Source organism: Poromitra crassiceps (assembly GCF_964638095.1).
Source record: "Poromitra crassiceps genome assembly, contig: HAP1_SCAFFOLD_233, whole genome shotgun sequence".
Classification (NCBI taxonomy): domain Eukaryota; kingdom Metazoa; phylum Chordata; class Actinopteri; order Beryciformes; family Melamphaidae; genus Poromitra; species Poromitra crassiceps.
The window spans coordinates 9,164-81,252 of record NW_028152159.1 but is presented as its reverse complement, the minus strand read 5'-3'; the positions used below and the strand labels follow the sequence as shown (position 1 = coordinate 81,252).

The 72,089-nt window shown below is 43.9% G+C and overlaps 2 protein-coding genes and 1 pseudogene across 3 annotated transcripts; 1 reads left to right on the top strand and 2 right to left on the bottom strand.

Annotated features, from left to right (window-relative positions):
* Window positions 1-36,619: 36,619 nt before the first annotated feature.
* Window positions 36,620-40,388, top strand: LOC310770807 (cell division cycle protein 20 homolog; the record flags this gene model as incomplete). Its single annotated transcript, XM_083663517.1, has 10 exons — window positions 36,620-36,716; window positions 36,874-37,010; window positions 37,100-37,196; window positions 37,294-37,443; window positions 37,895-38,094; window positions 38,356-38,450; window positions 38,578-38,797; window positions 39,243-39,368; window positions 39,494-39,611; window positions 40,207-40,388. The coding sequence occupies 10 exons, from the start codon at window positions 36,620-36,622 to the stop codon at window positions 40,386-40,388; spliced, it is 1,422 nt and encodes a 473-aa protein (XP_083519643.1).
* Window positions 40,389-53,525: 13,137 nt separating this feature from the next.
* Window positions 53,526-54,191, bottom strand: LOC310770805 (proteasome subunit beta type-1 pseudogene; annotated as a pseudogene). The gene has a single exon. The product of its transcript is annotated as a proteasome subunit beta type-1 pseudogene (transcript).
* A 7,804-nt stretch (window positions 54,192-61,995) lies between these two features.
* Window positions 61,996-72,057, bottom strand: LOC310770806 (GDP-Man:Man(3)GlcNAc(2)-PP-Dol alpha-1,2-mannosyltransferase-like). Its single transcript, XM_083663516.1, has 3 exons — window positions 71,968-72,057; window positions 67,245-67,532; window positions 61,996-65,074 (listed from the first exon to the last, which is right to left on the bottom strand). Exons 2-3 carry the CDS (start codon window positions 67,267-67,269, stop codon window positions 64,791-64,793), a joined length of 309 nt encoding a protein of 102 aa, XP_083519642.1. The 5' UTR covers window positions 67,270-67,532; window positions 71,968-72,057; the 3' UTR covers window positions 61,996-64,790.
* Between the last annotated feature and the right edge of the window lie 32 nt (window positions 72,058-72,089).

Below are 72,089 nucleotides of genomic sequence, written 5' to 3'. Positions count from 1 at the left end.
ACCCCTGGGCCTGGACACATTCAGCGCACACACACATAGGTGGATTATGACATGATGGACCCCTGGGCCTGGACACATGCAGCGCACACACACATAGGTGGATTATGACATGATGGGCCCCTGGGCCTGGACACATGCAGCGCACACACACATAGGTGGATTATGACATGATGGACCCCTGGGCCTGGACACATGCAGCGCACACACACATAGGTGGATTATGACATGATGGACCCCTGGGCCTGGACACATGCAGCGCACACACAATGACAACTAAGGCATACATGCACTTGACTCAACAGGATTTACATCACAGTCAGCCACCTGAACTCAAAGCCAACAGCACAACAACAATAAATACATTCACCTGTATCTCCATAAAGGCAACAAAATTCACTTTTTTTGTCCACCAAATGGCTAGTGAATGTTCACATTTTACCAGCCACTCAATAGATTACCATTGTTCTTTTGGATGGTGAGTGAAGCAAATCTACCAGCCACTTTTACCAGCATTTGGCGGCTGGCTGTACTAATTTTGGCTCATGTCTCAATAACACAGGATTTACAGTAAACAGAAAAAAACAATAACCCTGTAATTGTTCATAAACTTATGGAACATTTGGTCAAAAATAAAGGGTTGGGGCTCTCTCTAAGGGATCATTTGAGATATGCAGTGGTCCTGTGAAGAGGCTCTGGGTTATAGGCCCCCTGAGCTCTGGGGCCTGTGATGATGCACACATATCTGCGTGTGCTATAATCTAGCACACATATCTGCTATATGACACATATCATAGATATAGCTCACTCTGTACATGGCTGACCTGAACACGGTTGCAGTCGTTAGTGTTAAGTCACCCGTTGCAGCCGAGCATGGCTGGATCGTTAGTCGTTGTTAAGTCACTCTGAACACGGCTTCATCGTTAGGTGTCAGTACTCTGAACACGGCTTCATCGTTAGGTGTCAGTACTCTGAACACGGCTTCATCGTTAGGTGTCAGTACTCTGAACACGGCTGATCGTTAGTGTCAGGTCACTTACACGGCTGATCGTTAGTGTCAGGTCACTCTGAATACGGCTGGATCGTTAGTGTTCGGTCACTCTGAACATGACTGGATCGGTTGTGTTAGGTCACTCTGTACAAGGCCGGATCGTCCGTGTTAGGTCCCTCAATGGCTGACCTACAAACGCTCAGATCATCGCTGTCAGGGAGCTGAACAAGGTTGATCGTCAGTGTCAGTCTGAACAGTGTCACTCTGAACAGTGTCACTCTGAACACGGCTGGATCTTTAGTGTCAGGTCACTCTTACACGGCTGGATGGTTCAGTGTCAGGTTAGTGTACAGAGTGAGCTATATCTATGATATGTGTCATATAGCAGATATGTGTGCTATATTATAGCACACGCAGATATGTGTGCATCTTTAATCAGATCCTTTACCGTGCAGATCAGGTGCAGATGGTTAAATCCTGGTTATGACTGAAACTGCTCCCACCTTGGTCACAGTGGTAGGGCTTCTCTCCAGTGTGAATGCGTTTGTGTGTTTTTAGGTTACCTAACAGACTGACTCTGCTCACACCTTGGTCACAGTGCTAGGGCTTCTCTCCAGTGTGAATGCGTTTGTGTGTTTTTAGGTTACCTAACAGACTGACTCTGCTCCCACATTGGTCACAGTGGTAGGGCTTCTCTCCAGTGTGAATGCGTTTGTGTGTTTTTAGGTTACCTAACAGACTGACTCTGCTCCCACATTGGTCACAGTGGTAGGGCTTCTCTCCAGTGTGAATGCGTTTGTGTGTTTTTAGGTTACCTAACAGACTGACTCTGCTCCCACATTGGTCACAGTGCTAGGGCTTCTCTCCAGTGTGAATGCGTTTATGTGTTTTTAGGTTACCTAACAGACTGACTCTGCTCCGACATTGGTCACAGTGGTAGGGCTTCTCTCCAGTGTGAATGCGTTTGTGTGTTTTTAGGTTACCTAACAGACTGACTCTGCTCCCACATTGATCACAGTGGTAGGACTTCTCTCCAGTGTGAATGCGTTTGTGTTTTTAGGTTACCTAACAGACTGAACCTGCTCCCACCTTGGTCACAGTGGTAGGGCTTCTCTCCAGTGTGAATGCGTTTGTGTGTTTTTAGGTTACCTAACAGACTGAATATGCTCCCACATTGGTCACAGTGGTAGGGCTTCTCTCCAGTGTGAATGCATTTGTGTGTTTTTAGGTTACCTAACAGACTGAACCTGCTCCCACATTGGTCACAGTGGTAGGACTTCTCTCCAGTGTGAATGCGTTTGTGTTTTTAGGTTACCTAACAGACTGAACCTGCTCCCACCTTGGTCACAGTGGTAGGGCTTCTCTCCAGTGTGAATGCGTTTGTGTGTTTTTAGGTTACCTAACAGACTGAATATGCTCCCACATTGGTCACAGTGGTAGGGCTTCTCTCCAGTGTGAATGCATTTGTGTGTTTTTAGGTTACCTAACAGACTGAACCTGCTCCCACATTGATCACAGTGGTAGGACTTCACTCCAGTGTGAATGCGTTTGGGTCTCTTGGTGTCTCTCTGTTTGCATAAAGGAAGACATAAAGAATTAGGACAGGGGTGCACAGTGTGTGTGTGTGTGTGTGTGTGTGTGTGTGTGTGTGTGTGTGTGTGTGTGTGTGTGTGTGTGTTGCAACATCACTGACACAACAGTGATATTCTTCTCACCTCTTTTGAAGGATTCATTTGGACAATGCTCCTCCCCTCCTACGCCAGATCTCTGTCCTCCCACCAAGCAGCTCTGTAGATACAGCAGGGTTAAATTAACACATTGAGTGCCAGCGACGCCATATGGCGTCATTAGAAATTTACCGTAGAGTGCCAGCGACGCCAAATGGGGTCAATAACTCGAAATTGTTTTTTTGACGGGGGGGTGTCGATCTCAGCTTCTTACATCGCCTCTTACAATATGAGAGCTATTGAATGTGTCTAACCTATTTTACAGAACCCTTAGGTGGCGACAGCGCACTCCAGATGAGAGAAAGTGGAGTAAAACACACAGAAGAAGTCGTTGGGGAAAAGGAAATCGCATCGCATCCGTCCGTATGCAGCTGCTTCATTGAAGCATATAACGTTAGCTGTGCCCCTGCAGCAGCCAATCTGCTGTCACAATTGAGCACCTCCGTGTCGGCTGCGACAGCCCATTCGCATGATCAGCCGTTATTATTCTCAACTGGAAGCATACAGTAGTAGCCGGTGACAAACACACGCGGAAAAAGCTGGATGTCGCGCACCCTTCACAGTGCAGAGCAAACTCAGCAGAGAGCCACCTCCCATACAGGAGGAGTGTGCAGTTGAGGCGGGGCGGGGCGGGGGGGGGGGGGGGGCACGCAGAGCAGCACACAACACTGACCCAGACAGACCCAGGCAGCAGGACAGGGTTGGCAAACGCAAGCCAGAATATCTGATGCCCACCAGCAGCAAATCAAGATCAGCAAGAAGCTGCAACCAGCAGCGCACGCAGGGGCCAGCGCTGCTGGTTGCAGCTAAAAATATTATTCTGCCAAACAAAATTCCCTGGCCTTCACTGTTTTATTGAAGGAAATTATTTTTGAGGTGTGACTACATCAGAAAATTAGCTTCAGAGTCAGTGATGTGTTTGAAATGTTTAATTTCACAAAAGGGCCATTATCTCAGCTTCTAGAAAAAAACTGCTCTTTTTTGTTAAATCAAGCTATCTTCTCCGGCTGATAACTAAAGAACGGAAAATGGGATCAATAAACTTTTTTTTGCAGGTGATAGAAGAGAGTCTCATCGTTATTTGTGCGTGTTCAGTGTTTACATAGTAATTATTAAAGAAATGATATTACTGTTTTAAAATGCATTGCGGCCTATGTGGCACAGTACAGCACCTTTTGCCCAAGGGCCGTGGCACTCAAAGTGTTAAGTATGCAATTTAATTACAAAGTGAGGTTTCAAACTCTTTGGGAAATTGTTCATAATTGAATTGTAATGTTGCTTAAAATGTAGGCTATAGATAATCAGAGGTTTGAAGCTATACAAATATTAGCAATCTAAAGGTTGAAGATTTGTGACTTCTTAAAATAGCAGAGGATGATTTCAATGAAAACAAGGCCAGGTCGAAACCTGGCATAGGGCCGGTGTGCTCAGTAAAGTGCAGAACTCTGCCAAGGTGTATTGAGTCATTTGTGTTCAGTCTACTTTAGTGCACATCAACTGTAGTGTGCCTGTCACCTGTGCTGTAGTGTAGCCTATGTGGGTTAATAATCCTGGGTTTAAACTTCATTAACATGAAGTGCCAGATTTATGGTTAATCTAGTAATATATATTATTTTCACACATAAATGTAGGCTATTGAAATGTAGGCTTATTATGTCTTTGAACAGGTCGGGGTGCCTGTCGGCAAGATGTTTAGCCAGGTTCGATGTGTTTGAGCCTTTCGCTTTGGTCGCGTTGAAGCACCTTTTACACACTGGTTTCGATGTGTCCACGGGCTTGCCTTCGCTGTCGGCAACGTATACAAAATATTTCCATATTTCGCTTCGTGCATCTGCTTTTTCTACAAGCGTTGGGCGGCTTGCAAGACTCAGAAGAAGCCGCTGCCATTTTCGCTGTGTCTGTCCTGTGTGTCGGGCTGCTGTGGAGGACTGAAGGACTGGCCATAGAGCGAGCAGAGAGGGAACGGGGGAAAGTCGGCACGCCCACACATGAAGCAGACAGAGTCAGAGAGAGCTTTTTTCACTTTTCACCAGTCACCATTGGTTCAAGGCAACGATGTGTTGCGTTCAAGTGAACTGGGACACAGGCTCTCAACTTTAATGCTGCAGCGTCCTCCTTGTAATGAGCTAGAGACAATATTAGCCAGAGGTGCATTACCGCCACCTACCGGACTGGAAAGTGGAAAGACATTACCTCGCCCTGGATCCGTGCTCAAATGCGGCGACTGAGTGGAATGTAAGGGCCCTGCTGTGCATGCTGCACACCGGCCCCAAAAACAGTGAGAATCAAAACAACTCAAGCATGAATTTTACAGGCTATAAATAGAAGAATAACACAATACAATGGAGTGTGATGTAGCCTAGATCAGTGTGTGTGTGTGTGTGTGTGTGTGTGTGTGTGACGTACGCCTGAGCGCAGACAGTCTCCACATCTCCATGCAGTGCAGGAAATCCTTGCTTGGATCCATTTACACACGGCATGGATGTCACTCCACTCGTGCCTGCACACACTCTTCTCTCCTCAGAATGCCATGTTGATTTTCAACTATAGCCTACATTGCAGAAAAAACACACCTTGATTTGAAAATGAGAATTACCGTAAATTCCGGACTATAAGCCGCGGCTTTTTTCCCGTTTTTTGGGCTTTTTTGGCCCCTGCGGCTTATATAACGGTGCGGCTTATCTATGGATTTTTTCAAAAAAAAAAAAAAAATCTGTCTTTTTTAGCACTCTTTCTAACTATAAATCCACTTCTGTTTTAATTTCCTCTCTTGCCCTCTTTTAACAACATAACATAACATAACATAACACAACACAGGTAAGCAGAAAGAAAAAGACGAAGCAATCACCGCCATGAATGAGGAAATGACTCACCTGCTGGAGGCTGGAGATACACGGCTTGGGCTAAACTTTTACTCCGTGAAACACTATCGATTAAGTCCGACATCGCTCAGAGGTTTGAGCAGCTTGAAAACAAGTTTGAAAACGTGCAGAAGTCCATCCACTCACTCACTAAAGAAAATAAGCGAACAGAGTTTCTAATGCGGAAAAGCGCATCAGCGCACTGGAGGACAAAAACAACACAGTGAGTCCGAAAGTGGATAAAATGCAAAGACAAATCGAAACCCTGCACACGCAGGTTGATGACTTAATCAGCAGGAGTAAAAGAAATAACATTCGCCTGATCAATGTAAAAGAGGGAGCTGAGATTGGTGACATGGACGCTTTCGTGGCAAAATCCTGTGTTACATCCTGGACCTGAAGGAAGGCGAGAAACCACCAGAGGTGGACAGGGCACACCGGGCGCCTCGGCCACGTCCAGACCCCGGCCTGCCACCGAGGGCCATCTTCATCTGCCTACTCCGCTGGCCCGACCGTCAACTCATCCTCCAGGCTGCGGGGAAGAAGCCCCTCACCTGGGAGGGTACGCGCTTTTTCGTCCGGCAGGACCTCTCCGCGTTGGTGCAACAGAAACGCGCAACATACAACAGCATAATCGAAAAGGTTAAAGTCAATGGATATCGCTTTGGCGTACTGTACCCAGCGAGACTCGTCATAACCATTGATGGACAGCGGCGGAACAAGAGCTCAAAGTGAAACTGCCGAATATCTTTTGAGTTGGACTGGTCAATAGTACTGTGAGTAACTAAAATAAAAAAATAAAAAACGGAATTCTCTCTTCTTTAGCACTCTTTCTAACTATAAATCCACTTCTGTTTTAATTTCCTCTCTTGCCCTCTTTTCACCACACCGCGGACACTGTGTGCACTGTAAAAAAAACAAAAAATACCACAATGTGTGATTTTGTCTGGGGATTAGTGACCTGACTTTTGTTTTGTTGAAATGTTAATAAATGGGAGCTTCCCCAAACAGCGATCTCTTTCCCGACATTCCTCTCTGTGCACGAACCCTTTCATATGGTAATTAAACATCAAAACACCCGCGGCTTATAGACCGGTGCGGCTTATAGAAGAAAAAAATAGTCACCTTTGAAGGTGCGGCTTATAGACCGGTGCGTCTTATAGTCCGGAATTTACGGTAGATGTCCCCTAGACAACGGATGGCATCCCTGCTCCAGGGAGATGTTGTTACAGTTCCATTGTATTGGAGAGAAGGCAGAAATTCTGCGGCCGATATCTCCAAAACTCAGGCAACTAACACAAAACGATATACAGTAGATGGATAAATAGCACTACAGGTGAGAGGAAATATATACAGTATATTTTGGATTTTAGCGTGAGCTGATCCTTTAAGGTCACTGAAAAATAGTTTGCCAAAAGCACAGCAAAGTGAACTCTCTGGCATTTCACTATTTTAACCATAATACAAACCTTCCAGCTGGATACAGAAGAGGGTTTAGAACATGAAAATACAGAATTGTATAGTTTCAACAGCCCCCTTACTGTTTATAAACTGGCACGCACACATGAAATAAATAAAGTACCTGTATATATGTATATGTATATATATATATATATATATATATATATATATATATATATATATATATATATATATATATATAACATACCCAGGTAAACTTCCAATGTCACAACTTGAGTGAATTCAGGCTAAGATGAAATCAAATGGACAAACCGAATGTATTTGGGGCAGATCCGGTCTCAATCAGCTAGCATTAGCTGTGTTAGTGTGTGCATGCAAGCGTAGCCAATGGTCAGAAATGTTGGCGTGTAATGCGGTTTATGCGTACACTGATCATGACCTCACTCTGATCAAGATATATACAAAAAAGTGTTTAGATGACGGTTGCTCTAGTCTGAAAATCAGTTTTAATGGTGTGGATGCCAGTGAGTGCAACAGCAGGAACAGCAGTCATCCAAATAAACAATCTGTCATTTATTTTATCATTGCAATTTGTCATATTCATCGTAAACACGAGCCCTCTTGCACGCAGCAACATACGCAGTTTTAACTTTAGTAGTGGGGAGTGACGAGTGAGCATTGATAAGAAGCGAACTAATCCGTTGCAACAGCGCACAAGAGATTGGCCATTTTGGGGCGCAACAAACCTCTCTGTGCTATTGTCCTGTTGTTTGCGGCGCCAAAATGGCCGCGGTTCTCTTGCTATTGTCACTTCTTTCCTTCCATACTCTTTGTTTAGTGTTCGAATAGCCACACATCAGAACTGATCAGAACGCGATAAAACATACAAAAACACATGTCCAACCATAACTAGATGGTCGCACAGTGGCTAAAACAGAAACAAGACGTAACGTTAGTTAGGGATCATGATTAAACTCACCTAGGAGTCGGACTAGGAAGAAAAGCCAGAAGTGCACTGCCATCAGTAAAGTTCCCATAACGAACATCTTTTTGTTGTCGGCATTCCGTCGGTCTTGTGAATAAAATCTGTCGTTCCTCCATGGTGTCAGAAGTGGCCGGACTGCACTCGTCTCACAGATAAAGTTTCAAACATTTTAAATCCACACAGACTGTCCTCAGTGTCTCCATGTTGTCTAACTTGTAAACAGAGCTGCACCGCTGCACCCCGCCCCCATTTAGCAAGCATGCTCAAGAAGAGTACCTGGCTGCAGACAGTGGAGAACCTCCATGCCTGATTCTATTGATGTGGCTCAATGGCCGAAACTCGAAACAATAGCAGACATTAGCCAGTGAAATGAAATTAGGCAGCATGCAAATGAATACTACCAGCCGTGTCCAGAGATAGCCTAGGTAATTTCTCTCTCAGAGTCAGTTTTTATCTTACAAAATATACCCATTTACTGATTCTAAAACGACTCCATTTTACTGTATGTGTTATGTGTTTTCACCATACAACCTTTCACCTCAAATTGCTAGATTTCAACATGGCGAGTTTGTAGTGAAAAAAACAGTCTGTGTCATATTTTTTATTTTGTTATTTTGTGCTGCACCATTGATAAGCTGTAAAGATATTTTATTTTGTTTACTTGGTTTAAAACCAATGCTGCACTAACTGAGTTGTGGTTGTGATAAAAGAGCCGTACAAAGATGTCATATTGGTTGGTTAAAATAAAAACACTTAAACACTTAGAAGAAAAGGGGGGAAAAGCATCCAAGTTGTCTCAACTTGTTGTCCCAACTATTTCTGCAATGCATTGTAGAAATATCGGATCGGGACTCGGTATCGGCAGATACTCAAAATCATATGACTCGGACTCGGACTCGGGGGCAAAAAAAGGTGATCGGGACATCCCTAGTCACTGGGTTTGCTCTTAATCTAGAGCCCTTTTCCCACATGCGCTTTGTACCGCAAAATGACCGGTACGTGGTCTAATGCCTGCATGTGAGAAAGGCACCGTGCCGGTATAAGCGCGACCCCGTCGTCGCGGAGATTTCACCACTTTCTAGCCTGTCAGAAGAGCGGTATGCACTTTAGCGGATACTAGTGAGAAACGGGTGCAGTAATTTTCCGCGACACTCTCATGGGCGAGGTGTACACACGTTGCGTAATGTTCCAGCGGGCATAATCTAATCATTCGCGCACATTAAAGCAAACTGGCGAAATGATCTTGTGATAATAAGAGCAGTAGCCTATGTCAGCTTCATGTGTGGGTGTGCTGTGCTGATTTTCCCCTCTCCTCTCTGATCGCTCTCTGGCCACAGTCCGTCCTCCTCCTTAAGTCACAGCCCGACAGGGACTAAGCAAATGCATGAAGCGAAAGTGGAAGTATTTTGCTTACGTGCAGCCAAGGCAAGCCCGGACACATCAAATGAAGCCAGTCTGTAAAAAGTGCTTCAACGCGATGCAGGTGAACGGATAAACAAGCAAACTTATTTCACCATTCGGAGTTTTGCCGACACGTCACTCCCCACCCGCTCTGCAGTGCCGCCCCCCCCCCCCCCCCCCCCCCCCCCCCACATACAGGCAATTTCGCTGATAGATTCCCACATGCCAGAGGAGAGGTGTGAAGGGAAATGTCCGATATTGACTTACAGGTAATTTTCCGGTACGCATGTGGGAAAACGGCTTAGGAGATTCTCCTTGCTTGGTTGCGGTGAAGCAAACAATGCTCCTCTTTCAGCTCTATGTCACAGCCCGCACCTGTGGCCTCCCTCCTCTGAGCAATTGGTTTAAGTCAACCGGACGCAATGAGGTTTCATTCCAACACTGCCAAATCGGCCGATTCCGATCAAGTGCCGATCGATCGGAGCACCTCTAACTACTACCGTCAAGGCAGCATGCACCAAGGCACTGAAACCCAAACTGCAGTGCAGCTGCCCACAGTGCATAAATAACAGTCACAAATGAAGAAGAGCTGAACCATTTCAAAATCACAATATACAATTATGCAATTTCCAAATCGCTGAGGCTGCAATTCATTTCTTGAGAGACAGAGAGTGAGTCAGTGAGCGAGTGAGAGAGAGAGAGAGAGAGTCAGTGAGTGAGTGAGTGAGTGAGAGAGAGTGAGAGAGAGAGAGAGAGAGAGAGAGAGAGTCAGTGAGTGAGTGAGTGAGTGAGAGAGTGAGTGAGTGAGAGAGAGTGAGTGAGAGAGAGAGTGAGAGATAGAGAGTCAGTGAGTGAGTGAGTGAGTGAGAGAGAGTGAGTGAGAGAGAGAGAGTGAGAGATAGAGAGTCAGTGAGTGAGTGAGTGAGAGAGAGTGAGAGAGAGAGAGGGAGAGAGAGAGAGAGAGTCAGTGAGTGAGTGAGAGAGAGTGAGAGTCAGTGAGTGAGTGAGTGAGAGAGAGTGAGAGAGAGAGAGAGAGAGAGTCAGTGAGTGAGTGAGTGAGTGAGTGAGTGAGAGAGAGTGAGTGAGTGAGCGAGAGTCAGTGAGTGAGTGAGTGAGTGAGAGAGAGTGAGAGAGAGAGGGAGAGAGAGTCAGTGAGTGAGTGAGTGAGTGAGAGAGAGTGAGTGAGAGAGAGAGAGTGAGAGATAGAGAGTCAGTGAGTGAGTGAGTGAGTGAGAGTGAGAGAGAGGGAGAGAGAGAGAGTCAGTGAGTGAGTGAGTGAGTGAGTGAGAGAGAGTGAGTGAGAGAGAGTGAGAGATAGAGAGTCAGTGAGTGAGTGAGTGAGAGAGAGAGAGAGAGAGAGGGAGAGAGAGAGAGTCAGTGAGTGAGTGAGTGAGTGAGTGAGAGAGAGAGAGTGAGAGTCAGTGAGTGAGTGAGTGAGAGAGAGTGAGAGAGAGAGTCAGTGAGTGAGTGAGTGAGTGAGTGAGTGAGTGAGTGAGTGAGAGAGGGAGGTATTTTACAGCTGCAGGTAATCTTTGATCCATGAAATAATGCAGTTGCAATAACCTGTCTAATAATCGCCATTAGATTCTTTTTTTGTCAATATCTTTCATCACCAGTTAAATGCGGGTTGTTTGCCAAATGGTGTCCACAAATTGGAGTTTGCTAGAGTAGAGTAATACCTGCAATTTCCTTGTGTACAAAAAGCATTTTAATCTGCATTTTCAGATCTACACGGCCGTGCTGATTATAGCTTTCGTACCCGAGAAGGCTTGATTATAGGTGTGACGGCAAGGTAAACGGTGATTTGTGCTAAATAATTATGACTTAGCCAAACTTTTAATAGCGCTGCCCATCTTGGCCCAAACACAGGAGGCCTCCCTGCTCACCTCTCTGTGTCTGTCTCGGTCCTTGCTCTTCTCTCGGACCCAGTCGATGGTGTTGAAGTCTTCGTAGGTGCCCACTCGGGCACCGGGTCCTCCAGCGGGTCCACCAGCTTAGCGGGCCCGGTACCGTTCATACCGGCCGGTCTGCCGCTGCCGCCGTACTCTTCATAAGATCCTGGCAGAGAGAGAGAGGAGACACATTAAACCCACAATAACAAGCTCACACACAAAAACAAAAAACGCTCCCATAGGGTTGTCAAAATTATCAATAAGTATCAATATGATTTTTTTTTTAACGGATACAATACTCATTTGCAACAGGTATCAATAGTAATAGTATCGATATTATAATTATTGATACTTAATGAAAAATTAAACATACTACTGATTTTTCCCTCTCTCTCATAAAGAGCCGCAGGGATGACGTATTTTTGTAGGCAGAATGCGGAAGTCCCGAACTTCCTGGTTCTACACTGTTTCTGTCTATGGGATTTTTGAATGGGTTTTTGCCGCGATGCTTCAAATAAGGTCTCTGGGCAACGCAAGATTAATCAAACGCGAACCAGAGTTCCGTCGGATAATCTTCACACATGAGGACCACTTTCATGAGTTTTGTAGCGTAAATGCGAGCCCTAGAAGTAAAATGCTCGAGCTAAGCTAATCCAGAACTACACACTGTCGCATAGGCTTCCACGTCACGTCAGCACTCAACCTGGACTGTTGTTGATGTGTGCACTGATTACCCCGGGCTGAACGGGGCTGAACCAGGTGAGGGAAAGAGAATTTCCGTGTTCGCCCTTTGAAGTGGTGACGTTATTGACGTATATATCCCCATCGACTCAACAGTGTAGTCTCATTTAGCCGTTTGCTAGCTAGCCGTCCTTTTAACGGCAAGTAAAAGCTTCAAAACTCATAAAAGTGGTCCTCCTGTGTGAGTGAAGATGATATTACTAAACACTGGTTCGCGTTTGATTAAGCCAGCGTTGCCCAGAGAGATTATTAGAAGCATCGCGCCAAAAAACCATTCAAAACTCCCATAGGCGAAAACTGTGAAGAACCAGGGCTGTTAGCATCGATGATTTCCGGACTCGTTACTGCGGCTCTCTATTGTTGCGTCAAACAAGCTCAAAGTGTTCTGATAGGCTGATGACTAGAGCAGGGCTACTCTGCTGTGTTCTGATAGGCTGATGACTAGAGCAGGGCTACTCTGCTGTGTTCTGATAGGCTGATGACTAAAGCAGGGCTAATCTGCTGTGTAACTTAGGTGAAAGTTGTTCATGAGTTTTATCAGGCCTATTATGGAGAAGCGTGCATGTTCTATCTGTCTTCCTTTATTTTTTGTCTCTTGATGTGTTGTCATTTCCTCACCTCATGGTATCAAAAATGGCATCGAGTATCAATATTTTTGAGGGTATCGTATCAAAGTTAGAAATTCTAGTATGTGACAACCCTACCCTCCGGCTAGCACACTTACCGTAAATTCCGGACTATAAGCCGCGGCTTTTTTCCCGTTTTTTGGCCTTTTTTGGCCCCTGCGGCTTATATAACGGTGCGGCTTATCTATGGATTTTTTCAAAAAAAAAAAAAAAAAAATCTCTCTTTTTTAGCACTCTTTCTAACTATAAATCCACTTCTGTTTTAATTTCCTCTCTTGCCCTCTTTTAACAACATAACATAACATAACATAACACAACACAGGTAAGCAGAAAGAAAAAGACGAAGCAATCACCGCCATGAATGAGGAAATGACTCACCTGCTGGAGGCTGGAGATACACGGCTTGGGCTAAACTTTTACTCCGTGAAACACTATCGATTAAGTCCGACATCGCTCAGAGGTTTGAGCAGCTTGAAAACAAGTTTGAAAACGTGCAGAAGTCCATCCACTCAATCACTAAAGAAAATAAGGCAACCGTGGCGTGAACAGAGTTTCTAATGCGGAAAAGCGCATCAGCGCACTGGAGGACAAAAACAACACAGTGAGTCCGAAAGTGGATAAAATGCAAAAACAAATCGAAACCCTGCACACGCAGGTTGATGACTTAATCAGCAGGAGTAAAAGAAATAACATTCGCCTGATCAATGTAAAAGAGGGAGCTGAGATTGGTGACATGGACGCTTTCGTGGCAAAATCCTGTGTTACATCCTGGACCTGAAGGAAGGCGAGAAACCACCAGAGGTGGACAGGGCACACCGGGCGCCTCGGCCACGTCCAGACCCCGGCCTGCCACCGAGGGCCATCTTCATCTGCCTACTCCGCTGGCCCGACCGTCAACTCATCCTCCAGGCTGCGGGGAAGAAGCCCCTCACCTGGGAGGGTAGGCGCTTTTTCGTCCGGCAGGACCTCTCCGCGTTAAACGCGCAACATACAACAGCATCATCGAAAAGGTTAAAGTCAATGGATATCGCTTTGGCGTACTGTACCCAGCGAGACTCGTCATAACCATTGATGGACAGCGGCGGAACAAGAGCTCAAAGTGAAACTGCCGAATATCTTTTGAGTTGGACTGGTCAATAGTACTGTGAGTAACTAAAATAAAAAAATAAAAAACGGAATTCTCTCTTCTTTAGCACTCTTTCTAACTATAAATCCACTTCTGTTTTAATTTCCTCTCTTGCCCTCTTTTCACCACATCGCGGACACTGTGTGCACTGTAAAAAAAAAAAAAAAAAACCATTAAAACACCCGCGGCTTATAGTCCGGTGCGGCTTATATAAGAAAAAAATAGTCAACTTTGAAGGTGCGGCTTATACACCGGTGCGCCTTATAGTCCGGAATTTACGGTAATTTTATTTCTCTTGTCATTTCATCACAATTAATCAACTAAAAAATAAAAAATAAACAATGGATAAATTGATAATCGGTAATTAAAATAATAATTTGCTGCAGCCCTAGTCATCTTGATTTCATTTGTTTGTGTTTGTGAGATGTTTTTATAAGCCCATTGGCTCTGAACATACTGTGCACATGTCTGCATATAATGAAAGAATGATAGAAAAATAGAAGGAACCGTTTTTCCAACTGGTGCAGCGTCTCCCCACACATACACGTGTTTTGACAGACAACAACATGAGACAGGCCCTCTGAGGACGCATTTCAACAGAGCTGCTTCTTCAGCCTCGCACACACCGTTTTCTGTTGCTATGGTTTTAGCTAGCTAAGCGTATCCACCTCTTAGCCGCCAGATAACCTCAATCCAGTGGGAAACACACTATTGTCAGGCCAGCAGTGGGATGGTATATTTCTCTCTGACTGGGGTGGGGAAGTTTATGGTTCAATAACGTCAAACAGACATTCACACAGTGGGAGATATAGACACTCAGCCAGGGTTCAATCTATCATTTTTCAACATCTATGATTGTTGCTTTCTCCCCAGATATCTCACTTGGGAAAGAAAGAATCATATGTGAAATGTGAGGTAAAGCAAAGTGGATGTTCTCTTCTTCTCTCAGCACACACACACGCACGCACGCACGCGCACGCACACACACACACACACACACACACACACACACACACACACACACATCTTGAGAAAGGAAAGTGCTGCCACTAGCAACTACAGTATTATTGCTGACTATTGTTTCTGACCAAAACAGAGAGATAGGGAATGATCAGCCAATCAGAGAAGCAGTAGAGAATAATGTGTATTGTATTGTGACCTCATAGAGGCAGAAGAAAACACTAAAAGCTAAAAAATAAATTTACTTCAGATTTATGTTTCTCATGCGGCCCGAAACAAAAGGGCTTGTGTGCGTGGCAAGAGGCTGAGCTGCGACCAGCGAGTATAAAACACATCAGCAACCAATCAAAATACAGCTCTCGTCTGGAACAGGAAGTGATGCAGGAAGCGAAGCCGCTTCTGATTCAAGCTTTGTGCAAAACACAATAAGAGTCCTGAGCGAAACGAGCGGGCGGAGCCACCGTGGGACTCAAACAACAGTCTTTCATCTGGGCTTTAGGAAGATAAGAATGTGTGAATGAATGGTGGCTTCCTGTGTGAGAGGCCAATCAGAGATCCTCTGAACACAGAGAGCAGACTGACTTCCTGTGTGAGAGGCCAATCAGAGATCCACTGAACACAGAGAGCAGACTGACTTCCTGTGTGAGAGGCCAATCAGAGATCCACTGAACACAGAGAGCAGACTGACTTCCTGTGTGAGAGATCAAACAGAGATCCTCTGAACACAGAGAGCAGACTGACTTCCTGTGTGAGAGGCCAAACAGAGATCCTCTGAACACAGAGAGCAGACTGACTTCCTGTGTGAGAGATCAAACAGAGATCCACTGAACACAGAGAGCAGACTGACTTCCTGTGTGAGAGGCCAAACAGAGATCCACTGAACACAGAGAGCAGACTGACTTCCTGTGTGAGAGAGATCAAACAGAGATCCACTGAACACAGAGAGCAGACTGACTTCCTGTGTGAGAGGCCAAACAGAGATCCTCTGAACACAGAGAGCAGACTGACTTCCTGTGTGAGAGATCAAACAGAGATCCACTGAACACAGAGAGCAGACTGACTTCCTGTGTGAGAGATCAAACAGAGATCCACTGAACACAGAGAGCAGACTGACTTCCTGTGTGAGAGATCAATCAGAGATCCTCTGAACACAGAGAGCAGACTGACTTCCTGTGTGAGAGATCAAACAGAGATCCACTGAACACAGAGAGCAGACTGACTTCCTGTGTGAGAGGCCAAACACAGATCCTCTGAACACAGAGAGCAGACTGACTTCCTGTGTGAGAGATCAATCAGAGATCCTCTGAACACAGAGAGCAGACTGACTTCCTGTGTGAGAGATCAAACAGAGATCCACTGAACACAGAGAGCAGACTGACTTCCTGTGTGAGAGATCAATCAGAGATCCTCTGAACACAGAGAGCAGACTGACTTCCTGTGTGAGAGAGGCCAAACAGAGATCCACTGAACACAGAGAGCAGACTGACTTCCTGTGTGAGAGAGGCCAATCAGAGATCCACTGAACACAGAGAGCAGACTGAGAAAGTGAACAGATTGGGATCTAACATGTAAACAGCTGAGAGAAAGGCGGTTGGCACGCGGATATAACACAAAACATTTCATATCATCTTTCAGCCACTAAGACAATACGCCAGCTCAGTTCAGCTTAGTCTTTGTTACAGGCCTTTGCAGTAAAATAAGAGACAAGACTGCAGAATAGTGTAACAGAATAATATTCACATACAAGCAGAACATAACTATTCGTCTCCATTCAGCCAGGGCTTCTTGATTTTTAACAGAACACAGAATCACCACTCATTGTTTTATACAGTATATATCTGACTACTGTGTATGGACTGATAATATTACCCATCCTTAATATCACACATTGTGTCTCAGGTGATGGCTCTGAGACACAAAAGACAAAAAGCTCAGTATGGCCACAGGCTGTGCTTTGTGACAGACAGGAGGTTTACATACCTGAGCTGTCTAGTTAGACTGGTTTTAAACACAACATTCAACAACTTCAACAAGACATCCATCGTAGAAGAGGAGAGAGAGCGGTTTCTCCACCCACAGGAGCAGGAGAGACACCAGTTGCTCCACCCACAGGAGCAGGATAGACACCAGTTTCTCCACCCACAGTAGCAGGAGAGAGAGCAGTTTCTCCGCCCACAGCAGCAGGAGAGAGAGCAGTTTCTCCACCCACAGTAGCAGGAGAGAGAGCAGTTTCTCCACCCACAGCAGCAGGAGAGAGAGCAGTTTCTCCACCCACAGCAGCAGGAGAGAGAGCAGTTTCTCCGCCCACAGTAGCAGGAGAGAGAGCAGTTTCTCCGCCCACAGTAGCAGGAGAGAGAGCAGTTTCTCCGCCCACAGCAGCAGGAGAGAGAGCAGTTTCTCCACCCACAGTAGCAGGAGAGAGAGCAGTTTCTCCGCCCACAGTAGCAGGAGAGAGAGCAGTTTCTCCACCCACAGCAGCAGGAGAGAGAGCAGTTTCTCCACCCACAGTAGCAGGAGAGAGAGCAGTTTCTCCGCCCACAGCAGCAGGAGAGAGAGCAGTTTCTCCACCCACAGTAGCAGGAGAGAGAGCAGTTTCTCCACCCACAGTAGCAGGAGAGAGAGCAGTTTCTCCGCCCACAGTAGCAGGAGAGAGAGCAGTTTCTCCACCCACAGTAGCAGGAGAGAGAGCAGTTTCTCCGCCCACAGTAGCAGGAGAGAGAGCAGTTTCTCCGCCCACAGTAGCAGGAGAGAGAGCAGTTTCTCCACCCACAGTAGCAGGAGAGAGAGCAGTTTCTCCACCCACAGTAGCAGGAGAGAGAGCAGTTTCTCCGCCCACAGTAGCAGGAGAGAGAGCAGTTTCTCCGCCCACAGTAGCAGGAGAGAGAGCAGTTTCTCCACCCACAGCAGCAGGAGAGAGAGCAGTTTCTCCGCCCACAGCAGCAGGAGAGAGAGCAGTTTCTCCGCCCACAGTAGCAGGAGAGAGAGCAGTTTCTCCGCCCACAGTAGCAGGAGAGAGAGCAGTTTCTCCGCCCACAGCAGCAGGAGAGACACCAGAATCCAATGCAGCTACACAAGACAGGTTGGGGGTATGGCTGCAATTAGAGCCCAACCGATATATCGGTCCACCGATATTATCGGCCGATATTGGCCGATAACCGATATATCGGGGCATGCCCCCCCGCGCGATTTTTTGTAAAACATTTTAAAGTAAAATGCATGAATTTGGTGTACTTTGAGAAAGCTTAAAGGGATAGTTCAGTTTGTTTGAAGTGGGGTCCTATGAGGTACTCTCATACAGTCAGTGCACTGGGTAAAGCACTCTGGACGCATCGCCCACCGAGATAGGAGAACTGCACTCCAGCTGCGGCAGGCACAGAGAGCTGTCTGCTGAGTGTGATGGGGGCCAAGAGCAAAAACATACAAAACAACAGAAAGAATACATAAAGTGCTTCCATACTGCTCACCTGGCATAATGCAAGTCTCCACAAGCCCTGTGATGCCAAGTTGACTTGAAAATATGTAATTTACACCCTGTTAGCTGAAATTGTCACTAGGGCTAGCAGCTGAAAGTTCAACTAGGGTACAACCTTGCTACAGTATTGCTATAATCTTACATTTCCACAGAACTTGAAGAGATCTCAGTGTACTGTCCTAAGCCCTTACGGGAAACTCCGGAAACACAAACACACACACACACACACAAACACACACACACACACACACTTTCTCCAAAGAGCACACGGGTCTCAGAAATGAAAAACATTGGAAACAACTATCCAACTTTTCCCGACGTGAATATGAAGGTGGACACCTGCTCCTTTCCCCACTTAACTAGCTAGCATACATTTATTTACAGGTGAACTGCTGCTAAGGTGGTAGCCGCAGACGTACCTGTGTGTGTGTGTGTGTGTGTGTGTGTGTGTGTCCTAAGCCCTTACGGGAAACTCTGGAAACACAAACACACACACACACACACACACACACGCACAGTCCCCGTCATAGTTCCTGCCAGGAGGAGACAGTGAGGGTTTGAACTTTGACCCGCTGACGTCTGGTTGCCATGGGAACCAGCTGTGTGACCCTGGTGAGGCTTGACGAGCTTCTTGGGAACATGCAGAGCAGACACAGACTGACATGACTGACTGCCATGACTCTGCCCAGCCCAGGTTTTCAACGCTATTTATTGGGTAATAAAAGAGTCAGAGGAAATTGGATAAAGAAGGAATGTGCCTTTCTAATAGGGGTGGGGGAAAAAATCGATTCACCTAAGTATCGCGATTTTTAATGTCACGATTTTTTGGATCGATCTTTTATTCCAGAATCGATAATCACAAAAAAAAAAAAAAAAAAAATGTGGTGCTTGCAGTCAGGCCACTCACTGAACAGCAGGCCAGGCGCCGCCTACTGGTTTACTAGTGGTTTTATTACTTTATTAGTTAGTCTGAAGTAATAATTACACTTCAGGGTTAAAGTGGGTGCATCTCATTGTAAAATTGGACTTCAAACGGCCCAAATCTGGCTTCAAACAGCCCAAATTGGGCTTCAAACGGCCCAAATTTCACACGCGTCGGCCCATATCGGCCTGGCCTGCTTGGTATCTAATGCCCGGCCTGAATTATGATCCCAGTCCGCCCCTGTTTTTAACTATATCGCCCAGCCCTACTCATGATATATAAGTCTTTAGTGTATGATTCAACTTTTCCCATGTTCTAATCTAGTGTAAAAAATCAAACAAACTGAAAAAAGAAAAGAAAAAAAGAAACAAAAATCGCAATAAATCGTAATATCGAATCGCAATAATCGTAGAATCGCAATACTTAAGAATCGCAATATAAATTGAATCGGCACCCAAGAATCGTGATAGTATCGAATCGGGAGATAAGTGAATCGCCACAGCCCTACTTTCTAACAGTACATTAGATTCACTTTGATGTCCATGAGATCAGGGATGGAACCATAACCGGTTGAATGATAACCGTGATAATCTGACCTGCATGTCCTCTCTATCTCTCCCTGCTTTCCTGTCGCTGTCCAGCACACACTATCCTATGAAATACAGGCAAAATTAAAAAAATAAACAATATATATATATATATATATATATATATATATATATATATATATATATATATATTAGAGATGGGAATAGATTAATTTTTTTAATCTAGATTAATCCTGGTCATTAATCTAGATTAATCTAGATTAAAATGGGTCATTTGAAGTCTGTCGAAGCCATTCAAAATATGTGTGTGCAACATAAATAATGACGAAGTAAATCCATGTGAACAGGTTTCTGTTTATTCAATTCAACTTGAATAGCCAGTAGGCATTTAAAGGTAAGAAACCAGCAGGTTACACACATGGTTTGTCTTCATCTGGACAAAGTTCTATCCTGAACTACCTGGAATGAACACCAGAGGGTATAAGAACAACAACCCACATTTCTGGGATCAATAATATTAAACTGGCATTAAACTGTCAGTAGCTGTGTTTCCATTACAGTTTTTCGCAAAATAATTGCGATATTTCTACAACTTCGACAATGTACAATTGCGACTTGTAGGCGTTTCCATTGAAGTTGAGTTTGGTCTGATGCGCGCACACCTGAACGCAATTCCCCATTACCAGCAGCTGCCACAGTGATTACGTACGGGGATCTGCCCATATCCCGTCCCCTGCATGCTCAAATCTAACCAATGGTCAATGCAAATCACAACATCAAGTTACAACGCATATAAACGAGCCTGATTATCAATTCAAAAGAAAATGAGTCGCAAAATGTTGCTGGCTGCAGTGAATGCGAGCGCGACAGACAGAGGAAAAAAGGTAACCTATACAACTGGTCCGATTTAGACATTTCAGAATGTTGTGTAGGCTATTATAACATTGCACCTGAAACGTGTGTAATGTATTACTCACAGTCACTGTATTCACTTCACTGAATACTGAATACTGAAGTGACTTCAGTCAGGAGCACCACACCGGTGTGTGCTTTTCAAGGAGAAGACGGGTCACATGATGTGCAAATTCGGAAAATCTGTTTCCATTACACTTTTGCGATAAACTGCTATATCGACACGTCTGAAAAACCACCTCATGAGAGCGGCAGACATAAATGTCCGCGCTTACATACCTGTTCCATTCTAAAGTGATAATCATCATGGCCTGCTCAATATAAGTGGACCCTGCTACCAGACAACTTTGAGAATAGATTAACGGCGATAATTTTTTTATCGCGCGTTAAGAGTCTCGCGTTAACGCAGCCGTTAATGGCGTTAACGATCCCATCTATTATATATATATATATATATATATATATATATATATATATATATATATATACATATATATATACAGTGTTGGGCAGTAGCTTGCTACAAGTAGCGAAGCTACATAGCTTAACTACATTTCTCAGTAGCTTGGTGGTAGCTTCACTACTTTTGAACCAACTAGCTTGTTCAGTAGCTAAGCTATTTATAGACCCAAGTAGCTTGTAGCTTCCCGCAAAAGCTACAAGCTACTCGCCAGAGAAGATCCATGAGCAAAGCACGCAGTGGAGATTTCTGCTGCGGGTTGGTTTATACAGGAGGAGACATTGCATATGTCAAGTGTGCCTGTGTAGCTAATAAAGCACTTCCAGTTCCATTATGACGGACAAGTCATCCTTGCTTTTTAGCATCCTTGCCTCTCTTGCAGCAAGACCCGGCAATACTCTGCATCTGATTGGGTTGGGTTTAGGCAATGAATACTGACGATTGGTTAAGGGTAGGGCAAAATATGTCATGTGCTGGCGAAGTCACATCAGCAACGAACTTTGAAAGATGGCAGAGCCAGAGGGAGCCACTGGCAGTGATGAAGAAGATGTTCAGGTTTTATTGTCTGTTTTTGAATATTGTGCCAGTGAGAGTTTCAGTGTGTTTTATAATATAATAAACAATCAAAATTAGATTTTTCTTTGCCTGCCTATTTGTTTGGTGGAAAGTTGTTCTTTGACATGAAGTTGATTCAATGTAGAAAAAAAGTAGCTTTGATGTAGCAAGCTGCTATTGCCATGTTGCTCGTAGCTTAGCTTGCTACATTTCTCTGGGGATAGCTTCATTGTAGTTTAGCTAGATTTAATCGAGAGTAACTGATAGCTTAGCTTACTACATTTTCCAAGTAGCTTGCCCATCACATATATATAAAAGGGGGGATGTGGGCCATGGGGGGGCTTCGTTTAGAATAGGTAGGTTTCAGAAAATGCTTCAAAAGTCATAAAAGTCACGTTTGTGAAGATTATCCTGCTGAACACAAATTACCACTCCCATAAACGTGTTACCCACAGATATTTAAGCAAAATCCCCATTCTAAAACCCTGTTGACTTTTCCCCTGAAGAGACAACATATGCGGGACTTCCGCCTTCCGCATACTAAAATATGTCATCCCTGCGGTACTTCTTTGGCGCAGAATCAGATAACGTGCGACTATTCACGAGTTTCCTGATGAGACCGTGGGAGCTTCCATGACACCCTCCCTCCCTGTTTCCAGCTGCTGTTGCCTGTTTCCGCCCAGGACCGTTGATAGCGAAAGAGACTGAAAACAATCATAATAATTGTTGTGACTTTGTACCTACTGTATGTCTTGTAATGATGTCCCCCTGCATAATAATTTCACACGTGCATAATTGTACAAAACGGAGTGACAATATCTTGAATCTTGAAAGAGAGAGACCTCTAAAGCTCCGTTCAATGACCAAATAATAAGAGTTCCGGTTTGGACGTTTAGCCTTCAAAACAAAAGCGGCCGCTATGCAATCACATACTATTTTTAGTAATTTCGGCTAAAATAAGCCCATACAGTACGAGTGAATTGACATTCACCTAGTTTTTGTAAAATATCGCCGCTATGCAAACCACACGTTTCTATTTTTCGACAACCGGCAACCGCTGAGAATCATGGGAAACGTAATTCCAGGAATAAGGTGAATACAGCAGGTCCTAATAGAACGTTAGAACGTTTGAAATAGAACACCAACCGTTCCACAGGTAGAAAAACTGACAGGCGGCGCCTTTTAAGTGCTATCCAATTACAAGAAAGCATAGAACTCAAGACAATATTTGTTTTTAATCATGCAAAATGACAACATGTCAGTTTTACTAGACTTCCATCTGGCAATGGGCCATAGTGCTGCAAGTTCCACAGCTTGTTTTGCTCAAAGGACTTCCTGGAAGAAGATGCGTGCACAGCTACTTGTTTCAACGGCTCTTGTGCAGATCATGAGCAGTCACTCTCACTTCCCCCTTCACTGTACAACGTTAAGACAAGGAGGGCTCAAGTGCGCTCAGCAGCCAGCACTTTACATGTGACCCATACGAAGATTTTCAGAAGATGAGTTGGGCAATATTAACGATGGAGAGAGGACATCAGCATGTAGGCTAGGGCTGCTCGATTATGGCAAAAATCATAATGACGATTATTTTGATTGATATTGAGATCACGATTATTTAAGACGATTATTGACCTCATTGACATTGAGAATATCATGCATTTATTGAACATTGACACTGGCTTTTCTTTTTAACATTGGATGTCTTTGGATTTTAGATATAATTGAAAATAAATAAATAAATAAATAAATAAATAAATAAATAAATAAATAAATAATTAATAAAAGTGCAAAGATTTAGAAATAAAATAAAAACTAAAATAAATATACAGTATATGTAGGCCTACTATGTTGCAGTGAACTGCCACAACCAACTGCAACTATTAATCTACATTCAATATGTTGGTAAACATCTGAACTAGTAGTCCTTAAACCTCAAATCTAACCAAATGAGAACGCTATTGAGTAACGTTCGTTTACATTAGGCTACATTAAATTACTCATTTGGCAGATGGTTTTATCCAAAGCGACTTACGTTTAGGTTCATAATAGGCTATTGTTAATGTGTATCTGTGAGATCGTTAGCTGTTGAATGCATATTCATGCATCATATCAATGCGGTCGCATTGTAAAGAGTGTCCTGAATCGATGACTGTGTTGTGGCAGGAGTAACTAGATGGGGCTTTGTCTTTTTGTTCATTTAGCGTTATTTCTTGGTCATAGACCACTTTGTGAGTGGATTTCAAGTGATTAAACAGAGGGAGAGGTCGTGTTGCGGGGTGATGCCACGACCGCGCATATCTTGACAGGTGGGTCAAAACTCGCATCGCAATTCCATGCTGTATATTCGCATCGCTCTTGATGTGTAAGTTACACATCAGTTACACATCAAGAGCGATGTGAATATACAGCACGGAATTGCGATGCGAGTTTTGACCCACCTGTCAATCACAGGCACAGACTTGGAACAAACAGTGCAAGATATGCGCAGTGTAAGGACCTTTAAACTCGGCGAAACCATAGTGTTTCCACCCCACATACGTTGTTTCACCTCTCTTCTCGACCAGCGGCTCTCTTTCTGTGATCGGGGAGTGGGGGAGGAGAAACGTGCGACGTGCCGTGGCTCTTCACACGACAGTCATTCACAACTCGAGCTGGTGTGCTTTGGGCTTTGGGGGAGGGGCCGAGCAAAGGAAGGGGTGCGCGTGATTTAAAACACAAGACAGAACGAGAGAGACAAGAGCCGCAAAATCGTTTGATGTCAATTATCTTGTTTTCATAATCGTGGACAGCCCAAATCGTAATCTAGATTAAAATTTGATTAATCGAGCAGCCCTAATGTAGGCTATAACTTGCTAACTGCTACGTGTAGCATTTTAACATCAATAAATTAGCACCACCTTTTGCTTTCCAAGTTAATACACAACTTTATTCCATGCAGTTGTGCGATTCTATTCTATTCTACCTGCATGTTCATCTTGTGTGAGTGCATAATGTTTTTATCAAGGGTTTATGTCCATTCTTCTCCTTCAAGCTTGAAACTTGATCTTTGCATCAGGAAGCAATGGGTTTTAGAAGAATGTGGTTTACATTGTGATCAACACAAAATACTACATGTGGCACCTTCAACTTTCCTGTATAAGGAATCAAAAGTATTTCAAAAATGTGTTTGGTTTGAGTTTGTGTTTGTTTTATAAGTATTTTCAGCCAAATTAGCCTGCCTGTGTTGAATAACAGGGACTCGGTTGGCAAGTCGGCACTGCCATTTGAGCAGGTTATGTCTGTGCCTTGCTCAAGAGCACTTTGTTGGTGCAGTAGATGCTGATGGAAGGATCGGCGACGTCTTGTTCACTCATCATGTATTTGAACCAGCAACCCTCCAGGTAACAGGTAAACTCTCCTCTCTATTCACCTCATGTAGAAGAGACAGTCTGCCTTGAGAGACTAACAGGAAGTGTAAACACAATCGGAAGCGATTGTTTACACTTCCTGTGTCAGAGCTTATCCCTGCAGCCTGCTTCCAGTGAGTCACTAGTTTTGACCAGAGAGACCATCTCTGCTTTGAGGTAAAACAGCCGACGTTTTGAACAGGAAGTCGTAACACAAACGGGTCAAGTGGGTGGGGCTCCATAAGGTGAATAGCATGAGGCTGCAGTGCCACAAGGCCAGGCAGGCAAAAGGTTATACAAGTTGAAACGATGACAGCTGCAGTAAAAAACGCTGGCTCATGTGAACAGTAACGTGGCAACTTCTGTAAACAAACTCTCCACTTGTTCATGGGTGACCAAGTTCAGTGTGCAGTGGTTGTCAGTGTGCACTAATGAGCAGTTAGGAGACACACATACACACACACACACACACAGGGGGGAATAGTCGGGCGTCCATACAGGCAGATTGGCCGTGTCTGCGGGTGGGAAGGCGGATTGGGGGGTATGTGTCCTGATCGCTGCACTAGCGCCTCCTCTGGTCGGTCAGGGCGCCTGGTCGGGGGTCGGGCGGAAGGCAACTGGTGGGGATAGCGCGATCCTCCCACGTGCTACGTCCTGCCGGTGAAGCTCCCCACTGTCGGGTGAAAAGAAGCGGCTGGCAACTGCGCATGTGTCGGAGGAAGCATGGTGCTAGTCTACGGCTCTCCCCAGATCAGCAGCAGGGGGTGGAGCAGCGACCAGGGCAACAGGGGGAAATTGACCAGGCGAGTACAATTGGGGAGAAAGATGGGGGGAAATCAGAAAAGAATAAAAAAGTAATAATAATAATAATAATAATAATATTAATAATACATACATAATAAAAAAATACAGGGTTGTAAATAAAGACAAGCCTGTGTTTCTTTGTTCCTGAAAAGCCGACAGCGGAAATACAGTCAATGGTTTTCAGTCGTCAGCAGCAATATCCGTTCAGATAAAAATGTCCTGGCCTTCCCCCTCCTGGAAAGAGTCTTATCTCTCGGTTTAGACGAGTGCAAAAGACCAAACTCAGGGTGATGACATCACAGTGACATCACCAGCTCATTAACATGTGGCAGCGCTCTGTTGTAGGAAAGCCAAGTCATCTTTTAGTCATATATTTGTTCATGTACTGAACGGACCTGGAGGTCATTCTATCATGTTTTGTCTTGGATGTTGTTTTGATCGTATCAGGAAAGAGGATGCAGTTAAGTGATGTCATGGTGACTGGGCGGGCGTGAGTGACTGCTCCTTCCTTTGCCATTTACATCTTGTTCAGTCTGCTTTTAATGCAGTTGAAGTATGCTCATGTCTTCTCAGGAACCCAGGCAGATCCGTCTTGGTGAGGCTTGTGACATCAGGAGTATCCAGGACAGTCGTGGTTATTGGCAGAAGAAATAATGTAGACTTTGTGGTGTTTTAGGAGACCGAAAAGGCGTATGGGGAAATGTTCTGTTGTTGTTGTATTAGGCTTCGGTGGAGGAGGTCTCTTTCTGTTTACATGTAGATGAGGAAAGAGAGATGCATCAAAATGACAATACCAGCAGCAACCACCAGGGTGTGACATCATGAAAGACAGTAGCCCTGTTCCAAACCGGTCCCTGTTACAGAAAGGATGATGGAGGAGTTTCACCAGGCAAGATGTAGCGCACGGCAGGATCATGCTATTCCCCCCAGTTCTCCTCCCCCCCCCGGAACAAGCGCCCGCCCACCCGACCAGAGGAGGCACTCGTGCAGCGACCAGGACTCATATCCCACCGGCTTCCCACGGCCAATTGTGTCTATAGGAACGCCGGAGGTACCGCTGTCGGGAATTGAACCCGCGTCTCCGCTGTAGTAGGCAAGTTCTTTTACCGCTACACTACCCAGACGCCCCAACATGTGAATTCTTAAAGTGGGTAGTACAACAAGTACAGCAAATATGCAGGAAGGAAGTGGTCTTGGTGCCAGGAGATATGTCACAACACAATTCATTTTGACATGGAAAATGGCTCTCTTCAAGTGCAGAACATACAATAAGTAGTAAACGACATATCACTCTACATACAGTATATACTGTAAGTCTGTATACTCTAAGTCCAGCAGTTCACTGGAATAAGAAAATATGGATTACATCATGATGACACAAGCACAAAGCGGTCAGACGCAGCTCGTCTCTAGTGACTGCAAAACCTTTTTTCTCTACTGAAAACTCCGGCCAATAGGAGTTTGACATTACGATCAGCAGGAACCGCGCAGCTCTGGTACAGAAGTCACATAAGAGTAGAGCCCGACCGATATTATCGGCCCGCCGATATTATCGGCCGATATTGGCGATTATCGATATATCGGTATCGGCCGATATTTTTTTTTTTTATCGGCCGATTTTTTTTTTTTTTTTTTTTTTTTATATATATAAGTTATAGACAGCATGGACAGCATGTTGTGTATATTTGATATTTTTTCTTAACTATTTGTTCTATTGTGTTTTTGTATTTCTAGTTATTTATAATTATTAAATTCCCAGTTAAGTTTACTGTTTCATTGCATTGAGTTTATTAATAAGCTGTAAAATATCCTGCCTACATCACATATTTCAATTCATGTCAACTCAATCATATCTTTGTCAAGTGTTTGATATTTGAGGGTTGCTGATGTGGTGCCTCCTCTGGTCGTTAACTCATTCAGGGCCAGTTTAGGACTGCCAATATTTAGCACAGGCCAAAGATTTTCATAATTGTTGGTCATCTTTCAAGACCCACAGTAAATTATCTATTAGCACCAGAGTGATTTGCAATACCTCAAAATGAAGATGTACGTCTCTGGGTTCACCAGGAAAAAAAAAGTGAGCTTTTAGCATGTTCTGTACTCTACTTATAGCCATTTATATACACCCTGTTTTCCCCCAGAATGTCTCCCAGAGAAAATAAACAGGAGAAAAGGCAATTTTTGTAAAAGGGCACAATCTCAGGCATAACTCACTCTCAATTCTTTTATTTTGAACTGTATTGACATCAGACATGTAAATATTATTCGTTAGGACACAAATGACAAAAAAAATAAATATATATATATATATATATACACATGAAGTGCTTTTTTTTTTACATTCAACAATACAGTTTACTCGGTGTGAGTGTGCAGACAGACAGACAGACAGACAGACAGACACACACACACACACACACACACACACACACGATCCTTTTAGATTTCTAACCCCACATAGGATAAGCAATAACCACGCCCTGTGGCGCTGGGATTGGCCAGGAGCAACACTGGAGGGCACGCAGCCCAGCGATTTCATGAACCAACTGAAGAGCTCTTGAGAAGGACAGCGGGCTGCTGTGACTGCCTTCTGCCCGCTGCTGCCTAGCTGTTCCTGTGTTTATTTTGATTTGTTCTGGTACACCCGTCCTCGTCCATGTCTCCCTGTCATATCTATGATCGTTCCCGTTTTCCCCTCGGCTATTCAACACGTCCTCACCGCCCTCGCAAACTGATCGATCATTTCCTCATTCCTCCGATGATCAAACACATCTCTTGATTACTTTCTCCCGTTTTCTCCTGGCTGGCACAGAGGAAGGCGACTCCAGCTCGTGCAGCGCGCCGAGGGCGTTTCAATGGCGTTTCTCCTGTCTGCACAAGGAAGCGTTACCCGTTTTGCTGCTTTTCCTCTTGCTCAATTTCAAAACAACAGCTGCGGTATGTGTTTGATCGCGTGCTGTCGGCTACCCTTTGAAGGCAGGGACCTGTGTCTGTGTCACAGGCTGGGCAAGTGTTTGCTGCAGGCGCTGCACCAATAAAAACAAAAACACGTCAAACACGTCATTGGCGGGGAGGGCTATTTCTGATAACACGTCAAAGACGTCATTGGCGGTGAATGAGTTAAGGGCGCCTGTTCGGAGGGAGGGGAACTCGTTGGAATATCGTGATCCTCCCACGTGCTATGTCCTACCGGTGAAGCTTCCCCTGTCAGGTGAAAAGAAGCGGCTGGCTAACTGCCCATGTGGAAGCATGGAGCCAGTTTTCGGCTCTCCCCAGATCGGCAGAGGGTGGAGCAGCAACCAGGATAAATAAATAAAAAATTAGCACTAATGGGGGATTAGCACTAATGGGGGATAAACATTTGATGATAAAAAAAATATATATATCGGCCGATATTATCGGTATCGGTAATTTTTTATTCCCTAAAATCGGTATCGTATCGGTTTCAAAAATCCCATATCGGTCGGGCTCTACATAAGAGGAACTTAACCAGGCTACTCATACAAATGCTACTCTATAATGCTAGTACTACCGTAAATTCCGGACTATAAGCCGCGGCTTTTTTCCCGTTTTTTGGCCTTTTTGGCCCCTGCGGCTTATATAACGGTGCGGCTTATCTATGGATTTTTTCAGCAAACGGCCACTCGGGAACCTCCAAAATCTATGGATGTTGGTATGAGGCAGAACGAGAGCAAGACAGACATTACGAGAGCGAGACCCTGATTGGATGATGTTGCAAAAAATGTGCCTCGCGACCTGATTGGAGCACTGTGCCACTACTCTCTCTCAGCCACTACAGTAAAACACCCTCCCTCCTCTCACCCTCCCTCGCTCCGGGGGGAAAATGGCAGCGATTGAGCCTGAAAGACAGTCTGAATGAAATTGAATGTAACATTCCCAATTCTATGTATTACATTCTAAAAAACTAACGGCAACATTTTGGAAGGCTAAGCCACACAACTAGCTCGTTGTAATCTAACATCATGCTTCAAAAGATGGAGAACTGGCTGTGTTACGACGATGGCGGCGAGAAGAAGAAGGAAAGAAGGAAATCGAGCAGCAGCACATAACCTTGGCATCAGGGTGTTGACACAGAGAGCAGACGGCCGAGGTGCCGTTCAGATCCGACTGAAGGCTCAAGTTTGCCAGTGGATCCTGACAGCGTGGAGGAGTGTCAAAACATCCACGATCACCAACGGGTTCCGAAAGGCTGGACTGCTGCGTGATGAAGAGGAGGACGCCGCCACAGCTGAGGGCCTTCAGAGGCTGTTCGATTCCGACAGTGACGAAGAGGAGTTCGTTGGTTTTGAGAGCGACAACGAAGGAGAGAGGAGAGTGGCTGACGAAGCCACCCTGAGCCTGTTCGTTTCCGACACTGAAGATGAGGACTTTGGTGGTTTTAGTACGCAGGAAGAAGACGAAGATGAGGATTAATGACTTGACTTTTCTGGTTACAGCCGTGTACTGCACCTTAGCCTAAAAGATGAAGACGAGGATTAATGACTTTTCTGGTAGGCTGATTACCGTATATTTTAAGCAGCCGTGTTACTGCAACTTTAGGCTTACGCGCTTACTGTCGTGTTACAGGCACTTTATTTTGCACTTTAAAAAAAACACATTTAATTTAGCGATTGATATTGCCTCGTCAAGCGCTGTAAGCTTTGTTTTTTGTTATGGTACTACTGTAGGCTATAATGTAGATCAGTGGTTTTCAACCTTTTTCATGCCAAGGACCCCTAAATTTACACAGCACAGTACATGTTCTGTAGCTACTATTGCACTAAATGGTAACACTTGAATACGTTATGCAAATATGCAACTTGTTTTGTTGAAATGTTAATAAATGGGAGCTTCCCCAAACAGCCATCTCTTTCCCGACAATCCCCTCTGTGCACGAACCCTTACATATGGTAATTAAACATCAAAACACCCGCGGCTTATAGTCCGGTGCGGCTTATATATGTAAAAAACAGTCAACTTTGCAGGTGCGGCTTATACACCGGTGCGCCTTATAGTCCGGAATTTACGGTACTCACTTTCAATGGTTGTTTTGACAGTATGTCACAGTGTAATAAGTTCCTGATTTGATGTCAGACCATGACAAAATAGTTTAAATCGGTTTGACACACGTGACAGTATGTTCCCCCAGTGTGTGTGACAGAGAGAGAGAGAAACAAAGAGAGCGAGAGAGACAGCAAGAAAGTGAGTGGAGTAACTGATGATTCAAAGATGTGTGACTGCAAGCAATTCATTGACGCATGCACACGCACACACGCACACGCACGCACGCACACACACACACACACACACACACACACACACACACACACACACACACACACACACACACACACACACACACACACACACACACACACACACACAGCCCTGCAATAGTGGAGATATATCTTATCAGTAGAGAACTACCTTGGACAACCAACGGACACGCATTGGACTCTGAAATTAATTAACTCAAGTTCCACCAATGCAGCGAGCCATCCTTTCCTTCCTACTCCATTTCTCATATTTAGCAATTAGCCTACGCCACAAACGCCTAGCCTGCAACAGGCCTTTCCACTAGCCTACGCCACAAACGCCTAGCCTGCAACAGGCCTTTCCACTAGCCTACGCCACAAACGCCTAGCCTGCAACAGGCCTTTCCACTAGCCTACGCCACAAACGCCTAGCCTGCAACAGGCCTTTCCACTAGCCTACGCCACAAACGCCTAGCCTGCAACAGGCCTTTCCACTAGCCTACGCCACAAACGCCTAGCCTGCAACAGGCCTTTCCACTAGCCTACACCACAAACGCCTAGCCTGCAACAGGCCTTTCCACTAGCCTACGCCACAAACGCCTAGCCTGCAACAGGCCTTTCCACTAGCCTACGCCACAAACGCCTAGCCTGCAACAGGCCTTTCCACTAGCCTACGCCACAAACGCCTAGCCTGCAACAGGCCTTTCCACTAGCCTACGCCACAAACGCCTAGCCTGCAACAGGCCTTTCCACTAGCCTACGCCACAAACGCCTAGCCTGCAACAGGCCTTTCCACTAGCCTACGCCACAAACGCCTAGCCTGCAACAGGCCTTTCCACTAGAAACAACAAATAGATAGACACACTGGACCCTTTTAATTTAAGACCAATTGAAAATAAATAATCAAATAAGAAACAAGGCTGCCGTAACCACCAGCCTACTTCTTTTGAAAGTTCTGAAACTATAAATGACAAGTGGTAACTGGTCATTAGTTGTTGATGGATATGAAGTCCAATTAATTTGTGATTAGCAAAACGGATACGATGCATATTTATTGAACCCCTAACCCTGTTCTCTCTATGCTAAGAGTAGACATGCAGCTTAGGAAACCTGCCATTGCATGGTGAAAAGATAATACCGGCATGGCTGCATTTAATGCATTTTAATACTTTTTTATGCCTTAAATCTAGGTAACTTAGTACTTTATCCAACTTTTTAAGGACCTGCAGACATTCTGTCAACCTACAAAACAGCCTTTTTATGCTTGTTTTAATATGCAAATGTAGTGCAACAAAACTGTGCTACTCAATACTGAAGCTACAATGACCTTAAAGGAAATGATATGTTGTTGTTTTCTCCTATGCTGTCACTATGCTGTTATATTCCTAGGCACTGGGATCGTTTTTCTGTGACATTTTAGTCATAGGATCATTCTAAAATGGTTTTCACAATGTTACAGCATTCACACTCACTTGTTTGCACAGGTTTGATAAGAGAACCTGTTCATCCCAAAAGTCGTTCATCCCAAAAGCCCACCGCAATATTTGAATGAAGCAAATCCACGTAGTGAACCCCTGGTCGCAGCCGGCTTACCTGAGGCTGAGCTGAGGGGAGGGACGTCGTCCGTGCCGGAGAAGTCCAGCGTGGCTCCAGCAATGTCCACCATCTCATCGTCGTCATCGTCACTGGGGTGATGAAGGCCGTCAAAACTCCCCGTGCTGTATCCGGAGTTGTCCATCCTTCTGAATTCTGTTTACAAAATAAAAGGGGGGTCATTTTGTGAAGCAGCATCTGGACTTGCCTCTACACAGTAGTTTTACTGTAACGTTACCTATGATTTCAGACGTGTATTTCTGATACAAACTCGTCCAATATTTAAACATTGTCACCAAAAGGTTGTGCGGCTTCAGCAAACAGCGACTGTCTGCAGGGAAAAACTAGTTGTCTTTCCTCTGTATTGATGAAAATAATGACAGCGGGTTCTTGTGAAACAGCCTCCCCCGCCTCTTGTGAAACAGCCTCCGGACCACAGCTGGCCCAGTCACCAAAACAAGCCCCCAACTCGGCGGACAGTAATGATGAAGGCAGTTACTTCGAGGGAAGTTTAGCAACTAGTTCCGCTCTTATTCTGCAGAAGTGCTATTAATATAGTGCCTCTGTTGTAAGTAACCGGTGTCTGACAGCACCCACACCAGATGAAAACTTACTACTACTTCAAGGTGGTAGGCAGTGGTGGAAGAAGTACTTCTTCTTCTTCGATCTTGTAAAAGTAGAAACACCACAGTATAAACATACCTCTGTTACACAAGTAACAGAGGTATGCGGTAGTCTTGCATTCAAAATGCTAAGTAAACGTACAAAAGTTATTGGCATCAAAATGTACTTTAAGCAACTGCAGGCTCACGATGCAGAATTATTTCAGAATAATAATTGAATTATAATGATTGGTTTATTCGTGTGTAAGCATTTCATGTTTAGATGGAAGGTGGGCTGATTTTCCACATAACATTAACTGTATTAGCTTACAGTCATCTATAATGAAGGCATCACAACTGATTAGCTAGTTGAATTAATTTTGCACTCTAATCTGAATCTGTAAAGTAGCTAACGTTATTAAACTACGTTTTCAAACAAAGGTAGTGGAGTAAAAAAAAAAAATCACCGAGCATAAAATGGTAATGCCCAAGTAGTTAAAGAGTGGTCAAATGAATTACAAGTAACGTTACCTCAACACGTTACTTTAGTAACTCACGTTACAATATTCGAGTTTCCGCAATAAGTCACCCACACCAGCTGATGAAAACCTAACGTTAGCTGCTTCAAAGCCTATCGTTAGCTTGAATCGTTATTAGCCTAGCTACCGGTATTATTCTCGTGAGAGCAAAACGACAACGTTACCCGTCAAACAAACTCACAAAATAACCGTTGTTGTTGTTAGCTACGACGGCGGTATTGGCGTTAAAACGAGTAATAAGACAGAGAGATAAGAAAAGAAGGCCTGACGGTACCTGTGAAGAAGCAGCGGTCGCCCAGGCGTTAGCTTGCTCTGCTCAGAAGTCTATCTTGTGACTGTGATTAGCCTCAGCGTCGTCTTTACTGTAGGCTGCTGCTTGTTATGTCAACACAGAGCAGAGTTATGTCTTCGCTCCACTGAAGACTGCTCCTCGGAAATCCTGCGTCATTCTCTCCGAAAACGACGGTTTTTAAAACCCATGAGCTGCTCTAAAGCCTGCCATCATATTGTAGCATTGCGGTGTGGCTAACTAAGCTAGCCGATAGACAGAGACGGACAAGTTACACTTTTACCTCACGTGAGTGTTATTTATTCCCTGCCGCAGCTCACAGAGTAACCCGGGAGTTGGAGGTGCTCCGATAACTTGCATAGACAACAGCCAGTTTCGGTAGCCTGCATGCTACTTGTAGCGCGTCTCTCCTTTCAGACTCTACCGGAACAACAACAGAACGGTGTTACACCTAAAAGCTTCCCCCTCGTCCCACCCCGTTGACCCACCGGCATATACCCCCACCAGTCCGTCCTCCAGCGTTACACTATAAACTACTTTGTTTGGACACGTACAATGAGTAAACAGCGTAAAGTAATCCTCTCCCCGCCTTGTTTTTGTCTTGTAAAGTTGCCAGCTTTTCTGTGCGGACGTCAGACTACTGTCAAGTTAGCCGAAATAACGAATGAGATTGATAATGAGAATTCCGATCAGAACTTTCAAAATAAAACCGGTATTTATGCGAATTATCTTTAACAAAAAAGAAGACGTTTATTTTAGCTTCATTTCACGTATAATCTAAACGTCCGATTAGCATCATAATATTTATCACTTTTGGTGTTCTGTGTGTACCATAGCTAATCCTTCTCCTTTTTCTAACATTGAGGTCAATGTTTTACGCGGTGAACGTTAGTTTTATTTTGAAGGCAAACGTAACTTTCGGTCTGTATAGCTGCATTGCAGGAGCTGAACGGCAGGATGTGTTTCCCATGCCAGGAAAATCAGTCGAGTCATGAGCTACGGTAATCTCTCCAGCTGGGTCAGAGGAGCAGCTCGATTTATCAGTCATCCTCTATTATAGGGATCAGTTCAATAGTCTCTCGCTTGCCAGACTCGAGTCTGGATCAAGTAGATCTACTTGATCAACGACTCTTGGCCCTACAGCATGGAAACAAAATGTATCATCAGTCTCTTATCACCTTTAATTATTAACATTGTTGAGATCACATCTAATGAAGACCTGTATGATTAAGAACCTACTAAAGCCCAGCATTTTATAAACCTAGTAGCCTATGATCGAGTTGTATTCATCATTATATTCAACCATTAACTTTTTTTGTTATGTTCATTGTAGGCTATTATTAATTATTCGCTGTTAATTTTCTTTTAATTGATTATTAATTAGACACCTTGGTGTGATTTTGCACTCAAAATAAAACTGACTGATTGATTGATTAGGCTAGGCCTAATGTTAAACACTCAGTGTCAGAAGTCTTTGATTTTATTTAGCCTATCAAATGCACATTATAGCCTACATATTATTATCAGTATTTTAAAGGTAGGCCTACATAAACACTATGCACTCTAAAGCCTCCATACAGCTATAATTTAGACTTTGGACTCCTTTATTCTTGGATTCAACTGTGTAATGCTTCTTTGACATTTTTTGATAGGCTAGTTTGAATCGGGCAAATCTGAAACTGCTATGAAAAATGAATGGGAGTCAGTGGTAGCTGCTGATTACTTGCTGAATGATGCCATGTTATTGTTGTGATTTAACTTGCCACTAGATGGCGATACAAATTTTCCCTACCCCATTTTTCGCGTCTCCATGGCCCGTCCCGAGGAGGCGAACCAACGAGGTTTTCTACGCCAATCACATACATGCATTTTCGCCGTTGTTACAGTAACCAATCACCGCACCGCTTTCGGCATTTAAAAAATAGATATAAACGCTGGCGCAAGCCTTCCCCGTCATATGATTACAAACTCTTGATATAACGTGTTGGAAATTGAGAGAGAGAGAGAGAGAGAGAGAGAGAGCGAGTAATCATACTATCAACAACAAACTACTGACAAACGACTTGGAGCACATTTCTTCTCAGAGAGGTTAGTGAATTCTACAAGCTAAAAGACAAAACATTGCATTTAATAGTGGATTAATGTCATCAGTAAATCTGTACAGTATGTTACTGTAAGTTGTGAGCTAACGAACGCTACATCTATGCTAACGTTAACGTTAGCATGTAGGGCTCGCTGGCGCCGCCAGACGGCGAGACGGCTCCAATTCGAGGCGGACGGACGACCATGTCTTCTTCACACAACGGTAGCATAATGTAGTTTAGCAAATTTGACATTGAGTAGTATGGTTAGCTAATGAACCTTACGGTTAACTAACGAATGTAACTGCTGCTATTTTTCATGAAATGAAACTTAAGTCAACTGGTTAAGCCCACCAGTTTACTGTTTACATTTGAGCTAAATGTGAATGAACATGTTAAATAGCGTTAACTGCTCTCCTCGTCTCTCATGCTAGCGAACGTTTACGCTACTTTCAGACTGCTGCATAACGACATGAGGATCACCAACATGGCGAGGTGGCGAAAGGAGGCCAGCGACTCAACGCCTCCAAATGTTTTGTCCCCTGCCAAAACGCGGAGGAAAACTCCAGGTAACTTGCTCACATGATTGAAATATAATTTGTATGGATGCCTTCCAGTATAATGTTTAGTCTTCAGCAGACTTGTCAAACAGATTGTGGTGTTGGATCTCTTTTAGTAAAAGTTTCTGAAAACTGTTAACCAATGAAATACTTCTCCTATGTAAAGGCAAAAAACGCACCTGTTCCAATGTTGGAGGCGACCGCTTCATTCCCACCAGAAATCCCAAACAAATGGAGGTGGCAAACTTCCTTCTGACAAAGGAGGCTGATCCTGTCGACACAAAAGATCCTATGGGAGCACTGGTCAGTTTGCTTTGATACTTTAAAGTTTACAGTATGTCTGGCCTGTATTTTATAGGCATGTTATTGACTAGGCTATGTGTCTTTTGCAGGAGAACCGGAAAGCCTGGTCTGTCGCACTCAATGGGTTCGACATTGAAGAGGCGAAGATCCTGAACCTGGAAGGGAAGCCACTGTTTGATCCAGGAGGTATAGCATTTTACATTACTGATGCTGTCGTGCAACTGTATGACGACCCGAGCAGGGAAAGTGAACGGTGTATAATTCGTTTTCCTCTCATTTACAGGCTATCAGGACAAGTTTACAGGCTATCGGCGGAACAATGTGAAAGTCCTCTCCAGTCAAGCCACGGCCCCAGCTTGTGTCAAGAAGACCAGACACATATCAACTGCTGCTGACCGAATCCTTGATTGCCCTGAGCTCAGGAATGATTTCTGTGAGTTTCTCATCTAACTTCATATTTCTATGACTGGGCGGGTGGCAAAGAGTGGTGATTTATTCCTAGTAATGTACATGCATTTCTTGGGTTTTTGGGTTTAGTTGTTGGCCTGGTGACATGGGTATTAGAGTCAATTAATGGTCTAATAATAATAATAATAATATAATAATAATAATTAGGCCATTCATTGATTTATATTACCACTCAGAAATCATTAATTAGTTCTGAGTGGTTTTGTGTATGTCACCTTTTATCACTCTGCATGAGTTTGCATCCCTGCAATTAATTGTTTTGGATGCTTGTCAAGATTTGATTGCTTTTCTCAAGTTTCATATCTTTATAAATTTCTAAATAAATAAAATAAATAAATATAAAGTTTGCATATTGGGTTGTTGGGGGGGAGCCCTTTTGTACTTAACAAGCTTTCATTTGGTCCCACTTCTCCCAGATCTGAGTCTACTTGACTGGGGCAGTCGCGACCTTCTTGCTGTGGCTCTCGGTGACAGTGTCTACGTGTGGGATCACAGTCAGGGAGACGTCACTGAGCTCATGAAGATGGATGGTGAAGGAGAGGACTACATCACTTCAGTGTCGTGGGCCAAAGAGGCTCGCTACCTGGCCATCGGCACCAGTGACTGCAAAGTTCAGGTGAGCAGGCTAACACACACACACACACACACCACTGAGTCTTGGCTTCATTACAGAGTGCACTCTAATGTACTGGAAACTTGGTTTATTCCTGCATTAACCCATTGATACCTGATGCAGCATTTGTGTGTGTATCCCTTAAGTTAACGCGGTTCGCCGTCTTAAAGGGATACGCACACAAATGAGGGATATACACGCAAATGCTGCATCAGGTATCAATGGGTTAAGAAAATAATTGTTCTTATATTTTCCTTCCCTCAGTTGTGGGATGTGGAGACCCGGAAGCGTCTACGCAGCATGGCCGGCCACGTGGGGAGAGTTGGTTGCTTATCTTGGAATGAACACGTTCTGACCAGGTACAGTCTCTGTCCGACACTTGTGTCTATAACTGTCACTGGCTACAGGGTAGGAAGTTAACGAGGGGCTCGGGGGGCAAAATGTGTTTAAATATATATATATATTTTTTTTTACACTCTCCCTCAGTGGCTCCAGCTCAGGACTCATCCACCACCATGATGTGAGGGTGGCGGACCACCACGTCTCCACGCTGAGGGGTCACACTGACGAGGTGTGCGGTCTGCAGTGGTCTCCTGACGGGAAGTACCTGGCCAGCGGCGGCGCCGACAACCTGGTGAACGTGTGGCCCGGCGTGAATCACCGCCAGTCGCTCCGCTGCTGGAACCAGCACCAAGGAGCCGTCAAGGTGAGCTGCTTCACCCTGACAACCAAACAAACCACATTGTTGTTTTTACTCTCTATTTTTCACACACACACACACACACACACAATATTGTTTTTCAGAGGCTGTGGCGGGCTCATTTAAAAAAAAAAAGCTAGAGTGATGATACTTGAAGATGAAACTAGAAGACCTAAGGAATCCATCAACTCTAAATCTAACTGATGAAATTACTGTTAAACAGAGAAAAAAAATTTTTTTTATTAGAATAGTCTACAAAAATATAACACATTTTCACTTAACGTCAGTATTAATTTTTGGCCCCGCTGCCCTCCTTCCAGATGAATTTGTGGCCCTTCATAGGAAAGCATTTGGGCACCTCTGGTTCTAAACCCTGGCAGTGGGACTTGTACATCAGATCATGCTGTGAATTCTGACAATCGTATTCATTTATTTTGCCATCTTGTCTTAGGCTTTGGCCTGGTGTCCATGGCAGCGGAACATCCTTGCTTCTGGAGGTGGGACCAGTGACCGACACATCCACGTCTGGAATGTGAACAGTGGCTCCTGCATCAGCTCACTTGACACTCAGTCTCAGGTAACCGTGCAACTTTCAGCCCATCCAGTCCCTTCGTATGATGTTGATGGTTACTGTCAGTCGATGATTCACTGTGTACTTTCTTTATTTTGTGACTTAAGCTATGTGATGTCTTTGCCTTTCAGATCTCTTCCCTGGTGTTTGCGCCCAACTACAAGGAGCTGCTTTCTACCCATGGACTCAACAGCAACAAGGTTGTTATCTGGAAGTACCCATCCCTCTCCAAAGTTGCAGAGCTCAAAGGTAAGTTCTTGTCACGACAGTGGGTGTGTCCGGGTGGTGCAGCAGTAGATTCCCTGCCTATCATCACGAAGGTTGCAGGTTTGAAGTCAAACAGGAGGGGAACTGGGGGAATAGCGTGATCCTCTCACACGCTGGTGAAACTCTGTGTCGTGTGAAAAGACTCGGCTCGTGGGGTGGAGCAATGACCGGGACAGCAGGGGAAATTGGCCAAGTACAATGTGGAGAGAAGGGGGGAGAATCTTAAAACTTGTCTGATACTCGCCCAGACATTTTCTCCCCCCAGATTCTCACGCTATTCCCACCAGTTCCCTTCCAGTCCCCTTCCGCTGTGACCAGGACACATACCGCCAATCCGGCTTCCCACCCACAGACACAGCCAATCGTGCGTGTATGAACGCCCGACCAAGCCGGAGGTAACACGTGGGCGTGAACCTGTGACCCTCGTGTTGGTGGGCAGGGAGTCTACCGCTACACTACCCGGACGCCCCATACTTGGGGCTTTTTAAAAGGGAACCACCAGCTAACATTTCAAAGCAGTCTTGTTGTTCATGCTTTTGCTGTTCTAAGATAATAAATGCACTTTCTCTTCTTTTAGGACACGATGACAGAGTTCTTCATGCCACTCTGAGCCCAGACAACTCCACATGTGCTACGATTGGGGCTGATGAGACTCTTCGTCTGTGGAACAGCTTTGTGAGGGACCCTGTAGAGAAGGCCACAGACAGGACTGGACGTGACAGGGCGAGCAGCATACTGCGGGGGATGATAATCCGATAGACTATATAATATATAGTCTATCGGATTATCATTCCCTGCTGGGGAGTCACATGTAAATACTTTTGTTATGTTGCACTTTTTTAAAATGTTTTTCTGATTGTTTTAATGTATCTGTTTTTGTGTTTTTAGATTAAAAAATAATGTTTCTACATACCTTGCCTTGCGTGTTTCATTAACACCTTCTGTGTGAATGTGTTAGTTAAGGTATTCAAGGGTAATATATGTTATGTAATGATGGTGCAAAAACCATTATGAGCTCTGAAAGCCTTTGTAACGTCTCCTGAGAACATTAGAAACCTTCCTATCATGACTGTGATGCATTGTAAACATCATTCACATGATCACTTGACATGTGGTACAGTGTATAGAAACTACCATCTCTGATTCCAGGTGATGTCACCCTGCCACTGCCAACCTGTAACATCAAGCACAACTTTAAAGACAGACACCAAAGAAGCAAACATCCTCTTGCAACAAGGCTTATGGGAAATGTAGTCTTCACTTTGAGAAACAGTCTGACCACTGACATTATGTACAGTCAATGAGTCTGACCCTGGGCTGGTGTGAGATAGAAGTGACCATAATATTGTCTCCACCAGGGTCTAATTTGTTTTACAGTAGTTATACCAAGGGATCACAATTAGCTAGAGTGATGTTGGTGTTTAAAAAATGCGACACATGCTGCACTTTTAAGAAAATAGAACCCCTCCAAAGTGTGAATATATTAAGATTGTTGATTTGCAGAAAGTTTAGTAGAACCACAGTCTGGTAGAACTACATACAGTTGAAATGGCTAAAGAGTGACACCTTGTGGTCAGATGTAGAAATAACAAGGGCACAGTTCTCCCATGAGCGGGTGATAGCTTGAGAGATCATTCATCCATCCATCCATTAATTTCTTTCCTTCCTACCCTCTGGTCCTCCTCTTGGTTAATCTCTCCATTTCCCCACATCCTCATGTTTCTCTCATACCTTTTTTTACTCTGTCCATTTCTCCTTACATTCCTATCTCTTTATTCTCAGATCTGGGTCAACTCTTCTGCTTGTTCTTGTCTTCCTCATGCCCCTTGGTCTCTCCCATCCCTCTCTCCTCCTGTCTCTCCTTATACACTCCCGTCTCTCTTCTCAGGTCTGGGTCAGGCTCAAAAAATGTGCTCCCTCGCTGCTCTAAAACGCATATTCTTCACTTTTACGACAGCTGTTTTCTTTAACATCCCCCCCCCCCCCCCCAACACACAACACACCACTCCAACATGGCTGAATATTCCCCAGCCTGGTGAACCATCTGATTTGATAAGATTTGATAGATTTGATTGGTTTTCTTTCTGTTCTGATAGATGCACGTGTGTTATCGTCCTAACATAACAGGGGTGTGTGAAATGGTTTTAACTAAGATGGGATGTGAAAATGCAATTTTGAAAAAGAAAAAAGAAAAATCTAATGCAATGATTCTCCACCTTTTTCATATCAAGGACCCCCAGTTCAGTCCACATTAGGGTCACAGAAGAAGCCCATTGGTCCAAGATATGATTTTGTCCAGAAAGTCCAGAAAGTCCCAAGTATACTTTTAGACCAGCAAGTCAAGCCAGAACAAATCAAGAGTCCAGTAATCAAGTTAATATTGTAAAGAAAACGAAATATTGAGGACTTTTCAATGCAATATGGTTTTAATAGGATACAAACTTGGTAAGAACATCATGAGTTTGATTTCTATCATCACTTTGTATGATGATAGTACTTCTGTACTTTTAATCTTTGTTGTATTATTAATTTTTCTTTCGCTTTCATGATTACATCAACCTGCCATGGGACTACAGGTGGAAACTAGCCCTTGGGCTACAACTTGGCATATTTACTGTACGGCTGTACTGTTCATTAATGTGTAAAGTCCCATTCTTTAAATAAATGAATCTGAATCTGAATCTGAATCTGACTTTCAATTTCACTCATTCCATACAAATTCAGAAATCAGAATTTGAATCCAGTGGTCTGCTGGAACAAATCTCATCACTTTCAATCTGAGTCATTTTACACACAGACTCAAGATCTCAAGTCAAGACTTTAAAAACCTTTTCGAGTCATCAAAGCACAAGTCCCAAGTCACCAGAACCCAAGTCTTGAGTCTTCTCTTCATGTATCAAGTCAAACTCACTCGCTATTAAAACGGTGATTTCATGCCAGAATAATGGACAAACTGCATCTTGGAGCTATGGGCTACAATTATTGTTAAATATTGTGATTTGGGGCCTTAAAAGGGTCGCTGACCCACTGCAGATCAGTCACATGACATCAGTCACATGACAGGCACATCAGTAGTTTTAACGACTGTTGCTCTCGGAGCTTGACAGCAGATTTTAAGAACCCCTGCCCTTGGGAAATTAACGACAACACTCCGCCCTCCCACTCTTAAAGGACTCTCCATCACTTCACTGGGCTCTCCGTGCCGTGCAGAGCTGCTGAACACTTTTTGCACCCCGCCCGCTCCTCATCGCCCAACCCCCAATTTGGCCCCCGGCCATATTGACTCAAGCGTCCCCCCACATTCAAACAACAGTTTCCCCCCAGAAGGGAATCAATGACAGCACACAAAAGCACCAGTCACCCTAAGAGGCTATAAATCAGGACACGAGACGTTAAGGTCGTTTAAAATACTATTATTATTATTATGGTACTTTTTTACTCACACAAGTGTTTTTGCACTTACAAAAAAAAAAAGTGCTTTTGTAATGCATTTAAAAAAGGTTCTGCAATAAATCAACATTACATAGGAAAACATGAACAGATGAAATATATCCTCTTACTGGTCCACCAAGCCAGTTTTTTTCTTTTCTCAGCCAATAAGATTCCAGTCTGTTTTAAGAATGGCTGTTATAGTACAAGAATATACGGAATATATACAATGCAAAATAAATCAACTAAAGTATACACGGACGTCTTGGTTTAAGGTCAGAGTTTGTTTGGTACAGAACTAGCAACAGCAGAAATCAAAATCACTGGTTAAAAGTCACTGGGAACAAACAGAGTGACAACATTGATAAGTGATTTATGCCATTTTGATTGTATTTTAGTCATTGTATTTATGCAAATCTTTGATTTTCAATCTCAGCGGGACTAATTGGTTAAATAAATAAATAAATGCATTTTATGTAAATGATCATCTCACCTCATTCCCTGCTTTGGTCAGCCCTTAGTCCTCCTGAAGGGAGTGAAGGGAGGGGAGGCTGGCTAGCGAGACTACCGGTAGTCAGCCCTTAAACCGTGTGCTCATCCACCAGGCTTCCTTTGATGTTCAGATACTTCACCTCCCTGGAGAACACAAGATACAGTAAATACAGTCACTGGGTGCTCCTCTGGATGCAGCAACATATAGTGAGCTATAGAGAGTGGTGAGAATGAAACGGATGACTATAATAGTGTAGTCATTCACTATACTGTAGTGTACATATTCTAATTGGGAATATTTTTTAGTCAACAAGAGAGAAATTCATCTTTGCTGATTTTGCTGCATGGAGGAATGCCTGAAACTCCTTTATCCACTTTGAGAACCATTGGTACAGTGCATCAGACATCAAGTTTGTTGTTATACATTGACTCTTTCAAACTTCACTTTATTGAATAGGTAACTCCAGTCCTCAGTTTAGAGTGAAATCCATTTGATACCTGATCAATACCTGATGAACACACAGCCATATGGAAAGCCATTAGTGCCAGCAGAGACTGCATTTCAATAGTCTAATTGTGAATGTATCATGCTCATACTGAACCATTGACCTAAAAAATAAAATAAAATAAATAAATCTACCATAATTTCAAATTCAGCTTTAAAATTTGATACTGAGTTCTCAGAGACACATCTAGGGACTTGAGAAAAAGCAGACGAGTTCATTAATCTCATTCCATACATCTATGCCCACAAAAAAATATCCATACCAACATAACTATATTGCTTCCCAGAAGAATATCATTTAACTACGGTAATATTATTTAATTGCTGATTAAAAATAAATAGTGAACTGAACATCTGTGTTCTTTTTTTATGACGCGTTACCACTGCTTCACAATCATTCCTAACGATGCCTCTCAGCTGTTCCGACCTGTCATGGCTAATTGCTTATTATTCAAAATGAAATGAAATTCTGCCAGAACCATTTTCTAATAGGCCGAGACCATGCGAAGGCTCCCACTGCATAGCAGTGTATTGTTAGTTGAGCATGGGCATATCCAGACAGAGGTTAGCACCTGTTTACCTGTGGTCCTGGCCTATCAGTCATGCAGCTGCATGTGCAGCCTTCAGCAATGTCTCATAACCAGGAGAATGAGTGGAAAAATAAATAAATAAATAAATGAGACAAAAAAAATTGGAAAGGTTTTTGAAAAACAATACCAATATTTTTGTATTGCAGCTGAAATGTTGTGCCTATATTCAATATCCCCCCACCCTCATTTTCATGCCAAATACATTACAAGTATTCAGTGAAAATGATGGAGAATGATGGTCAACTCTGTAAGACATGATGTGATGTGTTTTTTGCCATTTCCAAACGAGAAAAGAGATCCTCTTTTCCGTGTTGCTTCTGTCTCAGACGAGAGACAGGCAGCAGCTGCCATCGAGGAGCCAAGCCTGACTGAGAGGAGAGAGGGGAGGGGCTGGGTGGAGAGGGGAGGGGCTGGGTGGGGCGGGCAGCACACACACATGCACACAATACACTAGGGCTGCAACTAACGATTATTTTCATAATCGATTAATCTGTCGATTATTTTCTCGATTAATCGATTAGTTGTTGTTTGGTCTATAAAATGTCAGGAAATGGTAGCAAATGACCAAATGATCAGTGTTTCCCAAAGCCTAATATGACACCCTCAAATGTCTTGTTTTGTCCACAACTCAAAGATAATATCAGTTTACTGTCATACAGGAGTAAAGAAACCAGAAAATATTCACATTTAAGAAGCTGGAATCAGATAATTTTGACCTTTTCTCTTAAAATTGTACTCATACTAACGATTAATCGATTATCAAAATAGTTGTCGATTGACTAATCGATTAATCGTTGCAGCTCTACACTACACACACTGAAGGGAAGGCAGCTGAGCCGAGGAATTACCGCAACACGTTAAGAAAGAACGGAGCGATCAAAAGTCTGGTTGTACTTCACTCGAGTTGATGCTGACAATTCATGTCGTCATAAGTGCAATAAATCGTTTGCTAGTAACGGTGGAAACATGAGCAATTTGTCTAAACACTAAAGTGCATCAAATAGGTGCAAACGGAGAAACACACAGTTTTTGAAAAGCTAGCTCACACAACTTCATCATCCGTCAATAATGCCCCGGTTGCAGTTACCCATGATACACTCGGGAGAACGGCAAAGACATCTTTTCCGCCGAGAAACTCCGCTGGTACATACTCCTGTACTTGTTTGATTGTTGTTATTGAGTCTAATTCTGTGATAACTGCATTTTATGGCTGTTTAAACTCGACGAACGTTGATGTTACTGTTCGAGGCGGACGGCCACGGAAGCAGCTATTACTGTTTTGTTTGCCAGCGCCGTTCCTGATTGGCCGGTTCCGATGTCAACTACTCGACATGTGCCTGATTAGCTAGTGCCCTTTGTAAAAAAAATCTGAAAGCGCCCACCCAGGGCTGGAGGCCAAACGGTCCAGCAGAATAAAACAGAATGTGAGTTCATGTGACCGGATGGTTTACCAGGCTAGGGCTCTAGGACCACCTCAGCCTCATTTTGAGACAGGGACAACCCTGGATCAGCAGAGGGGGTGGAGCAACCACCTGGACTAATGGCCAGTATCTGTCATTTCATTAACGACTAACATCAACCTGATATCTAATCTCTTCAATGTCAATACAACATACAGCACTGGAATCAAATACATGGAGTGTGCGTCACTCACTTGCTCTGGAGCTGAACCCTGTGACCCCAGTTTAAGGACCCGACGTGGTTCTGGACCGCCTCTGCCATGGTGGCCCTGGAAACATACAAGAGACACCACAGTACTGTACCAGACTGCTGTCAGACAACATGCAATCCTGATCACATTCAGGCTAGAGAGAGTGGATCTTCTTAGAAGTATGAGTAAAAACACTTGCTACTAGAATACTGCGCTTGTTGTGTTAACTAAAGCGAGAAATATGTTTCAACGTCGGCCTCAATTTGGGAGCTTGTCGTCGGCAGCTAGACATACAAACTCGAACATCACCTTCACGAGGGCATCCCAGGGGAGTGCCCAGCAAAATGACAGTGTGATTTCAATGACTAAGTTAGCCCAAGGAGAGAATGTAGTCATGCATATATGTGGTCATAGATTTCACTCTATCCCGTTATCTCACCATCTACATTATACAGTATACTTGACCTGTTCATGTCAGCAGTGCCGCTCCTTAGCCGCCAATAGCTTTGATGCCCAGGTATAAATTTCACTTTAGGCACACGATTAATTACTTGGGTGCATTGGCTTAAAAAGGCATCATTAAAAAAAGAGAAAAGGAGCTCCCAAACAAAAGTCTACACACCAGCCAGTTAGGGCATCAAGCCTCAACAAAAGGACATTGAAAAGCTGAAGTAGTAAAATAGATATCATTTTTGATATGAGTTCACTGAGACACACTTTTTTTCCCCCAAATAGTGGGGCAGATAAGCTTGTATATGGAAGGTATTGTGCATTTTATGACTAAAGCATGAAACTTTCAGCATATAATCTACATAGCCAAAGGTTTTAATTCAGACGTAGAAACACTTTCTATCTGACCTCTGGTGACCTTGAGAGGTCATTGAGCTCAGCATTGCATTTTTCAAGTTTGTGCCCCATCACTCTCCATTATAATCTATATAAAAGGGAGCATGTGGGAAGCATGGTGCTGTCTTTGCTCTCTCCAGACCGGCAGAGGGTGGAGCAGCAAACTTATCCAATGTGGCTGCAAGAAAGGGTGTACTACACGCTGCAAGTGCAAACAGGCTGCCCTCAAGTGTACTGCCCTTTGCTCATGCTCAGGAGACTGTTAGGCTTAGAAAGGACACACATGATCATACTGAACTACCGTAAATTCCGGACTATAAGCCGCACCGGAGTATAAGCCGCACCTGCAAAGTTGACTGTTTTTTACATATATAAGCCGCACCGGACTATAAGCCGCGGGTGTTTTAATGGTTTTAATGGGTTTTTTTTTATTTTATTTTATTTTTATTGTGTTTTAATGTTTAATTACTATATGTAAGGGTTCATGCACAGAGGGGATTGTCGGGAAAGAGATGGCTGTTTGAGGAAGCTCCCATTTATTAACACGTTCACTGCCAATGACGTGTTAACACGTTTTCAGAATCCAGCTGTTGACTGCCAACGACGTGTTAACACGTCAAAAAAAATTTTTTTTTTTGACGGTGGGACGTTGATCTAACCCTTTTACGTCTCCTACACCAGAATTGGAGGTATTGAATGTGTATAATCTATTTTACCGACCCACTGAGTGTCGACATGTCTCTCCACAGTAGAAAGAGGCGACCCAAAACTGGAGGGAAAAGCGCGAGGAAGCCGTTCTCATACTGTAAAATTGATGGCGAAAACGCTTTCACTTTCGCGCTGATGCACAGCGGTGGCAACGGTGGGGGGTTCCAAGAATAGATTGGATGCACACTTTGAAACACGCAGCATAAATATGACCAGAATCGCATCAAAGCTCTCAACCAAAACTCCACGAAACGAGCGAGTCCACCCAGACTTCCTCAAACAGCGGCCGCGCAAACAGGCAGCAGCCAGGCAGCAGCAACTTCGTTGTGACACGCCCGCTGGAGAGCCAGGGAGGCAGGAGGAGAACACACACGGAGGGAGGAGTTGGAAGCAGAGGGGGGTTTCCTGCTGTTATGGAGGAAATTACTGTTCAAAACTATTGTTTAGATGTCTGACTCTTACTGATGCCAAAAATGAATGGTTAAAGTGACTGTTCTATCGAATTTCACAAAAAGCCGTTTATCTCTGAATAATTTTTCTGACGCTGAAACCATGCTGTATTCAACTGCTAATGCTTACATAACTACTAACTCTACAAACTAACTCTTTTAGACAGAGAAAGCACACATTCTATTAGTTCTTTTGAGATATTGTGTGTTCACAAAATCTTAGCAGAAAAGAATCCTCGGGTCTTGAAAGATGAGCCAGAATCCTCAAAAAAACCCTCTGGCAGAAGCTAACTACAGTAAAAAAAAAAACGTCTGGCAGTGAATGTGTTAACATTTCAACAAAACAACATAACACAACACCACCTGTGTTGTTTTTTACAGTGCACACAGTGTCCGCGGTGTGGTGAAAAGAGGGCAAGAGAGGAAATTAAAACAGAAGTGGAGTTATAGTTAGAAAGAGTGCTAAAAAAGAGAGATTTTTTTTTTTTTTTGGAAAAAATCCATAGATAAGCCGCACCGTTATATAAGCCGCAGGGGCCAAAAAAGGCCAAAAAACGGGGGGAAAGCCACGGCTTATAGTCCGGAATTTACGGTAATAATGTCATCGTGGTGTGGGTTAAGAGATGCCGACATGACAACACTGTTCAGTCAAATTTAACACAAATTGTGTGAAGTCCACTTTTTTGAGTTGTTTTTGTAAGTAAGTAAGTAATACTTTATTTATATAGCACTTTTCAAATCCATGGATCACAAAGTGCTTTACATACAAGAAATAAAAACAGGTTTATAGCAGGTTCGTTAAAAATTTAGCCAACAGGTACACAAAAGCAGGCTAAAAACGTCAACCGGCAAAAACTGCAACAGGTAAATAACACAACAATAGCATGTGCAGGAACAGCACATAAAACAACAAAAATAAAAACCAATCAGGCAACAAATAAAAAATAAAAAGCAGCGAGTGGGTTACAATTAATAAAAAGCTTGTTTAAATAAATAGGTTTTAAGAAGCGATTTAAAAGTGGACACTGAGTCTGCCAATCTCATACCTAGGGGGAGGCGATTCCACAGTGTCGGCGCTATGGACGAGAAAGCCCGCTCACCTTTTGTTCTGAGTCTGGTTCGGGGGACAATTAACAGTCCTTGGTCCGATGACCTGAGTGGCCTTACTGAATTATATGGCTTCAGGAGTTCAGAGATGTAGCGAGGGGCTAGGCCTCGCAAAGCTTTACAAGTGATTCAAAGTATTTTAAAATAAATCCTCTGTCTCACTGGCAGCCAGTGTAAGGAGGCCAGAATGGAGGAGATGTGAGACCTACGGCTTGTCCTGGTTAAAAGCCTTGCAGCTGCATTTTGGACCAGTTGAAGCCTGGACAAGTTGGCATCGCTGAGGCATGTAAAGAGGGCATTGCAGTAATCAAGGCGTGAGGAAATGAGGGCGTGAATGAGTGTTTCCATATTTTTAGCAGAGGACTGATTTAATTTTTGCAATATTAAGCAGATGAAAGAAGCAGGATTGAACAGTTTTTTTTGTGTGTGTGGTGGGTGTTTCCCCCATTTGTTCATGCTTGGAAAATAAAACACAATTGACATAGCCAAGACTGCTGTTGAAATGTCAGTCTGCTTTCACCTATTAAAGCAATTTGAACATTATCAGTGTGCTCCAGAACTCTCCTTTTTGTTGTTGTATTTTGTTGTCTCTATACTGCCTTTGTGCCTGCTTCATGGTGTATAGAAACACTGGAGAAAGTTTCATGCTTTACTCATAAAATGCGCAATACCTTCCATATACAAGCTTATCTGCCCCCACCCACTATGCTGGTCTGCAATGGTATTATTATCATGCTACAAACTGACACACATGGACACAAGGCGATGGCTGAGAAAATAACTAGCTTTATTAGAACAGAACTGGAATTTTAGCAAAGATATATATACATTATTATAATGGAGAGTGATGGGGCAAAACTTGAAAAATGCAATGCTGAGGTCAATGACCTCTCAAGGTCACCAGATAGAAAGTGTTTCCACGTCTGAAATAAAACCTTGGGGTATGTAGATTATATGCTGAAAGTTTCATGCTTTAGTCATAAAATGCACAATTGGTTTGCTTATCTGCCCCACTAAAAGTCAGAGATGACTTCCTTAAATGTCCTGACTCCTGACCAACAGTCCACAACCGAAAGATTCTCAGTTTACTGTCACAGATCACTAAAGAAACCAGAAAATATTCACATTTAAGAAGTTGGAAGGAGATAATTTTATATAGCCTACTATGCAGTGCTCGATTCCTCGCCCACCCTGCAGCTCGTGCGGGCTCGCATACGCAGCTCAGCCGCTGTGCGGCGTCGCCTGCATCTCGGCTGCTGCGTGGCCTCGCCTGCTCTGCGCTATTGGCATGCACTGTGCACATTTGCCCAATTTCGCATCATTGATGACATCACTCACTGATGACATCACAAATTGCTCAAGTGACCATCACTGATCACATCATGGTGTGCTAGAGTGACATCACCCCGTGCACAATTGCTTAACTCCGCATGTCATAGACATTGTGACATCATCAGTAGTCTCTCCCCAGACTCAAATATTATGTTGAATCGCTGCGCTCCGCATAACAGAGAGAGCTCTGCAGCATGCAGTAACGTAGTGCATCAGCATAAGAACTCTCATGGGACTGGCGTCGAGACTACATCATCAGTGACATCATTACTGACCAAAATCATCACAACTCACACAATGTGGGACAAAAATGGCAGAGAAACAAACAAACAGAACCCACTTACTCCCTTTTATATGATGATTTTATTTTATTTGTTTATTTCTTAAAAATTTGTCTAAATAAGGGGGGGGGGGGCAGTGATTAATTATCTGACTAAGTCCTAGCTACTTGGTCTGTATCTCAGTTCCTGACATTTTGATCAAGTTTTCCCCAGGTAACGTTAATGTTTAGCCATTAAAGATACAAGTTGATGTCATAACTTAGGTCAGTGGTCATAACGTTACCAGTTACATCATTACATATGGTATCCCCTTAAGTTCTCTCTTGTATGGAGAGACCGTCACGCCACACTCCATTCAAAAATGTAAATAATGTTGCTTTGCTTATCGCTACACATTATTTTACTTGGTATACCGGTATGCCATACGCTGGGACACAAGACAGGGATCTGAATGGACGTTGGGTAACGTTGTTTGACTACCTCGCCTTTAGCCTTTGTAAAGCCAGAGAAGACTGAAATATTGTGACTACTATTAAGAAAAGTGAGTCTATTCTTAATTCATGGTTATAGAGGGATCTTTCAATTTTTGGACGTATCTTGATTACTAAAATTGAAACGCTATCTAGGTTTATATACCCAGCCTTTTCACTAGCCATTCCTGACAACTTAATCAAATAAATTAATCAAAAGATTTTCAATTTTATTTGGAGAAATAAAAACCACTATCTTAGAAAAGGTGATACAATAAAACCGTTAGAAGAAGGAGGTCTACATGTGATTGATTGATAAAAACAAACAAACAAAATCGCCTTTAGCCTCAACACGAGACTCTTCGCGTTGAGGCTACCTCGCCTTATCGAACTTAACGTTATTAGCTCACCTTTGAACTTTTAACATAACGAGCCAGGCAATTCTTTATGTGCACGAGAAGAAGCTATGTTCACAGATTTAAATAACATATGTGTTGTTACCTGTCAGGTTTCTTGTCAAATTGTAGGAACAGTTGTTTAGCCCTTTTCCACCGGTGTCTGCCTCTACAGAACATGCTAGTCTGAACGCTACAGAAGGCAGCCATGTTGTTGTTATCAAAGGACCTCACCTGAGTGGTTGGTTGGTGTCTGGTGATTTGCCTGAATGAAATTGGACCACGGTATTTGCCCCCCAAATATGTATATTATAATAATAATAATAATAACAATGATGATGATAATAATAATAATAAATGTTTCCCTAAATGTATTTATGAATGATTGAAAGCTATTTCTTAACTAGCAGCTCACAGACAATTAAAAGAGAGAGGTTTGAATGTGTAACCCTAAGTTTTAGACGTGTGCTCCCCGTCTCTTCAGGCTGTGGGTTCAGTGAATCGGGCTACAGTTACTGTCGGGTTTATTTATTTATTCATCACACATAGCCAAACGGCAAGGGCAAGGGCAGTAGCAGGCTAGCAGGCTAATAGCTCAGCTTTCACATGTGTGTTGACAACAGGAACTCGGTCAGTTGTTCTCCACCTACAACGTTCCCCTGGGATACGAACACCAGGCGGAACCAACATTAATCATCAACATAAAACACTACGACCCAATAATAAATAATAGTACAATTAACAGTAGCAGCGACAACTACATTATAATCAAAATAACAAATTAAAGTGCATTAATAATTACTAGACATAAAACGGTACAAAATAAATCAAACACAATAACATAGATTACAAATGTGTGAACACTTCTCAATGGTGCTGTTTTTCTGGGGGCAACTGCCGGAAACAGCAGTTCATGGTGAAACCATGCCCTCTTTGAACTCCAACTGCTCCTTCATACTTTAAGCTAGACACTCCATTTAAACTTTAAATGAGTCACCACTTTTAGGACTGCATCACCTTAATTCAGCTTTAATTTATCTTTTACTGTTCACAGTTTAAGTTTTATGCTTTTTTCAGCCTTTATAATAGGACCCTATGGAGCCAGCCTTGAGTGTGTCTCACCCTAGCAGGCTGTACTTTTGACTAAATTCACACATTTTAAAACGGCGACAGTTCACACAACTTTAACACTATTATACATCAGACCCTGAGCTACTTCTGCTAACACTCAGTCAAAATATAAGCAATGTGATGTAGCCTATAGTTTTTGAGATATCAACATTTTTTGATACCCCCATCTGCCTTGAACTCCTATGAAAGTTGGTGCCACAATGGATCGGCCGGAGGGACGACTGACTCTGATTGGTCTGAACCAACCAATCATCACTCCTCCCCATACCTCTGTATTCTTCCTGCATTTCACTGTATCACCCAGTGATTGCAGAATCCAAAAATAGAGAAAGCAGAGATTGTGGACTTGGCTGTGGACTATCTTCAAATGTGGACAGACAGGAAGAGCAATGGTTGGTCAATCAAAATAAATGATCAATAGATTGTGAATCATTTCTAAAAACATCCCATTTCTGAAACAACAAATCAGTAGAAGCAATGAAACCAGGGAGGGAATAAGTCTTTCCCTGCTCAGTCCTTCCTCAGTGGGACAGTCTCCTCTTTGATGTCCTCCTTGGAGATGATACAGATCCGAAGAGCGTCTCCAGTGTTCACATCTCTTTCTGTGGCCGAGATGAAGACTTCTTTGACCAGCTGGGTCGTCTTTTCCCGAGTCAGAGGAACGTGCCGCACACCCTCCATGTTCTTCAAACCAATCTGGTTGTCTAGTAGTGGTTGAAGCATGGCACTGGCCGATCCTCCAGCCTTGTAGGTGTCTCTCTGGTAGGAGCCCACCGGGTCAAAACTGTACACTGCTCCCTTGCCCTCCTCATCCAGTCCTCCAATGATGTTAGATATAGTAGGGGAAGAACCTCCTGCCGTACAGGATGGTGGACAACATGGCTCCTATGGTCATTATCTTGTTGTTGGAGTGTTTGTGTTTGTGTTTGTACATCTTTACTCTGGCTTCAATGATTTTAGTCAGGGTCAGAGAGTCACCATGGCAACCACTGCAGCCAATGACAGTGGTGTCTGTCAGCTTGTAGTGACGGCTGTGAATGGAATAGCCTTCACTGAGAGGCGTGTCTGAGGCTACGATGGCAAAGTCTATCCGGCAACAGCAAGGACAGTCCCTCTGTTGAAAGCGTATGGTGAAAACCGTTGCTCTACCGGCACGGTGTAATTATATTCTTTCATCCTCCCGTTATCTCCGTAAACTTGCGTTTGTTCTCACAAAAGCCCAGCAGTGTTCAATTTGGTATATTTACAAAAGGTGGCTGTTCTGTTTGGTGAACCTCCACTTGGTGAACCTCCAGGGGGAGGTGCGCCGCTTCGTGGGCCTGTCTTCAATGGGGAAGAGCTCCCTCAGCGGGCCACGGTGGGCCTTAGTTTTGGCCTCTGTGCTGCTCCTGCAGTTGGAGAAATGAAACCAAGGATGAGATCATGGTGACACTAACAAGAACACTTTAGACACTCAACAATTGAGCCAAGATAGCCTGATAACACACTTCAGACTACACCAAATACATAAAGAAGCTCTGTCTGATGGCATTTATTCGTTTCTGACTCTGGGAAAGTGACAACAACTGTCAAATTATCTAAAACTACACTGTCTCTGAGCTATTAACCAAATCACACACATTTAGACTATACTATGTGATCTCCTATTGATAACTAATGTAAAATGTCATCTTTTTTCCCTCTGATTCACTGAGCCTCCCGTGAAACTGCTTGGAGTCCCCCTGGGGAGGCCCACCTCCCACTTTGAAAACCTCTGTATTCGAGTGTTCTCTTGGAGTAAGTTTCTGTCCCATTTCAAAAGTCACATTGTTCCAGACCTTAACTCCCTGACTGGATTTAAAGATTTGGGGTCAGAGTTCAATATAATTGTTAGCTAAGCCAGAGGTTCTCAAATGTTTTTCTGCCAAGGACCACTTACAAGATAGAAAATATACCGGGGACCCCCTCATTCTGATTTGTGATTTTGGGCTAAGCTTGTTTCCACGGTAACGCGCTTGACTTTTAAATTGATAGGTTTGTTAGATTAGAATATAATCAATAAACAATTTTAGATTTAAAGCATACCATATTTTCGTTGAACTATGAAGCTTTTGTAAAAAGAAAAAAAAAAATATATATATATATATATCTTTTCCTGGAAACTTTTCACGGACCACCTGGCAAAGTGCCACGGACCCCTGGGGGTCTCCGGACCCCCATTTGAGAACCACTGAGCTAAGCTATATCACGTTATGGCTGAAGAATAGCTATACTTCAACGACAACAATTTCAGATCACAAAAGTTCAGATCATTTATAATATGGAATCCCCCTTGATAGGGCCAAAAGTATCCACAAGTATGATGGAAAATAAATGGTAATGTAGTCAAGTTAAAATAAGGGCATCATATGAAGCAGGAAATGTTTGATCTTAGTCTAAACAACTTGCAGTTAAGACTCATATTTAAAATACAGAATATATGCAATATTTATTTATGTTGTATGGAGATGGAAAAAAGAATGGTGGATGAATGGCTCTGGTGCGTATGCCTAAACAGGAAGTGGGTGTGACTTTGTCTCTATTCTTTATGGACTAAAAAAACGGGAGGGGAGGCAATTACACTTTTTGTAGGTCTTACATTACCTTGTGGCGTTATGCTGCTCCAGCTTCTTCTCTACGTCCACCTTGTTCTCGTGATTCTCCTTGTTCTCTAGGTTGCGATCGATCTCACGACGCAGCTCTGAAATCTGCACAACACCAAAAAGGACAGATGGCTTAGTGTGAGAGTATTACAGACATAACACAGAATAATAGCGAAGGCGCAGCAGGCTCAGGCCTTATCACAGCAAACTATATTTGCTGCAGTGATCAATCAAGCTGCAGGCTAGGTTATTGTCTAAATTGTTCTAATGTCAACAATGAGTGAAATGAGTTGTGTTGTGTTAAACTCACCTGTTTTTCTGTTTCTCTGGAGAGTTGAGTGTACCCTGTGATGTATTTCAGAGCTTTTTCCTTCAAAGAGCTGATCTCATCGTCGTTCTCCTTCAACTCCCAAGACAGCATCTGTTTTGAAGTGAGCTCATGATTAGCAACTGGTCAATCAAACATACTTTAAATACTGTTCAATAACAAAATAAAGGTTGTTGTCTCCATCTACCTTGTTCTGGTATTTGGCCTCCTCCAGTGCTTTTGTCAACTTCTCATTGACCTCATTTGCCTGGATGAGCCCTTCATATAGCTCCATATTGTTGGCCTCCAATCGGCTAAGCTCGCTCTGCTTCTTAGCACAAACACAGAATACATCAAGAAGAAAAACACATTAGCATCTTATCAATATCAGCAAGTATGTTTAGTGACACAGCTTTCATTGGTCATTGCTCATTAGGGCCCTACAGTGGTTTTCTCCTCCAGAGGTGACTGGACAGGACTACCTCATCAAATTACTCAGTAAAGTCATGCAGGGCTTAGCCCTGGGGTTGAGATGGTCCACAAGATACTTCTTCAGGATAGGGATGTAGCTTCAGTATTTCCATCTCTTTTTCTGTGAGCATGTGTCTTATAGGACGAATCAGCGTGACGTCACTTGCCACCCAGAAATGCGGAACGGCAGTTATTCGTATGAGTTGTTTGTATTCAATGTGTGTTTCTCATGTTTCAAAGCAGTACCAACCTGTGCTTTCAAAGTCTGCCTCAAAAGGTTCTCCTCATTGAGATGTTTCTCAGCCTCTAGCGAGCGTTGCAGGTCAGCCACCTATTATTGACAATCAACAATGAAGTAGTTGGAGATATGCACAAGAGAGAAATGTCAAACTTCAAAGTGTGTTGTGTTCAGTGGGGACTGTGTGTGTGAGATCACGCTCACCTGTGCCTTGTAATCCTCGATCTCTTCAGCATGCTCCTGCTCATTTGTATTCAACAGGTCCTGCCAGTCTTGGATCTCCTGGCACAGCAGGGCTGACTGCTCAGAGCCTGTGTTGTCAGACACAAGTGGGGCGGTGAGAAAGCGGTCCATTCCCAAAGACCAACAGTTTTGTGGGTTGTCATCCGCCACGTCCAGGAGTCTGTCGTCCTCGTCATCGTTCAGAGAGCAGGTGCTCAGACACACAAGGCTGTCATCAGAAATCTCCATGGGCTGCATGGGAGGCGGGGAGAGCTGGACAGGGAGGAACACAAGTGGGTTGGACTCAGACAAAAAAACCTTCTGGACCCGGGTCACAACTTTGTGACCTTTTGAGATTTTCTCCCCAATTGACTGTGCTTTGCCAATTTTCCCTGCTGTTCCAGTCGTTACTCCACCCCCCTCTGCCAATCGAGGAAGAGTTGTAGACTAGCACATGCTTCCTCCTATACATGTGGGGGCGCTTCTTTTCACCCGACAGCCGGCAGGACATAGCACGTGGGAGGATCACGCTATCCCCCCCAGTTCCTCTCCCCCCCAAACAGGCGCCCCAACCGACCAGAGGAGGCATCAGTGCAGTGACTAGGACTCATAACCCACAGGCTTCCCCGGCTTCCCACCCGCAGACACGGCCAATTGTGTCTGTATGAAGGTCTGGACTGGAACATACACATATTCTGGACCCGGGTATGTACAAAGATGGATGGCGGTAAAGATATCAACCAATCTGAAAACTTTGAATGAATCCCCTCCTATTTGACAGCGATACTGTATGTATAATCTGCTGGCTATTGTAAATCCAGCTGTTTCCAGTACCCCGTGTGAGTATGTAATGTGTTGCTTCCTGATTTGCAAAAAAAAGAGTCTTGTACATTTATTGTACTTGGTGATAAAATGTGATTCTTATTTCTCCCTGTGAAGGCAGGTCAAAAGGTGTGTGTGTGTGTGTGTGTGTGTGTGTGTGTGTGTGTGTGTGTGTGTGTGTGTGTGTGTGTGTGCGTGCGTGCGTGCGTGCGAGAGAGCGTTCCCTCACCTCCAGATTGAGTGCCCGTTTCTCGAACTCATTGATGCACTTTGTGATGATGTTGGGGAGGTCATCAATGACGTAGCTACCTTTCAGCTTCTTATGGCTACACTGGATGGCTAGCCTCTTGAGGCAGTCCTTATGGCACGACATTGAACACTGTAGTGTGAACACATGAAGAAGAATGACAGGTTTTTAGGCAATCACCGGAAAGTATTTTGAAAGTGCGTGCATGCATGCAGTGCTGAACGATAAAAACACTTTTAATGAAATAAATAAATATCTCTCGGAGCAGTCATCTCTCCAAGAGACATGATGTAAAGTCCTCTTACCTCCTCGCACTTGGCCCCGTCGAACAAACGGATGTACTCGTCACACAGCCAGCACTGATCACGGGTCCACAGCTTCTTCAGGTGGTGCGTCTGGGCAGCTGTGGACAGGCCGATGCCCCGGAAAGGTCCGGTGGAAACCACACCGTCAGACTCGTTGTCGTTGATATCTAGAAACGACAAACAAACCACTATTATAGCACAGACGATTCAGTGGCAGTCATTTTTTTTTAGAATTCCACCAGACATCATTAAAGAATAGAATACTTGTAGTTTCAAATGAGGCCACGCTCCCGAAGGTTCATATTTCCACTGTATTTTTGTTTGCCCAGGTTATTAATGATTTCTGGGCCAAAGTGTGTAAAGAATTTGATACCATATTTGGGGGGAAATTGACCCTTGACCCTATCTCCTGCATTCTGGGACTACATACGGCAGCATTATACCTTGTCTCCTCTTCATTGAAGCTGCTCAATGTCCTTCTTTATAGTGCAAGAAGACGTGTTCTTCTTCAGTGGATCTCAGACTCAGCCCCAACAGTTTCACAGTGGATTCGGAGTGTTATGGAACTTCTCCCGGAAGCTATCAGCTTTTGGCTCAAGGCCATTCAATTTTTTTTTCAAATCTGGAAAACCTTTCTGGACGATATTGGAGAGGATAGGGCCCAGGCCCTTCGGAGTGGTCTCTACGGACTAGCATGGAGGGACATATGTATCTAGGTAATAACATGTAATAAGCCTTTATCTATTTATTATTATATCTAAATACCCCTGCTATACCTATTTCTACAGCATTAACCTTCTGCCTGCTGTAGGTGCTCTGTGTGTTTGTTTTTTCCCTTTCTGTTTTGCTTATTTTTGTGGAGATTGTGTGTGTTGTGTTGTGGGTGAGTTGGAACATAGGGCATATTCTGTTCTCCCATTCAACACTAACTGTTTATCCCTCTGCTAACTGAAAACTGAATAAACACATACTTATAAAAAGAAAGTAGGCCACGCTCCCAACCTTTATCTCTGCATTCTCATTATGTTGAGGGCAACTTTTGTCCCCACTGTCTAAAAAATGGGGGCATTAACCAAATCTTCCCAGCAATAGGAAAAAAGTAATTAGTGCATAAAGTTGCTAAAGCACGCTGTGAACAACAGGTCTGTTTGTGTGTGTTTTTCATCATCTTCTTCTGGCAACTAGGGGCTGAGTGTGTGTTAGAGATGGAGATTTACATTAATTGAATGAAAATAAAATGATCAGAATTACAGTTGCACCAAGTGAAATAGTTCCAATGTATGCAAGTTACAACTTAAATCTTACACCTACCCCTAGCTAGATGTAAAGTCCTCTGTAAAATTGTAAAATAGCAGTTTTGGCACGGTTTGTAACGCCGGCGTTACGTTTCTGATTTTTTGCTGTTTATTTGTCATTTATGTGATTAATTAGGTAGTTAATTCTGAACAATGCTGTTCATGCTACATACCAAATTAACCGGCTGAATCTTGCGCATCGAACCATGTCTTCCTTTTTCAGATCAGATCAACACAGCAGAAGTTATAGCTGTCTTTGTACAAAGACAAAGACAACATTTCAGATTATTTGGCTTTTTCAAATGACTTTTTATAATGGCTTTTTGGAAATCCGCCTAGGTATCTCCCTACAAAAACCACTGCCAAATACTCATGTTTTGGTATTTTTTCATCTTCTTTGAGTTGGGATGTGATAAGGCCTGTGGCTATGTCTCCATTGGGTTTCTAGCCATAAATACAACAACCACAGGTAACTGTTTACACTGTAAAAGTGTTTTTTATTCTAGGCGAGAATCAACCACTGTGTTTGAGCTGGTGTTACTCAGGGTGAGTAACACATAGAGTCATTCTGACACTTGGAACAGAAACTTCAAAGTCTTACCTTTCAGAAATGGTCAGGCAGTTGTCTGTAACCCTAGCGGTTCAGCCACAGTAAGCATTTTAGTTTGGGTATGTCGTTTTCACCATTTTCTTCAGAAATAGGCCCCTTTAGAAGGGGTTGTAACTTGGCACCATGGCGCATTGTTTTGAAATGCCATATTACTGGACGATGAGGACGTTTGGTGATTAACGTTATTGTAGCCGTTAATAGCTGTCTAACATCCATATTGATACTGCAAAGTGCAGTTGTTGTAGCCTACAAAACGGCGTTTTAAAAACAATAAACACGATGACACAAATAGCCAACGACGTTATTTTCTGAGGATCCTAACGTTTTATACGCAAAAGTAACTGTTTAAAATGATATACTAATTGTCTGGGTACTAAACATGACCGGTGACCTCCAGGCCAGGGGGTCTGTCCTGGCTCATCGAGGCCGACTTTGGTGCATACAATCCGGGTAGCCTACAGCTGAGGTGACCTCGGTGGGGATGAGAACACCTAGCTGATTGACGCAGTTACTGATGGACACAAGTCCCCAACGCGAGGCTAACGTTACTCTACTCGCTGAGCTTTACAGTACCATCTTCTACAGCAGTCCAACCCAGACTTTAAAATTGCATTGACATCTACAGCTAGTTCTAATGTTGTGGTAACGTTAGCTGGCTGCATTCACCTTGCAGTTCCAACTTAGCTAACGCTGGCTAGAACAGCTAAGCTAACGCCGTTGCGTTAAATCTCGTTAGCTAGCTGCATATACAATCGTTTGAATGTGTTTTGTTTCAATAAAGATTTTTCAAATGGTTCACCTGTCTCTGACTCCTGCAGGGTGGTTCGTCCAGCCTGGAAGAAACGACGAAACTTGATTTTTGTTGATGCAGGCATCTTCAATATTCAAGAGCAGTTACCGCTATGCACGTCTGTCTTCTGTTATGGTTACAACTGCACTGAATCTCAGGAGTGCAGTGCACGTCTCCTACTGAGATTCAAACCTGGATGCCACGCCCCCTACGCCTGCCCGTCAGGTCACGTGCCTTGATCTCCTGCGAGCCGTATCCCCAGTGTTGCGTAGTCTGGGCACCTTCCACCCCGCTTTTTGTCATGGGGGCGTAAACCCCGGACCCAGAATTAACACCGGATGGCAATGCGCCTAACAACGTCTTTGTTGCCGTTAGCTTGACGCGGTGATGTTACCTAAACTAGAGTCTGATCAAAACAAAGCTAGCGTTACATAAAACAAAACGTTTATGCAATATGGCATCTCCGCCACCACCGCCTGACACACCGGTCAAAACGGTGAAAGAGGATTCTGATACTTGGGTCAAATTGTCAAGTTAACGTGAAAGTTGACGAGCTAGAAACGCTGCCATCCGGTCTAGGGCGGGCTCTAGGCGGGAACCAGTAGGGTGACAAAATCAATTGTGGGCGGGAGCCAGGCTCTTTCTCGCCGAGAAGAGCCTGGTGACGCGAGGTTAAGTGTTGCGTATCCCCAGTGTTTATTTTTGTTTTGTGCGTCGCTGTATCTAACGTTAGCTCGCGTTAGCATATGCTAACGTTATGCTACGCCAGCTCCCGTTGATGCTTTGATCGATGGCATTTCAAACTAACCTCAAACATGTCATGATGATGTCAACCCGTGTTAACGGCTTTACTGTCTGGCCCCGTGGTGAAGCGTGCATGAGTCTGAATTAGCATGTGTCCAAACTCCATTCAAAAACATGCAGTTCTAGCTCTGTCTATAACGTTAGCTAGCTGTTACAAATGCAGTCTGTCTGAAGTAACAGTGTTAGCACAATAACAGACTGAGCTGGGTGATGACTTCAAAAACTCTCACTGATGTGTAAAAGGGCTGGATTGTTTATTGTGCAAGTAGACTTTACATAATGTTGACTGTACTGAGCTCTGCAGGCAGGTCAATTATCAGACAGAAATGTCGAACCTCACCGTCAGCCTATGCTAATGTCTCCCATGAGTAGCCTATCACCATAAATTACCCTGCTATAGATTATGTTAGTAATGAAAGTCGAGCTGGTTGGGTATGAAAGGAGATGTGTATGTGTGCAATTATTATTTGTATTTATTTAAGTGGGTGTTGTGATGCCCTTTGAGGCTGTAACAGTCATTAAAACAAACTTGACTTGATGTGACAGATCGTTGACCTCAGTCATTCATTTCAACATCATGCCAATATTGATCATCTGGTGCCAGTTTGATGAGTAGACGAGCCCAGAACAGGATTTTACTGTGAGGAGAATTCAAGCAACTATGAGAATCAAATGGAGTAGAAAAGGAATGTAGCCTACTACTGCCCTTGGAATGTACTGATCTTTCTTCCAATTTATATTCAAATACAGTACATCAGTCTATTTACAAGTACAGTGAATCAGTCTATTTACAAGTACTACAGTGAATCAGTCCATTTACAAGTACAGTGAATGGGTAAATGGGGGAGCTGGCGTGCTCTGTCGTATGTGTGTCTGTTTGTTTGTTTGAGGTGCTCTTGGTGAGGGAACTATTAATAAATATAGTGCCAGAGGCCACTTACTTGTGCAGTGTGGTGGTCTCAGGCGGAACCAAGGCGACACTCGTTGAGGGAGGTAAGAGGAAGGAAAGTGGGAAAAGTAGGAAAAAAGGTGTAGTTGCCTACGCGTTTCGGCCGCTGTGGCCTTCGTCAGGGCAAATGTAGATACCCAATACAGTGAATGGGTATCGTTTCTGAACAATCATCTATGCTGTAATTTCCCCCATTCCTATTAGATCAATAGCAAAAATACTTCACATTTTGGGTATGTAGAGCATCAACTTTGGTTTGTGTAAACAACAATAAATGAACTAACAATGTCAATGTACAATATCACAAACAATATATTTTTCAGTCAGCAAGTTTCATTTGTTCCCCCAAATCCTTTCATCAACCTTTCTCTAGAAGAGGGTCTGTCACCCCAAAAGAAAGAAAGGAAGTGGCCAGGTCGCGATGATGCTACTGATGACACCGAGCATCGAGCAATTGTGATGTCATCGGTGATGTCATAAATCACTGATGTCATACTCGCTGTTATATACATTGAAACACCATCAGTGATCCTTCTCTACTGAGGTTAGAAAGAAAATGGCCAGGTGCTTGAGTCATACCCATAGACATTGTAACACCATCAGTGATGTCATAGATCCTTCCCTACAGAGGTTATAAATTGGACTCTGGATTCTGAGTGGCTTGGAGCGGTCCACCGAGGGTACCAGGGCGAATTGGGTTTTAGAGAATGTAGGGAAACAGTGAATGGATAAATCCAGGAGGCGGTAATGCAACATAATATGGATGCCAACTGCCCTAAAACACAACAGAAGAAGAATTGGATGACTCTTGCTCATAGCCCAGCAAATACAGCCCGAACCTGCAGCAACAGCATATAGGGCAGCAACCAAGCCACCAAGTCCAATAACGACATGGCGGCGTTTTTAACAAAACTGGGAAGACTCAGAAAGGAGATGGAATGTGCCTTGTAAAAAACAATAAGGGGAAACAGCAGTATAATAGACACATACATGTATGACTGGAGATTGAGATTGAATTATGTCATAGGACAGTGGTTCTCAAACTGTTTTGGCTTCAGTACCCCCTTTCCCTGATTTCTGAATCCAAGTACCCCCTTTACCCGACTACAACATTTTGCTTAGAAAAGTGCAGCAGAAAACGATAGCATATGATGCAATGAATGAATGATAACCCACCTTTTCAACATTACAAAATAGGAAAGAATGAAATACAATGCTAAAAAAATGAAGGGGACACTTAATTTTCACAGTAGAACACTAGGGTCCCAGCATGAAGAGTGTGGAGATGCCGTGGTGAACGTTCTGCTGCCCTCATCCAGTATGAGTGGTGTGGTGGCTCAGTGATGGTCTGGGGAGGCATTTCCTTGGAGGGTCGCACAGACCTTGTTCCCATTCATTTTTTTAGCAGTGTAGTTGGAATTAGTGCCTCCTGAGCAGATTAATTTTAACCTTTCATTTATTTTCATGATTTATTAGGACATTTTTCCATTTTCCCTTTCTCTCAAATACCCCATGTAGTTACTACCTTGTACCTCACTTTGGGAACCACTGTCAGGAGAATCTCTTATTTACTAACAGAACTACAGTATGTCTACAGGATAGAAACCTTTCTGACAGTTTCTGACAAAATGTGATAAAGAGCTGATATTTCCATTGCGGCCTATACAGATATAATCAAATGTTAGTAGTATCAGAGTTATATTAATCTCAAAAACAAAAGCAAAAAATAAAAATAAAATGTGGGGCTGAACTTAAGTTAAGATCAAATGTACTGCCTCCTTTCCTCTTTCAAAATGACCTTATTGGCTGTTTTAATGAATGAGCCCGAGCCGTCAACAAAGTTAACAATCCATGTGTTAGTCGTGTCAACATGCCTGTCTGGACACATCTGATCTGTGCCACATACACAGCCATGCCAACAGCCTGCTCACACTTGGATATGAACAGAATATCAGATTTGGTCATTGCCCTCCTACAGTGTGAATGCAGCCTACGGCCAGTCTAAGTGCTTCTGATGGTGTAGGCGTGCCTGCTGGGGTGGCCGATAGCCACAATCAGGTTAGCTACAGTACACACAAAGATGCAGTCGTCCTCTCATCGTTCAAGTGTCCCCATTAGGGGCTCCATGGCGGCCAGGAAGCAGGCTTCAAACTCCTGGTCTGAGAAGCGAGCTACCGACAGGCGGGCACTGCGTCGGATCTGCAGCCTGCTGGCAGGTGGCAGAGCCAGGATCTTGTCCATGGCCTCCGCATAGCTGTCCTCGTCATCAGCCAGGAAACCTGTCTGGCCTCCCTCAAAGGGCACCACGATGTCCAGCTTGGGCCCGCCAGACTTGTGGGCAAGAATGACTTTCCCTGCGGCCATAACCTCCACCACACCTGCAGGGGACAGCAGAGAGAGGAGCGTCTTTTAAAGTGAAAAATGTCAACTGAAGATGTCAGCTCTTGGACAACAGAGAGGCCTGGTTGGATTATCAGGTGTGATCCATACATTACCAGTGAGATTCATTATCATTATGGGTGCTTCTAGCTGAGCTGTGATCAGATGGATGTAACCTCTTGTGATATAATTTAAAATAACATTTGAAAAAGGCAACAGAAAACATGTCAGCCCCCACAATTGGTGCAATGCCTATTAATAGTAGTGCCACCCTTGGGCTAATAATGAAAATGCTGAAATACAGTAGTGAGATGCATCTGTGACCAGCAGTGTCTAATTTTTTTTTTTTTTTTTTTACGAATACGAGAATGAAGCAATCATGCATAATCACATTAACTCATTCACTGCCAATATCTGACTGGCATTTTTGGCACAGGCCAAGTATTTCCATAATGTTTGGTCATCTTTCAAGACCCACAGTAAATTCTGTACTAGGACTACAGTGATGTCCAATACCTCGAAATGAAGATCTAAGTCTCTACTTTCACCCCCAAAAAGAAAGTTAGCTTTTAGCATGTTCTGTACTCTACTTATAACCCTTTTTATACACCCCATGTTCATCAAAAAAGCCTGTCTGGGAAGAGAAAAGGGAGAAAAAAGCATTTTTGTAAAAGGGCACAATCTCAGGCATAACTCACTCTCAATTCTTTTATTTTGAACTGTATTGACATCAGACATGTAAATATTATTCGTTAGGACACAAATGACAAAAAAAAATATATATATATATATATATATATACACACATGAAGTGCTTTCAACAATACAGTTTACTCGGTGTGAGTGTGCAGACAGACAGACAGACAGACAGACAGACAGACACACCGACAGACAGACAGACAGACAGACAGACAGACAGACAGACAGACAGACAGACAGACAGACAGACAGACACACACACACACACACACACACACACACACACGATCCCCCTTTTAGATTTCTAACCCAACATAGGATAAGCAATAACCACGCCCTGTGGCGCTGGGATTGGCCAGGAGCAACACTGGAGGGCACGCAGCCCAGCGATTTCATAACTGAAGAGCTCTTGAGAAGGACAGCGGGCTGCTGTGAGTGCCTTCTGCCCGCTGCTGCCTAGCTGTTCCTGTGTTTATTTTTGATTTGTTCTGGTACACCCGTCTCCCTATCAACTCTGCTATTTGATCGTTCCCGTTTTCCCCTGGCTATTCAACACGTCCTCACCGCCCTCGCAAACTGATCGATCATTTCCTCATTCCTCCGATGATCAAACACATCTCTTGATTACTTTCTCCCGTTTTCTCCTGGCTGGCACAGAGGAAGGCGACTCCAGCTCGTGCCGAGGGCGTTTCAATTGCGTTTCTCCTGTCTGCACAAGGAAGCGTTACCCGTTCTCTGCTTTTCCTCTTGCTAGATTTCAAAACAACAGCTGCGGTATGTGTTTGATCGCGTGCTGTCGGCTACCCTTTGAAGGCAGGGACCTGTGTCTGTGTGACAGGCTGGGCAAGTGTTTGCTGCAGGCGCTGCACCAATAAAAACAAAAACACGTCAAACACGTCCTTGGCGGGGAAGGCCATTGCTGATAACACGTCAAAGACGTCATTGGCGGTGAATGAGTTAACGTTGATGAAAATCCGATCAGTGGGGACCAATAACACAGTCTAAACAATATTCTTTTCTTTTTTGTATCTTTTTTTCCTTCCGATTTTTCACCCATTTTCTTGTACTTGGCCCCTGCTGTCCCGAGGCGTTGCTCCATCCCCTCTGCCAAGAGTTGTAGACTAGCACATGCGTCCTCCGATACATGTGCAGTCGCCAGCTGCTTCTTTTCACCTGACAGTGAGGAGTTTCACTGGCAGGACGTAGTGCAAGGGGGATCATGCTATTTGTTCCCCCAGAACAGGCTCCCCAACCAACCAGAGGAGGCGGTAGCTCAGCGACCAGCACTCATACCCCCACCAGCTTCCCACCCACAGACACGGCCAATTGCGTCTATGTCTGACCAAGCCGGAAGGACATCGACCGGGAATTGAACCCGGGTCTCCGCGGTGTTAGGCGAGTGCTTTTACCTCAACACTACCCAGATGCCCACAACTAAACGATCATTCTAACCACTGTGCAATATATTACCTATCCCAAAGTGCTCGTTCCACATGGTGTGCAGGCCGATGGTGGCTTCCCCCAGCTCTCTCTTCAGCTGGTGGTCCTTCTCGGGCCTGAACTGCCCGACGGACACGATGGAGCTCCGCTTCCTGTCCCCGTCCTCCTCCAGTGGGATGTCCAGGAAGGCGCCGACATCACAGGGCGGGTAGACCACGCTGGTGCGGTTGGGGGCGCGTCAGGGCGAACAGGCAGTAATAGACCACCTTGAAAGCACTCAGGAACAGGTTGTTGGAGATGTAGTCTGCGTTGTTGAACCTAAGACAATGGCAGGAGAGGTTAGTGAGCAGCAACGTGGTTGATGTGATGAACTCATAAATCTGCGTGAAATGAGACCAAAAGCCACCAAATTCTAATATTTTTCTTCTGGACATTTTTGCACAAGCTTGGGCTGAAAATAGCAGCAACAGCAGGTGTGCTTGTAAAACATCGATCCATGTATACGATTTGAATGGGCCAATAATTCAATAAATCCCTCATAGGATCAAATTACAATCTAGCCTATCCCGTCTGTGGGGGTTGATAGGGTTGTTGACCAATACCAATTAATTAGCAATAATTGGCAATAATAATCCAGTAATTCAACAAGATTTAAGATTAAGGGTTATATTCCCCTCAAAGTTTCAGTCGTGTATCAAGTGCTTCCATCATGCATGATAAACAATCACAACCTTTGAATGTGCAACATTCAAAGGTTAACCTAACCTAACACTAACCTAACACTAACCCATGTGACCCAAACTCAAGTTAAGATGGAGAAGAAGGCAGCTTTGGTGGGGGAAGGGGAAGAGAAAAAGCTAACAGAGCATCTATAGAAAAACACTATAAAAAAAAGATGTGTTTAAGATGAGGGTTTTCTTATCTAACCACGACCAGACCCAAACCCTAACCACATGGTTGTACTTGCCTAAACCTAATGTTTTATACAAATGTGTGTGAACCCTAACCCTGTCTTCAGATTGGAAGGCACGCAGCTTATCCATTAAGCCATATGAGTCAGCACAGCTGGAGCAGCACTTTTTTCACACCCTAATCCTAATCTTGACCACATTTTTTTACTTGCCAGACATTTTAAGGAATAAGCAATTGCTGCGCCCAATCAAATGAGTTCGGGGGCGGGGTTTTTCCGGCCCATAGACGGGTTTCTTGTATACAAACATTAGTGGGTGCGTGCGCGCGCAGGGACAGAGGATGACGAGAAACGAATCGAGCTGATCGCCCATTGGTTCAACACAGGTGCATCACAAACCCACAGTGAAGTGTAGAAACTTCAATTTTATATCTATTCCAAGCTGTCACTCTACATGTTACATAAATACCACCTGTAATGCCTACATTAACAATAAAATAAGTAATCTGAACGGCTGGGTCATTTGAGCAGTGAGTGTGGGTGGCGCTAATTCATGTTTTAATTTGTTTACAAACCGCTGTTAAACAAAACTGTAGAAGAAGAAAAGCAGCAGTGAGTGTGCTGCGGGGGTGTTGGACTTGTTGATGCCTCGCCTGACTGCGCTCGCCTGCTCTCGTCTGCTTTCCAGGCGAGGCGGCAGTCAACTCAAACGAGTGTGTGGAGCTATAGTCTAAGGTGTGGAGCGGCTTTCTACCCCGGTGATGCGCCAGGGAGTTCCCCAAGCCCCTGTAGCCGGCGATTTCTCCGCCTACCGGACTCTGGCCTACCGGTTACTTTATACACTGGAAAAAAAAAAAAAAAAAAAAAAAAATACAGTGCACCTGAACGCAACATACAAGATACCCGCTGAATAAGTGTCCAAATGTTCATGTCATTCTGGCCAATACTCCAATTCTGTTATAACATTTCAGTCTGGAATATGGAATATCTTTCAATAATCTTTATGACTAAAAGGCTAAAAGTAATCTCATGTGTAAGAAATGACTTGTCTACATTGAAGTAAAAAATGTAAATAATAATTAACTTGTTGGTTTTGGATTTATTTAGCTTCAAGAGTGCATTTTTGTTCGTGTGACCCTCAACACAGGCTTTGAGAATCCCGGGCCACTTACTGATACTTATGCTTAAATTAACCCACTCTCTCTCTTTCTTTTTACCGTTTTTCTCCCCTCCCATTTTCTTCCCAATTGTACTTGGCCAATTCCCCCTGCTGTCCCGGTCATTGCTCCACCCCCTCTACCGATCTGGGGAGAGCTGTAGACTAACACATGCTTCCTCAAATACATGTGCCAGCTGCTGCTTTTCAGCTGACAGTAGGATTTTCAGTAGCAGGACGTAGCACGGGGGACCATTACGCTACCCCCCCCCAGTTCTCCTCCCCCTGAACGACCAGAGGAGGCACAGGAAGCACTAGTGCAGCGACCAGGACACATACAACCTCACCGGCTTCCCACTCACAGACACGGCCAATTGCGTCTGTAGGAACGTCTCCAAGCAGTACCGCTGCCGGGAAGTGATCCTGGGTCTCCGTGGTGGTAGGTTTATACTGTCTTAGAACACGGCTCTCTTGAATACTCGATTCTGATTGGTCAATCAACAAGATTCACCGGTCATTATTTCTCGACAACCGACCGCTGCTCTGCCACACCTGAGATTAATCAGTTGATAAGAGCTTTTTGTCAGCAAGACACTACTAATTAGGCCAACCAGTTGCAGCTGTGGTGTCTTGTGTGCCAATTACGAATGAAACCGCTTTGTCGTTGAAAACGCTATTAAAAAATCTATTTGAATAATTATTTTTGTCAGATTATTGAATGATTTAGTTGTAGGCCGTGTTCTAAGCGGGATAATGTATACTGAGCCGGTGATTACTGGGAAATAATGACCTTCAGGTGATGATTAAGCCCTCCGCTGCGCGTCGGGCTCAATCATCACCTGTCGGTCATTATTTCCCCCGTAATCACCGCCTCAATATACATTATCCCTTACTTATATGTCGTCCATGTGATTTATGTGTTTATAACCTCTTGCACCCCAATCCCACTGTGGTTTCTATGCAAATGGTAAATAAACTGCCTCTGACTCATGTCTTGGTGTTTAGGGTTCCAAAGCCCCCCCCCCCCCCCCCCCCAGCAAATTGATGAATAGTTCAGCTTCATTCTTGTTCTTTTAGAATGCCTATTTTGCTCATAGTTTCACTGTTATCTCTCTATCTACAGTACAGATAGTCATGATAATGGAATTATGGACAAAATCATAGGATTTAACACGTTCATTGCCAACGACGTGTAAACACGTTTTCAGAATCCAGCTGTTGACTGCCAGCGACGTGTTAACACGTCGTTGGCATCGATTTTTTTTTTTTGACGGTGGGTTGTGCATCTAACCCTTTTACATCTCTTATATAAGTATTGGAGCCACCGAACGTTTACAACCCATTCCACCGACCCACTAAGTGGCAACAGTGCTCTCCTGACTAGAGGAAGGCAAGCATTTTTTTAACTTGTCACGCCATTCTCACCCCAGCCATTCTCATGAAAATGGATGGGGGAAAACGCTTTCGTTTTCGCGCTGATTGCTGGCGATGCGGGATTGCAAATTTACATAATAGATTACAGGTGGAACACACTTTGAAACACGCAGCATAAATATGACCAGAATCGCAAAAGCTTCTCTCAACCAAAACTCCAAGAAGCGAGCGAGTCCATCCCGACTTCCTCAAACAGCGGCCGTGCAGACAGGCACAGGACAGCAGCAAAGCACTGAGACTGGTGACAAGCTTGTGACGGCCGCTGCAGCCAAGAAGAACGCCCACGGAGGGAGGAGTTGAAGCAACTCTCCCTCTCGCTCTCTCCCTCTCTCTCTCTCGCTCTCTCTCTCCCTCCCTCCCTCTCTCTCTCTCTCTCTCTCTCTCCCTCTCCCCCTCTCACTAGGATTAAACCTAGTGCGTCTCCCTCCCGAGAGGGAGGGAGAGAGAGAGAGAGGGAGGGAGAGCGAGAGGGAGGGAGAGAGAGAGAGAGAGAGAGAGAGAGGGCGAGAGGGGGAGGGAGAGAGAGAGAGAGAGAGCCAAAAATGAATGGTTAAAGTGACTGTTCTATCGAATTTCACAAAAAGCCGTTTATCTCTGAATATTTTTTCTGACGCTAAAACCATGCTGTATTCAACTGCTAATGCTTACATAACTACTAACTCTACAAACTAACTCTTTTAGACAGAGAAAGCACACATTCTATTAGTTCTTTTGAGATATTGTGTGTTCACAAAATCTTAGCAGAAAAGAATCCTCGGGTCTTGAAAGATGAGCCAGAATCCTCAAAAAAACCCTCTGGCAGAAGCTAACTACAGTAAAAAAAAACGTCTGGCAGTGAATGTGTTAATAATTTAATAAAATATATTCTCAGATTTGGGTGCAAGACACAAAATCTCATCAAATGTGGGCCCTCATGTGGACTAAATTAAGCGTCCTTGATATGAAAACGGTTGAGAACTGTTACTAGTTAGTAGTTACTTACTACATAGCACCAGTTGATCTTGCAGAATATTAGGCAACAATCTGTGTTAATAATGTGTAAATGGTTGAAGCTGAAGCAATTGCAGTTATGTGATTGTTATCCGACCGAACCCCCCCCCCCCCCTTACCCTGCCTTTTAGACACAAAATGGCTCTTTAAAAAATCCTATTTGCAACGTTATCAAGGTGTGGGTATCCGCTGGATGCTAAACGAGTAACGACAGTTACAAGGTGTGGGTATCAGCTGGATGCTAAACGAGTAACGACAGTTACCAGAACAAGGTGTCGAGCGTCAGCGGGACAAAGATGCTATGCAGCGGCCTCTCCCAGACGAGCACTCTGCACCCACAGCAGCAGCGGCTCAAGCCCTGGAGACGCTCCCGCAGGCGGACCAG

What these genes read in the sequence shown, in the direction of transcription:
- LOC310770806 (XM_083663516.1), bottom strand. Translation starts at nt 67,269, where the DNA reads ATGTGGAACGAGCACTTTGGGATAG. An exon ending in GAACGAGCACTTTGGGATAG is followed by an intron (nt 65,075 to 67,244) that starts GTAATATATTGC and finishes TGTCCCCTGCAG; the next exon opens with GTGTGGTGGAGGTTATGGCC.